This window comes from Stegastes partitus, unplaced genomic scaffold (assembly GCF_000690725.1).
Source record: "Stegastes partitus isolate 25-593 unplaced genomic scaffold, Stegastes_partitus-1.0.2 Scaffold615, whole genome shotgun sequence".
NCBI classification, from domain to species: Eukaryota; Metazoa; Chordata; class Actinopteri; family Pomacentridae; genus Stegastes; species Stegastes partitus.
Genome location: NW_007578346.1, coordinates 71,018 through 143,106, shown reverse-complemented (window position 1 = coordinate 143,106; position 72,089 = coordinate 71,018). Strand labels below are relative to the sequence as shown.

The 72,089-nt window shown below is 40.2% G+C and overlaps 4 protein-coding genes across 6 annotated transcripts in view; 2 read left to right on the top strand and 2 right to left on the bottom strand.

Annotated features, from left to right (window-relative positions):
• Positions 1-5,837, bottom strand: part of lysmd2 (LysM, putative peptidoglycan-binding, domain containing 2) — an 8,840-nt gene extending 3,003 nt beyond the window's left edge. The window contains exons 1-2 of the mRNA XM_008289449.1: positions 5,403-5,837; positions 3,841-4,193 (exon numbers count right to left, since the gene is read on the bottom strand). Coding sequence (XP_008287671.1) covers positions 3,841-4,193; positions 5,403-5,648 — 599 coding nt within the window. The 5' untranslated portion in view covers positions 5,649-5,837. The remainder of the gene's footprint in view (positions 1-3,840; positions 4,194-5,402) is intronic.
• Positions 5,838-14,605: 8,768 nt separating this feature from the next.
• Positions 14,606-37,605, bottom strand: tmod2 (tropomodulin 2). Of its 2 annotated transcripts, none has more exons than XM_008289444.1 (10): positions 37,594-37,605; positions 26,446-26,628; positions 24,985-25,141; positions 19,452-19,574; positions 19,074-19,148; positions 18,845-18,975; positions 18,109-18,216; positions 17,858-18,001; positions 17,320-17,464; positions 14,606-16,803 (listed from the first exon to the last, which is right to left on the bottom strand). In XM_008289444.1, exons 2-10 carry the CDS (start codon positions 26,569-26,571, stop codon positions 16,772-16,774), a joined length of 1,041 nt encoding a protein of 346 aa, XP_008287666.1. In that variant the 5' UTR covers positions 26,572-26,628; positions 37,594-37,605; the 3' UTR covers positions 14,606-16,771. The 2 variants fall into 2 exon arrangements, with proteins under 2 accessions (XP_008287666.1, XP_008287665.1); XM_008289443.1 differs by lacking the exon at positions 37,594-37,605 and adding an exon at positions 32,691-32,794 and having other exon boundaries at positions 26,446-26,666.
• On the top strand, positions 35,128-47,140 carry leo1 (LEO1 homolog, Paf1/RNA polymerase II complex component). Of its 2 annotated transcripts, none has more exons than XM_008289446.1 (14): positions 35,128-35,214; positions 36,818-36,966; positions 37,824-38,113; positions 39,867-40,072; positions 40,372-40,476; positions 40,620-40,714; positions 40,946-41,094; positions 42,104-42,188; positions 42,320-42,414; positions 42,512-42,646; positions 44,767-44,902; positions 46,134-46,326; positions 46,418-46,515; positions 46,830-47,140. In XM_008289446.1, exons 1-14 carry the CDS (start codon positions 35,157-35,159, stop codon positions 46,941-46,943), a joined length of 1,908 nt encoding a protein of 635 aa, XP_008287668.1. In that variant the 5' UTR covers positions 35,128-35,156; the 3' UTR covers positions 46,944-47,140. The 2 variants fall into 2 exon arrangements, with proteins under 2 accessions (XP_008287668.1, XP_008287669.1); XM_008289447.1 differs by having other exon boundaries at positions 42,104-42,192; positions 42,324-42,414.
• Positions 47,141-70,852: 23,712 nt separating this feature from the next.
• mapk6 (mitogen-activated protein kinase 6) overlaps positions 70,853-72,089 on the top strand; it is a 15,151-nt gene continuing 13,914 nt past the window's right edge. Inside the window, exon 1 of the mRNA XM_008289441.1 lies at positions 70,853-71,029. The gene's annotated coding sequence lies outside the window, so the exon portion shown is untranslated. The remainder of the gene's footprint in view (positions 71,030-72,089) is intronic.

Below are 72,089 nucleotides of genomic sequence, written 5' to 3'. Positions count from 1 at the left end.
TCAGACCATCGGTTATATAAGAAACATAATGGACAGCTGAACTGACGCAACTGCTCAAACAGCCAGGTAATGTTCCCCTGGGGCCAACGGGAAGGAAACTAACATCAGAGCTGCTTCAGGAGGGACAATGTCCACTCTGAAAATACAATAGGGTGAGCAAAACTCTTCTAGAAAGCCTGAAGTGGAAAAAGTGTGTATGCGTCTGTAGAAGAGTCAGCTGTGGTGTGACTCAGTCGTCAACAAACCGATAGTACCAACAAAGCCTGCTTCTCTATGAATGGGTGTATGCCAGGCATCCACTACGACTTCGCGACCGAGCAGACGCAAGAGCATTCTTTGTCTCAACATGCAGTGTCAGGAAGACGTGGACAGGCCATAATTCTGCAAGCCAAATCCTGCTAAATACCTGACTGTTGCATAACATGGCATCTGACAAGTACAGCAGATTGGCGGAACCCTGATTCCAATCTTCGATCGTCCTTCTGTGAGAACATTTTCACGCTCTATTCCTGCTGAGTGGCACTTCTGATAATCACCCCATGAGCTCAGCCGTGAGAGTCTGGGCCCCGTTTTCTGCAAACGTCGCGAGGCAAAGATTGTCTCAGTGGCACTCTAAGTCTGTGAGCTGAGATTGTCAGCTTTTGGGGAAAAGTTGCCGTAAAGAGTAACGCCAGCAAAGTGACTAAACACAAAACACGCAAGCCCTTCCCAAGACACATACCTGACATTATTATAACTGACTGACCTTTTTTATACCAATTTGTACTGTATTATACCTATCTGGACTTAATTATACCTAGTTAGACACCATTGTGCCTCTCTGGACTGTATTACACCTACTGTATGTGGACTTTTTTCTCTAGAACGCCTTTTTTGATTTCCATCTGGACTTTATTATACCTACCTCAACTCTATTTAACTGATCTAAACTTACCTTCCTGGGTTTTATTATACCGATCTGAACTTTTTAAAAATCTATTTGGAGGTAAATACACTACTGGTCAAAAGTTTTAGAACACCCTAATTTTTTCCATTTCTTTGTTGAAATCTATGCAGTTTAATGTCTCATTGTACTCTGAAATGAAAGCATAGAACAAATAAACAACTGAAGCTAAAAAAGAAATCATGGAATCAATTTATAAACCAAAATATATTGTAAACTTGTGACTCATCAAAGTAGCTCCCTTTGGCAGATATAACAGCTGAACGCACTCGTGGCATTCTTTCTACAATGGAAATCAAATATTCTTTAGAAAGTTCTTCCCAACTCTGTTACAGAAGTTCCCACAAACGTCTGACACTTGCTTTGCTTGCTCTTCTGTCCACTTCAACCTATATCACCTTGATGGGAAGTCTGGAGACTGTGGCCACTCCATGTTTTCAAGCTTACCATTTTGTTCTTTCTTCATAAGGTAGTTCTGGCATAGCTTGGACTTATGTTTGGGGACACTGGCTTGCTGTAGGATAAACCCCAGACCAACTAGGTGCATACCAGAGGGAACTGCATGGCGCTGCAGAATGCAGTGGTAGTCAATTTTGGTTCAGGGTGCCTCTCACTCTGTACAAGCCACCAACCCTGGATCCAGCAAAACAGCCCCCAGACCATCACACTTCCTACTCCATGTTTGACAGTTGATGTCACACACTGAGGAACCATCCTTTCACCTACTCAATAGCTTATAAAAAAAAGATCCTGCATGATGAACTAAAGATTTTAAATTTTGATTCATCAGTTCATAACTCCTTCCAGTCATCAGTAGTTTCATGGCCCAGGCAATCCTCTTTTTCCTATTCTGACGTCTTAGCAATCGCTGTCTTGCTGCAACTCGCCCTGTCAAACCTGCAGCACAAAGTCTTCTCTTCACAGTTGAAACTGAGACTTGCTTACAATGACCACAATTAAGCTGTGCTTGAACGTGTTGCCTTGTTAGCCGCCTATCACGCAAGCTGTTGACTCTGAGAAACTTGTCCTCTGATTCAGTTGTGGCTTTGGGTCTGCCAAACCTCTTCCTTTCAGAGTTTCCCCCAGTTTCTGAGTTGATGGTGAAGCAAACTGTACTCACTGACACCTTGACTTTCTTCACAATTTTCCGTAGGAAAGACTTACATTTTTCAGTGTTATGATGGTCTGTCTCTCTTCCATTGTTAATTGCCTTTTCCTCGCCATTTTTATAGCAACACACTACTTTCTGTAGTACAACACTGTTCAAACAATGCTCATAAGGGTTTGGTACCTCAGTGTGTTCCAACACTACTTTTATGCAGACAGAGGGGGTTGTAAGTAATCAAGAACATTTGAGACACCTGTAGGAACTGACAGCAACAACTTTCAAGACCTGATCAACCTCCATTGCTGCAGAACAGCTTTAAGTTGTTAACCCATTTCTTGTTCCCTGAAAAAGGCCTTTTTGTATAATTCTGAAATGTACATTATTTTTCAGTTTTGGGTAACCTTACCTTTTTTTTTAAACTTCTGGCAGTTCACCACTTACCTTCGTAACATTTAAAGCTATTCATTGGACTTAAACGGCTTGAATTTCTTTTTTTTTTTAAATTGGGGTGTTCTCAAACTTTTGACTGGTAGTGTCTATGTAGCTGGGCTTCATTATGCCTATCTGGATGATATTATGCATATCTGGACTTTATCTGACCAATGTAGACTTACCTATCTGGACTGGATTACACTTATGTGGACTTAATTGTGTCTATCAGGACTTTTTTTGATTCCTATCTGGACTTTATTATGCCTATCTCAGCTTTATTTGACCAATCTAAACATACCTATCTGGACTTTATTAGGTCTGCCTGCACTTTTTTTAGCCTTATCTAGAGTGTATTATATGTAGCTGGGCTTTATTATGCTGATCTGGACTTTATTATGCCTATCTCAGCTTTATTTGACCAATCTAAACATACCTATCTGGACTTTATTAGGTCTGTCTGCACTTCTTTTAGCCTTATCTACAGTGTATTATATGTAGCTGGGCTTTATTGTGCCTATCTGGACTTTATTACATCTATGTGGACTTTATTATAACTATTTAAACTTTATTAGGCCTATGTGGACTTTATTAGAGTTATCTGGACTTAATTATACCTATCTGGAGTTTATTATGCCTATCTAGACCTTGTTACATTTATGTGGACTTTGTTAGACATACCTGGACTTTTTTGGGCCTATCTGGACGTTATTAGCGATATCTGGACTTAATTATACCTATCTGGTATTTATTAGAGATATCTGGACTTACCTATTTGGACTTTATTGGACCTATCTGGAGTTTATTCTAAATAAACTCCTATCTGGAGTTTATTCTGTGGCCTTTATTTTGCTTATCTAAATTTGTTTTGGCCCTTTGGACTTTATTTGACCAATCTAAACATACATATCTGGGCTTTCTTATGCCTATCTCAGTTTTATTAGACCTGTCTGGTGTTTTTTATACTTATCTGAACATGCCTATCTGAACTTTATTTCAGCAAATTCGTAAATGCAGCCTGACGACTATGCGAAAGTTTTGGCAGGTAAAAAAAAAAAATACTCGTTTGAGATTATTCATTGTCTAATAATAAACTGTAAATTTCTGATGGCAGGTATCCGTGAGGCAAAAGTTAGCCTTCACACTGAGAATAAACACCATTTAACTGGATGCTATGTTCACCAAACATAAGTCTGCCTGGGACATCAGAGAAGACATGGTTCCGGTGAAGTATTTTGATGCAGTGGAAATTAAAAAGACTACTATTGGCAACAAGTGTTTACAGTCTGGTTTGAAAGATTGCAATCATCAACACAGAAAAGAAGAAGCGGCCATTGGCTGGGGGTTATTAACACCTCACCTTACTTCCTCTTCTTTGAGCCTGCGAGCAGCCTGCTTTGACTGTTTAATTTGCAAGTCTAGTCTGTGTAAGAAGTCTTTGGCTGACAGCTCCTCTGGTTGAGGCTGGGGCTGTGGAGGTTTGGAGTCCTCAGGGGGCGGAGAAGAGGGCGGCGTGGGTCCCTCAATGTCCTGCGTCACAATGCAGGGTGCATCTACGTCCTGGTATGCTGTTTCGCCGTCCCCATCAGGAGACTCCAGAGACAGTCCATTAAATATGGAGCGCTTCTCCGAAACCACAGGGATGTTGAGGCTGTTCCTCAAGAAGATGCAGTCGTTGCTGAACAGCTTATTGGCTCTCTTGATTTGCTCCATCTAGAATATAACAGCAAAAAAAAAAAACATGTTAAAATTAGTTACTATGACTGACCAACTTCCTTGTTCTGATAGCATGGGCTTGAGGACCGGATCCTCTTCTGAACTCTTATCACTGTTATATTTATTTTTACACATGGCGGCCTGCAAGGAATACAAACTTTTTACTTTATACATGCATTCCTGATGGGAAAAAAATTCTCCCATTTACACCATTTTTGGACACAAATTCTCCACTGACACTAAATGCACACTTTGAGATCAGACTGGGTTTGTTAGCAGCTGTTTAATCATAATATATTCAGTGTTTTAAAATTGAAAGTGTGCAAAGAAACTAACATTTCATTCGAGGTTGTTTTGATTGTACTTTGGTTCTTTGTTAAAGTTGTATCCACGCAATCATAAGTGTGGGACTGACTGCAGAGAACTACTGAAAATTTAACACAGGAGAAAGTAGAATAAAGTGGAAGGTAGACTATTTTTGCAGTTATTATCAATCCCTAGTGGGTACCTGTAGGATTGAAGAGGCAGGAGTTTGTTTTTGTGGTGCAAATTCGTCATTAATCAAGTTGTGTGTCAAACTGATTTGAAATTTCTGGAGATATCAGCCACTTTGCCCAATTGATAATGAAACCTTTGCTCGTGAGGTATACATGCAAACTTTACAAACTCTCCACTTTTGCTCCCCCGTCTGGGATGCTTTGGCTTTGAATGTTGTGTGCAAGGGTATGACTTGGAATTCTAAATCCTCCAAAGTAAAACCACTAACTTCTCACATTTGTTTGTTGCCATCATGATTGGCACAGTGTATTTTGGTATGTTCTCAAAACTATCAGAGCCTCTGGGGTTGGCAGTGGAGGTGAAAGCAAAATCAAGAAGTTGCGAAAATCCCCCATAGGTGAAGGGAAGTACAGAAGCAGTTGTAACGTTCTGGATCATTGCTCCTTCCTGTAGGCCTTTGGGTGCAGAGACAACTATGTTAAACAGGTGCAACACCAGTATAATACTGACTGCTCAGGTTTCCAAGTCCACTTCTTGATCTTAACATAGAGAGGTGACGCATCAATGAACACTACGAGTTCACTTGGAAGCAGCCTGCAGTGATGTTGTGTTTGCTCCTATCTGTGATGACTGATTAAATGTTTTACCGCTGATTTTTACACGACATTATTATCTCTAACTCACACTGCTGTGGTTGAACTATCTTACCGTAACTCCGTATTTGAGAGCAATCCCTTGCAGAGTATCACTGTCTGTAACCCGATGCTCTATGTATTTCTCCCCCAGAGAGGCCGTGACGCTGGCTGTGCTTCCGTACGAGCGGATCTTGGTCCGGGCCAGGCTCTGGGACAGTTCGCTCTCTGATTCGGAACCGGACCTGGACCGAGGGAAGATGGGCTGGGCAAATCGTCCTCCTCCATCCCGCATCGGCAGGACGGGCGAGAACTCCGCCATCTTCTCTTGAATAAATAAACAGCCCGACAGCTTCTGTTTGCTTTAACGCTCCTGTTGAGTCGCTGCAGTAAAGTGAATCGCTGATTTAGGTGGCGGGGAGGTTCCCATCTCGGGTCATATGGAGCCAGTGAGCCCGGGGGAGCAGAGACATGTTTAGGGTACGGCTACCGCACAGCTCGCTTTGTCATAGATCCGTTACGTTGACGTAAAGACGTAAGAACGTAAAGACGTCAGAACGTAATGCAGGAAGGACAATAATTCAATTTCCGGTTACACTTAAACAAAAATCACAATAATACAAACAAGAAATTACAAACATTAAAATAATTTACCATTAACTATAAATATTTTAGAATAGACTGATGTCAATTTATATTCTTGCTTCTCTTATAAAATAGACCAAACTTTGCGAACTTTGGATATGTAGCATCCCTGTGTTGTTCAGCATAGACGATCTATTGGTTAGCTCACTTGACAAAAAAGAGTTACTGCTAGCAATAAAAAAGAGAGAGGAAACAAAGGAAACTAAAATATGAAACAGTATTTTAATTTGTATTGATGCTAAAGCAGCTACAAATAAGTTTACATTTGTTAATCACTCTGGCAGGTAGTGGCACCAAAGTGGCAATCTAATTTTTTATTTATTTTTTTCCTGACACAGGGGCTGCCACTGAAGTGCTAGCTGATTATCATGCTCAATATTTGGCATTTTACCAATTATTGGGTCCGATACAGCCACCCCTCTCTGTCTGTAGTCCCCCTATGGTCTCAGCAGTGATTCTGTAGCAGAGACACAACCCAAAAAACTGAACAAGAAACACAAGCTGTTGCCTTAAACCAAGAAATGAGTTACTTTCACAGTGGCAAAGACTACGCTAATGGCTGGCTAATGGCGAGAGGCTAAATTAGGACACTGTCACAGATTACCCCCTAGAAAGTAAGAACAAATAATGTTTTAGGATATGGGGTTTAGTTGGCAATAAAAGCGATAGAACAGAGAAATGTGTGAGAAATGTTCCCAAACATTGGTTATCAGGTTTTCTTGATAACCAGTAATAGATAATGGCCCTGAAAAGCCTATATTTGTTGATCCCTATCACAGATTGCCAATTAGGTTCTGCTACAGCCAATAGCAGGAGGATCCCAGCCTTCCTGTGGCAAAAGACTTTAATTTAGGATATATGAAAGTCTGCATGTTTGACCCAGGGATTACATTCATGCTATCCTCCTGTATCACGGTTGCACTTTGATTGTGTCTCATGGGAATTATTAATCCCATTTTATATCGATCATACAGTGAATACTGAAACTGAAGTTTGATTAAAAACGTATAGCACAATATCAAATCACAATTGCAGTTTCAGCTGGAAAATCAAAGTCGTATATTTTCTTAAAAATGGCTTACTCCTACTCCTAATCTAGGAATCTAAAAGTTAATTTGTCATTACAAAAAAAAAACATTTAAAAAACAGGCATTCTTAAGACTGTGAAGCAACAACAAAGTGCAGTTCATGTGCAACTTGAGTATGGAAATGGAACTGTGGGTTCACATTTTGTTTGTTTCTGCTTAGACGATGAGAAAATGAAACTAGGCTCGAGACGCTCAGACTCTCAGGAAATCAGGACCACTGTGAAGAAAGGAACTTTGTATTTGAAGTAACTGCAAATGTGTTGCCTACAGCCAGTTTATATTTACAATAAGTGAAACACCTGGAGAAATCTCACACAGGCACAGGGAGAACATATGCACACACAAACTCCACACTGATAAAACAGCAGAAAAAAGGCCCCCATTTGACAGCTACAATGAAAGAACACTAGGTCATAAGTCCAAGGTTGACTTATATAATTGTCACAGCCACGCACAGAAAACAAACTTGGCTTTAGCTAGTGACAAGCAACATCTAGAGAGGATGCCATACCTGAGATCCAATATATACAAGTTTTTATTTTAAAATAATGACAAATTCTAATCAAAATTATAAGAACAAAAAATGAACAAAATGGTGGAGGGATTCTAGGCCAACCATGCTCAAGACTGTGAGTTTCAGAGCTTCCCCAGCTAAGCTAACACAAACCTAACAAACAAAACCCCCGAAAATTAGACAAGATCTTCATCCTCAAAGGGAAGCAAAACAGAAAACAGGTTGCAGAAGGACTGCTTCATCTGAGAGGGCTTTGGGCCAGAACCACCCACCAACACCAAGAGCAGGAGCATCTGAGGGCACAGGAGGAGAGGAGCATATCTCATTAACTTATGGGCTATGCATCACGAGTACACGACGACAAAAAAAAAAAAAAACACATAATGAGGAAGGATAACCAGTACACTTTGACACCAAGTGGCGAAATTCAGCAGGTCTCTGTAACCACTAACTGCCGCCTGTGACATCTGGAGCCACTGCTGCTGTTGGATGGTGTGTATAATCTGGTTTACAGTCTCATGACCAACCACCAATGTGTTTTTTCCAGTATCACCACATGGCTGAGAAGCTATAAAAATATATTAGGGGTTTTCCCAAGATGGGAAATCATAAAATCTGCCAAATGAGGAATTGACTGTTCATACACCAAACTAGAACAACCCATTATATTGACAAAAATAGGATACTAATCTTTATTTTAAAGGGTTAGGGTTATCTGTAGGGTTTCCATAATCCATTTACACTACACTGAGTAAGCTTTTTAATTAAATTCCTTAGTTTCATCGTAAAAGTGTAATCATAGCCTATAATTCTGGAATATACAGTGCTTAACAAATTTATTAGACCATTATCCAGTATAAGGTTTATGCCACAGCTGCCCTAAATTAACAGCTTTGGTAATTGCAAAAATCATGGTTATGTTTCTATAATGGGTAATACACCAGCAGGTAGAAGCTCTTTCATCAAAATGATATTTTTCATGCTAAAATATCATTTTTATTGTTATCCATGAATTTTCAAATTTACTGTTTTACAAAAAAACTGAAAAATAGTAAAACAAATTATTATTTCTTGATTAAGATGTCAGATTATAGTTATTTACTCGCATTCCTGAACTGAAAAAAATGTTTTAGTGGTTGAATGTTAGTTACTTAATTAATTTCTGACTTCTCAGAGAAGCCCAGTGACTTATGTTTGAGAACTTTGCGTGCTGTAAATTAAGCAGAAGGCCAGTTAATCATTTGAGAAACCATAAAAGAACAACAAGATAAATCCCAGTTAAATAATGCAGTTATGTGCTAGCCAGTCAGTGAACTTGTGAAGGACAGCACTCTTCTTATTGTGCATCCATTACTGCCTCCTGTCCCTGTCGTCTGTGCACTCTGTATGGCTCGTGGTTATTCAAAAACTTTAAAATTCTCTAAAGATATTTGTTCTTTCTAAATCACTGTGTCGGGATGTTAGCAACTCACTAAAACAAATAAAGTATACTCAGAAGAAAACATCGATGGTGCAAATATTATGAACATATCAAGTGATTTAAATGTGGTGGTCGTGATAGGTAGTAATGTGTTATTTAACAGAAACACAAAGGCTGCAGGTGCTACTCTGGGATGCACAGAACAAACCTCCATGAAATCTGATTCACTGAGGAACAAATACCAGGATGCAACAGGTGGATTCACGATCTCTACATGAGTAATTTATTCAATTAGTCTCTCTTGGTTATAGATGATGCAGCGGTAATCTCGCCATCTGACATTTTCTGATGGAAATCAGGTCATTAAACTTATGTAAGAGTACAAAGAGAGACCAGGATGAGGGAGCTAAGTGCATTAATTATACATGATGGTCTCAGTACGAGATGACACTTTTTTTTTTCCACATCGAGCAGCATGCAGTCCTTTATTCACGTCACGTTTGCTCTACACCTTGATTCATTCAGTGCACATGGGCACAGGTCTGATTATGTTACGGCAAGGAGAAGTTTTTTGTGAATGCAAAAATCTTAAAATAATCCTATACTTTCTTAAAATGTTCATTGTTTTTAAAATATCAAGTGAGTTAGAAGTCAAAACAGCAGATTGTACTGGCAGACTGACCCACAGCAAGAATCAGATTACTTCACTTCCATTGCTCCGCCCTCCTTCTCTGTCTTTCTCTTGCGGACACAAAAAAAAACCCCAAAGGAAACAAAGACAAGACTAAAAAAAAAAAAAAAAAAGAGGGAGGAGAAGCCACAGCGGCGAGTCGTCCGTCACAATGTAACCATGACAACAATCTCTCCAGCCGTCTCCTGCTGCACCAGCTGCACCTACAGGGGAGAGGATATTGCCATCAGTGCAATATCACTCCTGCTATCAGTTTATCATCTTTAAGGAGGCAGTAGGCCAAGTTTGATTGAACCTGGAGGACTTCAGGTTAAAGCTTAATGGTGCTGTGAGGGACTGAAGTTAATTTTAGTCTTTTATCATTGGAGGAAAATAAACTACACTGTGGATCAGATGTGATTTTTTTATGTTCCAATTACGTGTAGCTGTGTAACCATTAAGTGATGCACTGCGTCCTTTTGGTTATCATAAAACCTAATGTGTGCGTCAACACAGAGAAATGTTGGGATGATGAGGTTGGAGAGCAGAAAACATGACCAACATGAGACAGGATTTCTTTCAATCATGTTTACAGTAATGTATAAGTCAGTGTGTTCTGACTCCTACTGGGCATTTGTGGTATTGAATATGTGCCAAGTACCTCATATTTTCAACCACCAGATGGCGCAAGTTAATCGCCAGTCAAGTTTTTGAAACACATGAAAGGAAATGTTGACAACTGAATGTTTTGGCGTCCAGAACTCAAAGATATATTTTTGATTATATTTATTTAAATAAAAAAATATCTGTTTTGAAAGGTTTCCAACACTGAAAGACCGATAGACGGCCCGAATAACCGTGGTATAAAACTTTCTCCTCTGGATACTGAAGAACAATTGCCTTCAGATAATATGCCCAATTGGTTCTTTTAATTGCACTCACAACTCATTGCGTCATACCGCTGCTAATAATAATTTTTCCACTCTCAACAGCGATTGCATTGGCAGGTTCACTTGGCAGAATGTGCTTGACGTTATGAGGCTGAGTTAAGTCACTATTTTTACCACAAAAAAAAAGGAGGCAAATGAATACCGCAGTGTTACTTTGGCTGTCTTGTAGCACAGAGGCCTGCTATCCTTGTTAAAGCTGACATTTCGGACAGGATGCACTTTATATTCACTAGAGCTCTTCTTACGTTGTCCCTGAACTCAAATTTTAGTAGAGAAGTAAAAATATCTCCACCGTTGGCATCATTGCATAAACAGCGATCTGCCTGCTTTTCCTAATAATTGGATACACTTAGTTAAACAGCTGCATGCGCTCAGGCTTAGGCGGATTAGATCAAACACACACTCACAGATGTTGCTTGTTTCTTCTCACTCGGCCTGCTGGTTTTTCGGTGATTACATAACCTCGTCAGGTATGAGGCCGTGTTTGGAGGACACCATCAATGCCCTCATTGTCCTGATAATATGTCAGCTCTGACTTTGAGGGGCCTCAAAAATGGACATGAACAGATTTTGAGATTAACAGGAACACACTGAGGTTCGCAGAACATTATTGATGATGTGTGTTTTGTCCTGAGCTAAAATGGTGATGTAAGCTTAGTTTGTCACCTGCTTGCCTCTAAAATAAACCTATAGAAGCGGTGAAGCACTGTAATCAGTGTGTGCTTGATGCCTGTAGCTTGTCCATGTAAATACAGTACAGTACGAGTGTCGCTGCCATTGTCTCGCCTCCCCTTTAATCTATAAGCCTTTGTTTACCAAGCGCATGAGGTCATGAGAGAGAAAGAGTCCTGGCAGCGTTGTTCTGGGCTAGCAGGGCTATAGCATTGCAGCACTCCTTCTGATGGGTCGTCAACTACACAACTGCAGGTGAACACACTTATTTACTGAACAAAGAACAAAGGTCCAGTGTGAAAGGTTGGTGGCAAAGGATGGGGGCAAAGAAAACACTGACATGAAGCCATGCTGTTTAGTTCTCAGACTAATGTGGCAGCACAAACATTTTTGTAACGGATGAAAAGGACATGTCTGTAACTGTCTACCTGCTGTGATTTTTTAGTCATCCTATTCACACGGAGGCACGTCTGACATTAAAGTCTGTGTCTGTGCAGTTCAGTGATGTTCAGTTAGCAGCAGCACTTAATGCAACCTCCTGACCTCCTCATGAAACAGTTGATCAAAACTGTCTAATCACTATACTAAGGGAAAAATCATCCATTTCATATTCAGTTTCTGATGGCTTTGTATGTTTGTTTTTTTTGGTTTGTTTTTTTGCACTATGAGCCGCTTTACCAGGCTTTGTTGTTTAACCCTCTGAACCCCCAAAACCTGCTGGCAGATTTGAAAGACATGTTTTGTTTTGTTTTTTGTTTTGTTTTGTTTTGTTTTTAAATGCCAAAATGACACCATTTATCTGTAAAAACATAAATAATCATTTGATTTTTATCCTAATGAAGGTCCTTGAACAAATCATGGATTATGTGTGGCTCTATCAGTTATCCACATTTAACCTTAAAACTGTGGTATTTTATCAAACATTTTGTCCCTTTTTTCTGTATCTGTCATTTTAAAACATCACCAAAAATAACTATATGAATCAGATTCTGTAAAACTTTTTTTCTATAATTCTGTAATCCTCAGCACAACAATGAAGCCATTAGTGACCTAGCTGCAGCCAATACTCACATGACAAAAGTTCAGAGACGTTTCAGCTGAACTGCAGGCCATGTTTCCACCGCACAAACATGAGACAAGTGTAGAAACAAATTAAAAATGTAAGATAGTAAAATATCTATAATATGTAGAGCCATCATTTTTTTCAGTATTGGCAACATCTGTGGACACTTGGGAAAATGTTGGACTTGTTGAGTCCAGACTTTTTCAAATTCTGAAAAATAAATAATCAAAGAAATTCTGCTTTCTTTGTTTCTTTTTTATGATTTATGGCATTTTAATTTTCTTATACTGCACCTATAACATATTTGACTTCTTCTGTCCATGGTGTTATAGAGGTTCAGGACTTCATATTGCAGAAAAATGAATCTACAGGGAGTAAAAATGTAACAGGAGCAAAAAAAAACAAAAAAAAAAACAAGGGTTCAGAGGGTTCCTACAGTGTCAGTTTTGTGATGAAATGGGTTCATGTGCCCTGCAGTCAGCATGAAAGCTCAGTTTTAGTTTCACTTAAAACTAAGCTCAGCCTCCTATTTATGAGAGGGTTCTCTGAACATCAAGCTCAAATAAAGACTCTATTTTTTCCACATGCGGAGGCAGCACTTATTAATAGTCAGCATCTAAGGGTAGAGTTTTACTGTACTTACATAAGAGCACAACTGTATATTATACTCCCAGATTCTGTTTCAAAGTTTAGATTTTTCCTGATTAACAGACATGACACAAACCTGCTGTTCTCGTTCTTTTTTGTGCTCACAGAGTGGAAACACTTGAGTCATTCGCTTCCCCCCTCCGGCCACACTTTGCTGCCAGCAGTGCAGAGTTTTCTCTGACAGCAGCTCACCGCAGCACTCTGGCACAGGAAGCCCAGAGAGGGATGGAGTCATATGCATTACATCATCTCTCAGGCATGTGCAAACAATCTCAAAAACTGGATCTGATTAAAGGGTGCATACGTACACCACCCAGAGCTCCTCCCAAACCAAAAAGGTCCATCTATCAGTTCTTAACTTGCTCTTTGAACTTGAGATTTGGCATGTCTGCCTAAAAGCTAGAATTCAGAAGTTACACACAAAGTTTTGTGAATACGCTTGTGGGATGAATCTTAAGGGTGACAATGTCAGTTAGTCTGTCAACCACCATGTTCCCCAGAGGTTAGATCTTGCTGGCTTTGGTGATCTACTCTCATCACCAGTATCAGATTAAATGTTAATTCATGCAGTGGTTTATGACCAAACATCTGCCTCACAAATGACATGTATCATCAGCCTCAGCTATGCTTTGTGCTAATTAGACATTAAACTATGATTATCAAAGACAAAAAGGATTCTGTGTGTATTTTTACAGGCACAGATGTGATGCATAAAGGCCTCCCACATAGCAGATCAACTAGGCCAGAGTCACAGTTTGCATGTATGTGCCAGGTCTGCCTGTCTGCTCATTGCATATGAATTTAGCGTAGGATCGCAGATGGGATTTGAAAGAGCTCCAAGGAAGACTGTAATGGAAAAAGAAACCTGAATCAAATATAGGCTTTTATGTAACAAAAACTGATTATTAAAATCTAAAATGAAGCAATTAAAACACATCTTATTACCATTTGCAACCAATCGTGGATAGTTGTCATCAAACTTTACCTGAACTTGACCATAAAAGAACTATAAAATCACAAAGCTGCCACTCTCTTTTCTTACCTGCGTAATTTGCATTTAATCAGTCTTTATGAAATTTGTTAGAAGTTTTACTAAATCAAAAAAACATGTAAGTAGATTGCATTATCTTAACATCCACATCTTCTCCACATTCTTCTTCATCTGTCTTGAGTGCATTTTGTGTCATTATTTTGTGATATAGCTCATCTTCTCTTTGTTTTCTGTGTTTATTGCTCAATAAAAAATAAAAAAAAAACACCTCATCTCTATGCTATTTGCGATAATTAAATCTACTTTTTCTCAGGTGTTGGCCAAAGCAAATAGTCAAAACTACAACATCATTTATTTCTGTGCTTCGTGATCTCATGGAAATCCCACCTTTGAACTGGAGTGCATACGGCTGCAGGAGGAGCTCATATGTCATCGGCTGCTGCTTTAATCAGGCGCTCAATAGATGAAAACATCTGCTCCAAAATGTCGGACAGAATTATGAATATTCACGAGACATCCAATACATTTTAGGGCTCCCTTCAAATTCTGTAATATAGAATGTATGCCATGCTAAGGAGCATATATATTTAAAAAAAAAAAAAAGACTAAACAGGGGCACACAGTATGTAAAAACATTTATTGTTTAAGATGTCTTATATTCAGCAGTGCGTTTTACCAGTCCTGTGGTTTTAAAATAATACATAATCCTTGTGTTAACACCTGGGTTTTTGTTTTAAGGTACAAAAAAATCTCAGCAGTGACTCGTGTAGATTTATGTGGTACACACATGGCAATATGTGTGTGTATGTGTGTATGTGTGTGTGTGTGTGTGTGTGTGTGTGTTTGTGTGTACACTTTGAATTTGAGATGGCATTTTACAATTAATATACATATTATGAATCACAGATTATTATTAACAAGCCCAAGCAAAGAAGCAGTTTACCGCTTTAGCCGACTGTCCACCAGAAAAAATACAGTAATGTAAAAACAAAAACTTCCAAGGAGAAATTACTAGCAGATATGTTTGTGGAAAACGTACACAGATATAAAAACCCAAAGTACAACTCTTGTCCGAAGGAATGTGAGGCTGATGGAAGAACATTTTTGGTCAATAGAAACATGATGTTCACGAGTGATGACTTCATGCCAGCATATTGTTCCTATTACACATAAACAGTATATACAGGTTTCAAGTAACCCCTGAATTAGTCCTGTTCTAACCATCTCAAGCAGGTCAGTGTACTCAACAAACCGTGTTACATAATAAATGACATGCTACTGTTGAAAGAGTCGGTGTGAAGAGAAGTTAATTTTAAGACTTTCATTAGGGAGCCATAGTTCAAAGAAACATTTCACAAGCAGCCGCAACCTGAGAAGTAAGTTTCACACAAATCGTTTGCCAGCTCTTCCTCGCATCTCACTCAACTACTTGATGAACATTTGGCTATGAACAGCCCACTGAAAAGAAAATATATATATATGTTCAATGGCATAGCATGATCTAAAAATGTCTCCTTTCCTACCAATAACCATTAAGTCCAATATTGATACTTGAAGCACTGCATGTGTTAGTCTTTGGCATGGTTAAGCAACAGAGAAACTCAGTGTGTTGAGCAGACATCATTCGTAAGAGCAGATCAAAGCCTTTTTCAGCCTAGACTCCGGCTGATGTCATGTTCCTTTTACAGTACAATCTGACTTTTACTTGGTCCAAACTATCAAAACTTAATCAGAATTTCATGTGAGCAGATTAAAGTGACCATCAGAGTCTGAACAGTATCAAAACAAGACTTTAGTTGGAATAAAACAGTAAAGCAATAACAAAATAAGATGCACTGAGGGTTACAGTATATATTTTCGAGGGAGTGAGCAAACAGTATAGAACTGTCATTAGCAGACTGAACATGGTCAAGCATCTTGTTTTAGGATGACTACAGTATCAGGCTCTAACTAACCAGAACTTCTTGCACACACCAAACAGTCATGCTGGCTTTACAAGGCAACTCCAATAAACAACGCCTGAAAACCACACTGCTCATGCAATGAAAAACAGCAATTTGCTCAGAGACGTCAGAGCCAAGAGTCATTACTGCTGGTTTTTACATGGAAACAGACATCTGTACAGTCATACAAGGTTTATAGGCTAATCGTCATGGCTACGCTATAACCGTTCTGCTCCCAGCAGACTGGCCTGGCCTTGAATCACATCACTTTCAAGTCCAGGCATCAACTTGAGAGCTACCCCCATCGTACGAATGACAAACTCCAGTTCTGGTTCGATACAGAAATCCCACATTAAGTTTCAACCTCGATAGAAAACCATCAGAATACAGGACACAGGGGTTTCTCAATCGCTAGTTACTGTTTTTTTTACAAAGCTGTTACTGTTGTTCCTGTTACTTAGTTTATGATTAGTTTGCATGATTATAACATTGTATAAAAGGAGAAAAGGGGAAAAAAAGCAAGTAAAAAGTCTGGACAGGCAATATAAAGGCTCAAAAAAAAAGGAGCAGCTGAAATGAAATGACTAAAAACTAATGAGATTTACACCTTCAAAAACAACATCATAATAAACATAAGTATGAACATGTGTATAGGAGAGGGCAATTCCAGTTATTTCCCTTCTTCTCAGATGTATGTTCTGGTTTTTGCGCGCCTTGCCCCGTAGTTTGGCACAAGACTAAAGTTTCCACACAGTGAGATGAGACCAGGGCATTGGCTGAAATTATTCCACGCGATGAGATGAAAAACACAATTGGCTGGGAGACAGGCTGGGCTACGTCCCTACAGGTCGCCTTCCACTCGCCTCCTGCGGACTGGAGAGAAGAAAAATGCGAATCAAAACCACCTTTAACCTTCACAGGCCTGTTAGTTTATCAAGAAGACATGAGTCATGTTGAGCTATGCGGTCAAAGTTTACGCCTATCTCAACGGCGTGTGTCAGCGTGTACAGAAAACCAGAAGTGAGACGTCGTCACTCTCAAAGCTCACACGACGTCAACATTCATACTGTTAATGCGGTGAGTACTCCAGTCAAACGCTGTGAAAGAAATCTCTGTTATTATTGATGCATTGACACACTTGGGAGCCACACCCATGCATCAGACCTGTGCAGCTCTGACAGCAGGAGGAGCTATAAGAGAGAGCAGATTTCTTGATATATCACGGAGTAAGAAACTGAACAGATGTTTCAGCTTGGTACGTCACTACAGTATGTCATAACTTTCCCATAAAAAACAGACAGCAGGTGGAAGGCAATATGATTAGGCAATAACTCACTCAGATTTTTTGCAAGTTTAAACACAGCTCAAATTGTTGTGTGTGCGGCATACCCAGGTCGTTGTTCTTGGTGATAGCTGCGGCGGCTCTGGATCGAGGTCCTTGCTGGGTGAAGTGGTAGCCGAACTTCACTATGCTGTTGTTCTCCTCCAACATTTTAGCTATCTCCATCTCTATGGTCGTACCCAGCTGCTGCCTCTGATGCACACACACAATTACACAGAGGTCAACATCTGTACATCAGTGTCACAGCTTCACTGTGGTTCATGTCAGAAAAGACTAACACTCAGGGTCGGACCACATGGACTCGGTTTATCTTTTTTTCCACTACTGGAAACTCTCAACTAGTCTTTTATGGGTGTTTTTTCAGGCAGTGGTTTGTGTTGATTGGCATTTTCTTCAACTGCATACCACGAAATACAAACATTTCCAACTACTTTAGGCTGCATGAAACCCCTGTATTTAAAAAAAGTGCACAGGCTTACACGGTCATAAAGTCCCTGCAGTGATGACAGAAACAAAAATAAACAAATGAACAAGAATAAATATTAAAAAATTTAAAAATGGAATTCTATATAATTATAATTGTACCTGGTTGTCTATCTTGATCTCTGTGAGTGTGTCATTATCTCGCAATGCATCTACCAAAGCCTGCACGCCCGCCCCGGTGATGAAGTTAGACTCCAGATTCAAACTGCGCAGCGTCTTGTTCTCTCGCAGCATTTCACTGAACGCCTAAGAAAGAAGGAGAAGGGGGGAAAAACAAAGCAAATGTAGCATCAATTTGTGTGTTGTCAGGTGTCGACAAAGCAATTTATAAACACAAATCCTTCCCATCTTACCACAGCTATCGGGTCGTTACTCCGCGTTGCTGCCAGGCTGAACTTCTTGACTTGCGTGTTCTTCTCCATGGCTTTGGCGAAGTCCTTCAGCGTGGGAATTGGAATGTTCTGAGGGGAAAAACAAAGTTTAAATGACTTTGGTGCTGGGATTTACACACACGGACACTCTTAGGGCCCTGGGCTGTTGTGCTTCTTCTCCCTTTTATGGTGGTAACTATTTTTAGCTTGTATGTAAATTTCTAGACCCTCTGCTCGCCAGATTGGACCAGAACTGCAAACCACTTCCACTAGCCACATCCACCTGCACACCTGTCCTTAAAAGCACCGCCAGTTCGTCAGCTTGTGCATAGCGTGCAGCTCGTCTCCATGTTTTTTGTGTTGAGAAAACTGTGAATTTGAGACACTAGTTCAAAGAGGGTTTGGACTAGCTCAGGGACTTCCTTTTAGGTGAAAGCAATTTGTAGTTTGCAAAAGAAGTGTTAGACACTGAACAAGGGTGCTACTACTTTGGTACTTTTGTTTTAGAGAGCACAGGGAAGTCAGGATTTGATTTTTGAGCATTTATTTTGTTAATGCAGCCTAGGCCAGTGTATTTAACTCCATGTGCACCTTATGTTATGTCATTCTCCTTAATCTGAGCAGCATCTTCTGCATCCACCAGGCTGGTATCTTTGCTACTTCCTTTACCAGAAGCAAGCATAGTTGTACAACCATGAAAGCTTGTGTTTACGTTTACCTTGATGTTGTTGAGGTTGACCTCTGTTAGGGAGCTGTCGTTGCTTTTTATCCTCTGCAGAGTTTCTTCTACATTGGTGGGATTGGGTGGCTCGTCAAACACTGGGTTCATCTTTTCCCCTTTGATCACATCTAGAAAACACACAGGCAGAGGTGAAGATCTTGATCCTTTTGGGACTTTTTTTTTTTAATTACCAAATTTAACTGATCAAATTGCCAATCATACTCACTGTTGTAAGACTCTTTAGATCCAGTTCTCTCATATGTCTGACTACTGGTGACCAGTGTGTGAACACCCAGGATTGCTGAAAACCAAAGCAAATCACAGAATGAGCAGCTGTGGCAGGGAACCAGCACGTGTTTTCCAGTGCTCAGTGTGAATAACAGTAACTAAATCTACACAGCACAGCAGACAAGTGGTGTTGTTTTGTTAGGTGAGCCTTTTCATTCCCCCTATCAACGCACACAGTAAAAGTCGAAGCCATGGGAATGACATGAAAGGAGCTTGTGTTTTACTGTCACAGCAAAGACTGAGCTCAGCCTCCTACAGAGTTATGCTTGTTAATGAAGACATCTTAACTTTCTCAAAGGTATGTATTCATTCTTACCTGCTAGATCACCGAGTTCTGTCTCTGTGGCACTGGACAGAGCTTCTTCTAATTCTGGATCAAGGGTTGTGACTTCCTCCTGGCGTGTTTCTATTGGTTTCTGCTTCGGAACAAATACTTTACCTATGGACAAACAAAGACAGAAGGATTGTGGTCAGGTTCTAAACTTAAAGGAGATAATTCAGCCCTAAAAAAAAAAAAAAAAAAAAAAAAAATTGGGCAGACGACATTACCACAAAGACAGAAGAAACAGGTACAGGCAGGCGGGTGACTGTTTTATGAGATGTTACACAACCTCCCATTTCTATAAAAAAACAAAAAAGTTCAACTGTTGGTTAATGTGACTTGTTATTCTCCAAAAAACATTTGTGTTCTCCTGCCGTTAAGGCTGCATGAATGCCAAGTGTTGTGAGTGTGCGTGTCTACAAGAAAATACCAGCTATACAAATAATAAACACACTTATGTTCAGAAATATATCTTAAAGGCAGAATACAGTTTCACACTCTAACAAGGGCTTAATACACAGTCACGTGTACCCAATTAACTACAAAAATATACTTAGAAGCACTCAAACTGACATTAAACACAGAATAGGACGATAGTATATTTAAACAATGTCTAAACAGGTTATCAAAGCCATATTTACACTATAGCACGCATTTAGCACTTACTTTCACTTCGGTCTCGCTACAGATGAGCAGGTATCAAAATAAAATAACTACAAAACATAAAGACTTTCCGACAGCACTTGACCCACACTAATCAGGGCTTGTTTATTGAGTCTCTGCACATTTAACTTTTTTCTCTGATATCAGACAGCTAAACTTTGGTTCTATCACTACTGTCTCTTGGGCTTTACTTTCATAAGTTTTTTTTCAACATTGTGCCACACTAAAATAAATAATGCAGATTTCTTTTTTTACATGCAGTAGATCAAAAATCTGCACTGATAAAGTGATCAAATCTTATTTTCTCTTACTGGTTTAATTGTAATTGAACATGGTATTTTTTTTTTTAAATGCAATTGAAATTCTTGTTTCTTATAATATTGGTAATGTTTTTGTAAAGACAATCTGAGGTCTGAGCAACAGAAGTGTGTTGTTTAAAGTCTGGGCCTCCTGCTGTTTTACACAGCATTACCAGCCATCAGTGCTTCACATTAGCTGAACTCGGTCCAGCCACGACTGTTTGACAGCTATGGTATTGCCATAGTAACCCATCAGAGGGAAGAAATGGAAAGCGCAAAGGAAGTCACGGAACAATGACTTGAGTCTAATCTAAACTGCACTGCTGGGGCAACAAACACTTGCACTGGACAGAGAGACCATCCAGTGGGTGCCATTTGCTGCCTCTCGATATGCCTGTCTCCCTGAACAAAAACACCCAAAGAACAGGCCTCCCCCTCTTAAGTCAGTCAGACCACTCAAACTGTTCAAACTGCTCCCTCGTGGGGGCTCTGGCACTTCCTGAGAGCGAGCAAACAGTAAATACAGTCATCAGGCAGCATCCTGTGCCAGTCCCTCTGGAGCGACATTTAACCCGTCAGAAATGAGGGAAGCTTGGGCCAAAAGCCCGGCACCCTGAAGTCTTGTCATCTGTGTGATCTCGTAGGAACATAACAGCATAACTGAATGAGGAAATCACATTCGGATGTGACATGCTAAAGCAACAACAGAATCAAAGCAGACAGGCACTGATAATACTGTATATAATAGACTGTAACTTGCAAAGGGCTGAACAGCCTGAACCCTTGGAAAATATACATTGTACAACAATAATGTAAAACAAACTGCACTTTATTTAGGTAGTGCAGCAGATTTTGTCATTGCACAGAAAAATGCATTTTGTCAATGTCACCTCCCTTGAATATTTGAGCTCCACTCTAAAAAAAACAAAAACAAAAACAAAAACTAACTGATCATCTACAAAGACACAGCGAAACCATGACTTCCTAACTACAGCATTTAGAAGTGAAAACTACATTGAGGACACCCAAAATGTCAGTGTAATTAATCCCTCATTGCAAAAGGGAAAACTGTGCACATTACACACAACAAGAGCAATAGAATGGGTCAACTGAACCAGTAAATTGTTTTGCAAACTCACTGGTGTTTGAAATCAACTCTTGGCCTTTGCTTACGCTTCCAAATAATTTCGGCTGATCTGCAGGTTTGGTCATCTCAATACCAGATCACAGCGGTGGCCTTGGTGAGGTAATGACAGATATGTAGCAATAAAAGTGGGAATATGGAGCAATAAATCGACTGTGATAAAGCAGAATAATCCTCTAAACTGAATCGAGTCTGTGTTAAAGTCAAAGTTATTGATGAAGCACATTTAAAACTATTGGAGTTGGACTAAAGTGCTGTGTGGTTAAAATAGAAAGCCAAAAAAAGATAATAAAACAACATGACAAAAAGACAAATTTGAATAAGAATAGATACAACACAATAAGAAGTGAGGGTGTCAAGCACTACTTCCAATCAAACGCCAAAAAAGAGGTGGGGCTTAACCAGCAACTCGAGAAGTTTCAAGAGGCTGTAAACTGTTCCAAAAATGAGGGGCAGCCATGGCTATTTCAGTCTGAGACACCTTATTTGAGAAAAACCGTTGCATATCCTGCTATTTCTGACCATCTTTTTGAACAAAAAATGTCTATTATGCTTAAGTAAATAAACCCCCAATTAACAAAACGGCTTACAAATATGTTTTTCATTTTTAATTCTTATCATTTATGAAGAAAATGTCTATGGGACACACTTCAAACATTCACCTTACAGGAAAAAGCTTGAGCACCATGATTACATCTTGTGCAGTAAGTCCACAGTAACCGATTTACTGGCCTCCCAGCATTACATCAGTATATTTTCTTGCTGTACATGGATGCCTAATGCGACAACCGTGAAAGCAATTCTTAAGAAAACTAGACACACGTGGTGCAGAGCAGCTGAGTGTTTTCACTTCTGAAACAGCCACACCTTCAGCTGTAACCTCAACAAACACAGTGTTTATCAGGCTGGAACCAAAATGCTTTAAGTAAAATTGTTTTGCTCTGAGACTAAATACCAATAGTGTTCATCTTCCAAAATACAATAATACTATGTTTCTTTCTTTTCTACAGATTATGAGCTTTCATCATCATCACCAAAGTTAATAATGCTGCCAAACCCTACAGCAAATCAAGGACGAACAGAAAGAACAAGCATTAAAAAAAGAAGATTATTGAAATATATTAAGAAGGACTGACCCGATACAATGAATTTAAGTCAGAGCAGGGTTGCAGTGGTTGCCATGGCATTTAAGCAGGCTGTTTTTCCCCTGAAATTGTGTGTGTTAGTGAAACAAGAGACAAACACACTCGTGGCCACATTATTAAACAGCAGGGGGTGAGTATAACAAGGGAAAGAGAATCAGCCACATTCCACAGAACCGCCACGGTAATGTGAGTTTTCCATGTCGTCATAGACACACACACACACACACACACACACACACACACTCACACACAGATGGAGCATGATTTCTAACAGGCCACGGTTAGGTCAGGGGCAGATGTCAGTTCCATATTTCCTCTCCAATGAGGGAGCAGCTTTCAGCTCTCTAGAGATTCCAACAAAAGGAATTCCTTCCTTTGGAAAAGAATTTCTCCCCAGTAATGTTGTTTTCCTGTCATGTTGTCACATAAAAAAGTCATCTTTGTCTCTTCTAAAAAGTACCACAAGTATGTCTCAAATACCCTGTTTGAACACAATAGGTTTCCCTGAGAAACATTAATCCCGTCTGGTTCAGCAGTGGGCGTTTATTGCACCTCTTCTGGGGAAATTCCTGCTCAACATCTAATGTGTTGTGACAAAAGCTCAAGAACGCTCTGACAAGTACATTCCCCCCTCGGTCACTTCCTGATATTACACACTGTTGTGATGATGCATCCCACATGCGATGCCTTATTGCTTCTTCAATGCCCGTACTACAGGAACAGCTGCCTGTTAAAAAGCCCACTTATATAACTGGAAATATTAGAATAACCAGCTTTAATGGCTGCGAAATAATTGTATAGCTAAGACATGAGCACAAGGTCCACAGCTGGTGAGCCACAATGCTACGTGTTCATTGATTTAAATTACTGAGGAAAGCCAAACACATTATCTGTGTCATACGAAATCACCTCCCATTCAAAGGCTTTAATCTCAGATTTGCATTGCTTCTTGTAAAATAAAACGCCTGAGCTTTAAGCAAATCGAGTCAAGGTTAACCCATCTCTAGAGACTGAGCCAACATCAAAATAAACAAACCTACTGACTAACATCAATAAAAACATAGTGTCCAGACATTAAATCCTAAAGTTGCCTCCTCCTTTGACACTCCCTGCCTCCGATCCCCTGGTGCAAACACACCTCCCCCACACTGCTGTATGTTGCATAAGACCAGACATGCATTAATAATACCTGCAAAGACAGCAGAACGGTAATTACTGCCGTGTTTGTCCTGCTGATACACACACGCTGGCACAACTTGGCTCTCTAACCCCTGATAAACACAATACTACCATTTTATAACCACATCATTGATGTTACTAATGCTCCACAAAAAATACCATCAAAAACAGAATTTCTCTGTGATCATTTCAACTACAAAGCTTTTCTCAATTGGAAATCAGCATCTTCTTCTCCCTGTAAGCATTGAGGTTTTTTGTTTTTTTTTTATTAAAGAAAAAGGCCCAATAAAAATAAAATATAAATCATGTGTAATCAAAGTCAAGATTTATGTAGCCCAAAATCACAAGTCATAAATGTCTTAAATGGTTTTTTAAATATTTACTGAATACATTTGGGATTCTGAAAATACCTACAGCTTGGCACCTTCTTCTCATATGCATCTTGTATTTACATACTGAACCTAAACATGTTTACATACAGCAGGACCTTGCATGCACTTTCTGCACAACTTTAGGTCATTACATTTTCATATATGTTCAGCAATGTGCAATCTCCAGAAGTGCAACATCAGTTCTACTACAGTTTTTGTAGTTCTTAATTCACCAAATAAGCTATCCTTACAACAACAACACACTATATCATTGTTTTCATAGACTACTCTTGTATGTAGGATTTTTCTACTAGATTTTTATATTTGCACATTTCTTACTGTACTTTCTTTTTTTATGTCACATTTTATGAATGCACTGATAGGACTGCCGTTTTATTTTGTTGTACCATGTGCTATCCCAATAAAGGAAATGTGTTCTATTCTGTTAAACCTCCTCCATCCTAAGAACCTTAGTTAAGTTTTTTTTATTTTAAACCTCTTAAAATTGGGTGGAAACAAAGAAAGCAATTACAGCAACAGAGAAGGAATCTTTCTTCTAGCATCTGCCTCATCACCAAACTGTAAGACTTAAGTGAACAGATCTTTCCCAACCATCTAAATTTTGATTTTGAATCCTTTGGAATTTGTTAACCCCCTTGAAATGACTCTCTTTGAGCACTGTATGGCGCTCCACTGGGGACAGCTGCAGGACAAAAAGTAACACACCTTTTTTCTCCCCAGTGAAGGGCACTATATCCTCTCTGTCCTTGTACTCCATGGCTTCCTTCTCCAGGTATTTGAGCAGACTGTCCCTGTCGAATGGTCCTGTATCTGTCTTAGCCGTCTGGTCCTTCTGACGTAAACCCGCTGGGAGGAGAGCATTCTGTGGAGAGGACACGAGCAGCCACGTTAGACCTGTCGACTGAGGAAGACTTGAATACACTCACTACTGATTAAAAGTCTTCAATCTGTAGACAGCTAATGCTAAAGCATGTTTTTGAGCTTTGAATGTATCTCTATACTTAATATCTATTCATTCAAATGATGTGAGCATTTCTAAAAACAGTAGCATGCATTAAAAAAAAAACAAAACACACACACACACACACACACACATACTGCTTTCCAGTATGGCTCCACAGCAGTTTGTGACATCGGAGTGTCTCTCTGACAGTACTTCCATCGCTATGGCATCAAATTTCTTAAAGCATGCTGCTCTACTCTGAAAGCATTTTTTTACAATTAAGAAGCTGGCAGACGCAGGTTGAAAATGCAGCCTACTCCAAACTAAACAATATCTGGAATGTTCACAAACTTCTGCCAGATAGTGCTGCAAGCAAATGCCAACATATCTTTTGCATCCTCAGGTTTGTGTGGTAGTTAGCACCAGGAGTATGGGAGTCACACAGGAAACAAATATGAATTACAAGCTCCTGAAAATGGGGAGTAAACATTCAGCGAACCAGTTTAACTTGATGCATGGCTTTAAAGCGTAACATAAAAATGCAATCAGTTGTAGACCATTTGTTGTAGGTGAGTAAAAGCTTGGCAGAGGTGAACACGGATGTGTGGAAATCTAGAGAAGTATGAGTCAGCCTGTGCTCACTACAGCTATTCAAACCAAATGCAATCGCACACCAAAATTCACTTTGTCTCTTTAATGGCATGAGATCCAGGAATTAACATTTTCCCACTGATGCCGAGTGTTTCCTGTGGGCCATGTGTGGTCACTATATAGGGTGGTTTGCCTCACTCAGCCTAGATGGAATATAAATAAAATGCTCAGAGTCTTGGGAGGGATTTCGTTATATTCTACAGTCAGTTCTACACAGAAATAAACATGAAAACACTTGGCAGCCTGCAGACAGAGCTGCTGCAGCTTTTAAATTATTTTTCCAACCACAGCAGCTGTGAAGTGGGAGGTTTTTACAATTCACTAGACTTATTACAAACCTGACAAGAGGCATTTATTTGTTCATACCAGGTAAAATTAGGTGCAATTCCTGTGAAAACCAGGGTCTAACACTATAGCGTGTCCCTTACTTCTGGTTGCAAACAGTTTAACAGATTTTATGAGTTCAAAGAGTGCATGAACTTTTTTATTCCTCAAACAAGCCATTTTCTGATAAATCCCTTTCCTCCCACTAAAGAGCCCTGGAGCTCTTCCAACTCTCACTGATTCCTGACCTCAGGGTCCATCTCCTCAAGGGCCGTTTCCAGCTGTTTGAGCTCCTCCGCCGACAGTTTGTTGAGGATTTCATCTTCATCGAGATCCTTGTACTTGTCCAGATCTTTCTTGTACGGCAACGCCATGGTGCTGGCTAAAGCTTCCTAAGCAACACTGAACAGCAGACGAAAGCCACACTGCTTCTTCTTGGGATTACTGCTCCAGATCAGGGAGAGGCTACCTGAAGAGAAACATGTGGAAAACACACATGCAAGTTCATTAGAAGATTGTGTAAAAAAAATATATATTTTTAATTTATCTGTCTCAAACAAGGAAATGTACTTGTATTTTACAGGCTGAGGTAAACACTGTTTATCTCATCCTTGTGAAACAATAGTTGATCACAGCTGGGTTGGATAACAAGGCCTTGTGATGATGCAACACACACACACACAGCTGGGACAAAGAAAGAACTTTCTCAGGCTCCAGCAAATCATCTGACTGCTCTCATTAGGATCACCAACAAGTCTCTGCTTACGCCAACTTTGTGCAAGTTTCTAAAACATTATCACCCTAAAAGACAAAACAAAATAAGCTTATTCTAAGGAACAGAGGAATGACTGTGTATATTTTTCTTTTGGGACTGAAGGCCTAGAACATAACATGATAGTTAAGATTAAATAAAGCTCAGATAAGTAAATGAGTGGGGACTGAGTGTGTGTCCTGTCAAACAAAATGAAGAGGCGTCAGCCTTCAGTTCCCTCTCCCACGCCACAGTCCGAACACAAGATGACCTCATCATTTCCAGCTTCCCCGCTGGACTCCACAGATGGTCTTTCTCCTAATCACTCACACGCACAATTAACTGTGAATGCATTTAAACTTGTTTTGTCCAAAAAATAGTCTAACATTATAGTCAAAGTTTTTGCAAGAGTAATACATCTATGTGTTTGTGTATGTACAGAATTTTGCATTAATGGTTAATTGCACAAGTAATTTTCCAGCAACTGAGCTGAAGAACCTGTCTGCAGTTGCTACCTGTAGATGGCCCGGGCATACAAAGGAATATTCCACCAGCTCAACTCATTCATGTCAACTGTAAAATACAGCACCATCCCTAACCTCGCTAAAAGAATCAACCCTGTGGTTTAGCCAAGGATTCTTTAAACACATAGTGCCATTTCCCTGGAGCTGCCTGGCTGATTTCTCCACTCCAGAGAATTTCCTCAGGAGTCCGACAGTGCCTGTGTCTCTCATCCTGTCTTCACAATCCAGGCTCTGTCCCGGAATAATTCCTCCCCTCACCTCCAGCATTAGTCCACTACAGCTCCACTCATTTATTTTTCAAATGATTATGAGTCAGATCAGGAGCATTTGCAAGCCTGAGTGCCAGCAGATGAAGCTGAGCTCAAATGTCAGCACTGAGGACTTTAATCAAAGCGTATAAATGTAATGACCAACAATAATAATCTCACCCTACTGTTCTGCTGTACAACAGCCTGATCAGACCCTGGAAAACAGCGTCCGCGCAGTACTATCTCGTGCACTCCCACTGCAGGATATCATTACTGGTAACAGTAAGGAAGGAAATCAGTCATTCAAGTTGAAGCGAAGCTAAGCTCATGGTGCATGACGAGTAAAGTGGTAGTGAAACAGTACAAATGGATATCAAAGCAGCAACAGGCATGTTTTCTTGCTTTAACTTATCAATATGGGGTAAATGTAATGATTATAGAATAAAGATATCATCAGCATTTGGACTGGTTCTCCAGAACTATATCATTCTGCCTGCCACTGTGTACGAAATCTCCTGAGAAAATGAAGGCTCCATTTATGGCACAAAGTAAATGCGATGGCACAATCAAAACAGGAAGACGCAAGCGATTTTGCTCTCCCCAGTAGCTATCAGGAACTTTTCCCCAAGTAGATAAAATATCAGAAAGTGGAAAAACAAGAGTAACTGTGACCCTGTTGTCAGCAGGATTCAAATAAGGAGAAGAGGGAGGGTGATAGAAACCAAGGTGAAAAAGAGTGACCAATGGACAAGTATTCAGCCACCGGAGAGAGCTTTGAGTTCAAAACCAACATCCAGTTGGCAATCTTTCTGCTACATGAGGAAGCAAACTTTCTACAAGCTTTCTTGCACATGTAAAAGGTCTGCAAACTTAAAAAGCCTAAAGTCCACCTCAAGGGAGTCACTCTCTTACAAAGTAAACACTGCTCCTTAGGTGTCTAAAGCACCTCATTTAAAGTCCAGGCTTTTCTTCTGTATCTACGTCACCATGTAATACACTTCCATAACATCTAACTAGTGGCTAGTTTGACCACACCTTCAAAAAGAAAATGAGAAGCTGCATCACAGTCAACCATTATTTCGTCATTAGAGTCGTTTCTGGTAGAGAGACATCCTCTACTGGTATGCTGTACGTAGCCATCGTTGCCTCACTTTCGTTCAGCCCGCTGACAAATCAGAGCAGACTGGGCTTTATTATTATGCATTTTTGGAACATTTGAGAATGTTAACATATTGTAGTAGACCTTAAAAATAAAATATTAAATCTATAAATGTGCATAATGAGTTTTTCCAGACAACCTACTGTTTTACTCTGCCTTTATTCTGGCATTGAGATTGAGGTTTGTATTTCAAATGGTAATGGTTGTTTTTTGCTTTGGTGAGTAGCCAGGCTGCAGTTGTCACGTTTTGTGTCCTTCTAGACTGTAAAGAAACTGGAAAGTGATCCGATCTTTGCAACAGCAGCGATAGCAGTAGAAGTAATATTCTAACTTCTGTGCTTGACATAAAAACAGCATTGGTGACAAGCTATCAACACACAGCACTAAGCTAGAGAGCCCACACACATCCTAATAAGTTTCAACTTTAGAATTATGTCTAGCAAAATAAAACCCATGCAATTTTTTTTTTGCAAACGCAACAGTAGTCGCTTGTGCTGTGTCCATGGAAAAGCAACCAGGATTTGTTTGTGGATTGTTGAAATGCCTAAGGACACTAAAATTATACAGAGGTTGGACTTTAATTATGAGTATATTCTGCCCTTACAGCTGGTCAGGTTTCCAGAACCTAAAAACATGTTTGAGATGGAAAAAGGCCAAAAAGCCTTATGTACAGACCTAGCTTTTTTTTCATTTACTTTAACACAGGTCAGATCTTTGCTTGCTGATGAGCATATAGAAAGATTTCCCTGGACGTATAATGTATGATTTATCTGTGAGTGACCTGAAGGTAGGATAAGTTAACCAGACAAATTCTCAGATGAGCAAAAGGGCAATAATATGACATTTCTGCCCAGGAGCTGGAAAAACCAGAGACTACAGCCTGGGTTAAACACAAGTCACACACATGCTCTTAAGACAAGATCAGCTCAAAATAACACCATTTGCCACATTATCCAACTGTCCCTCACTTTCCACTTCACTGACAGATTATTCACCACATTTAAAACGCCAGCCACCGTCCACAGTGAGGCCCAAAACTTTTGAATGTGCACACAGAGGGGTAATGGAGCATGCAGACAGGGATAATGATTGTAATGGGTGGGCCCAGGCTGAGGTGGAGACACTGAGAGGATCCATTAGTCCAATCTGATTGATTCCTTTCTCCTTCTTCTCTCCACTAATCCTCCAAGACAACAACAGATGGCGCAGAGCCAATAATACTGCAAACCTGTCTGTAGTCTACACTCACCTTGAGCTTTCCTTCACTGACCTGCGCACTCAGGTCACTGGCCAAAGCCACAAATATCACAACTTACAGGCTAGATGTTTTGTGCTTGTTTTTCTCCCCCAGGACTGCAATAAACAGTCTGAAATGAAGAGCAGAGCTATGCATAACCAAAGTGAGAACAACTTGTATCCTTGAGAATGTGCATTACCACAAAAATTCTGTTTTTAATGCTGACAACTCAGACAAAATAAAAGATTGGTAGGCCACAAAAACAAAATTACATAAAGTTACACTGGGGATAGAGTTTTCTTTCTGCTTCTTTCGTAGGCAAACTACTCACCACATTCTTTGAGAAATTAACTTATAGGGAAGGCATGGGTGAAATGTGAAATATCTGTCACCACTACCTCCAATATAAAATGTATGAACTTGTCGGTCAAATGGTGAGGCTCTATCTTGGTTCAAGAGGGCGAAAATGTCTGATATCACATTATATACTTATAAGGATATCAGACGCCATTCCAGATATCCCTGGCATATATTATATAACCTTTATCAGCTAAAAAAAAAAAGTCATTAAGTTTATCTCTGCCAGCCATAATTCTTGCATGAAATATCCAGGTTGCTAGAGCTATTTAGATCTCAGAGGCACAAGCTGGAAGAATAGTAATTTGCAACTCTAAGATTAACAGGAAGCACTGACTGGTACATTATTATAGAACACCACCCTAACATCGCACAAAAGGACTATAGTTAGAATGACCCAGCTATGCTACTCCTGGGACAGGACTCTGTACTTCCTCCTCCCACCTACTCTCCTCCAGTTTTATTCTCTCCCCTTCATCTCTCCACCCTGTTGTTACTCACTTCTCCTTGATCGTTTCTGTGTTCAGCCTCCTAAGGTGCCTAGTCAGAAATGATAGAAACCAGATGGAGGGAGACAAAGATAGCAACACAGGGCCTAACACTGAGATATGCGCACTCCAATACATAAAAAAAAGTAAAAACAACAACATGATAGAGGTGTCAGGGGAATAAAATGTGTCTAAATAGTTATGCTACAGATGTTTAACTTTGTATCACGCACGCCAAACAGGCATTTGTGACCCACAGTAACAGTTTTCTTTCCTAATTTAACAGTCAAAAAGCTGTCAGAAAAAGAAAACAACTTTTATGTCGGTCATTTACTCAGACATTTCTGTCACTTCAACTCTTGTACAAACCTGGCAAGGATCAGACAGGAAGAGGGGTGTTTCTTCAACAAACACACAGAATTTGTATATTTCTCTCTCCTACACACACTCTCCAGACACAGACTACATTATTATATAATGAGAACAGATTTCAGGGAGTGCCCTGCCCTTCAAGCTCAGCAGGGTCTTGAAAGGGCTACGAGTATGAATAATACAGGCTCAAGAAAGCATGTCGCTTTGATGCTTTTGTAAGAAAGTAATGCCACTGTTCACTACCGTGGCTCACAGCCAGGTTTCACTCTCCACTGAAAGATATCCGGGTTAAACAAAACTGATCCAAGGAGCCAGTTTATCTGCAATACAGCAATTCAGAAGGTGATACAGGAGGCAGTTTCATCAAAAATGCCATGTCAGCAGTCACCACCCCATTCCACTTTGACACAATACCTGTTTCAGGAAGGCCACCTGCCCTCAGGCTTAAAGGGAAAAGTACCACCGCCTCCTTAAAGACTTCGACCACACCCTTCATTCACCACTGAGGCCTGCTGGTTAAACTGCATTTGTAAACACGAGTATAAACCCCTCACATGAGCAAGAGTGTGTCAGTAGACTCAGTGACACATGGACAATGACCTTGCACCTCACTAACAGGTAGTACAGCTGCTAAAGCCTCAGCCTTTCTCTAACAATCCACACCGGTGTGAGTCATGCCACATAAAGTATGTCCTTAAAAACACTGAAACTCTTGTCTTAGCCAAACACACTGAGGGTATTCATGCCCTGTCTTTAAAATGTTTTGTCTGGCTGACAGGGATGGGCAGCTCAGATTTAATCAGTCCTACATTCTACATACGATTCACAATACCCGTGCATAATAAAGCAAGACTCGTGAAAATAGCAGACAGCAAAATCAGCAGATGGATACTTAGTACTGTCATAAAATTAGGCTGCTAATCATGTATACAAAAAGTGTGTTACTTTGGGAGTAACTTAGCTACACCTCATCCCCTGTAGACACAGCGGGCTACGGAATGGCGTTAGCTAACCCGTTCTTGACATGTTTATGATTACCACACTGACAGTAAACATGTTGATCGTAATTACCAGCACTTAGCTAAAGCAGCAACACAGAAGCTAAGAAAGCCAAACCCAACAGTTAAAGGGACACTTACTCTGGCAACTGAGCTACATTTATGAGATGCAGCACTGCATGCGAAATAGCTCGATGAGATGTGGAAGCTAACACGCTAACCTTTGCAGTTGACTCAAGTCGCTAGCCGTTTAGCTAAATGAGACAGCTACAGAGAACATAATGTAAGTGACAGTGTGTAAAACTACACGGCTGGCGTGTACTGAAGTGCTGGTTTTAAACACCACAATACTTCCTTACCTGAGGCTGACGGGAACTAGCTACGGAATCTCCAAATAACACCAGTCTTCCCAATGAATGCGATGTCTTCTGTGCTTGGGTTTCTCACTCAGCCCAAGGGCGGTAACACAGGAAAAGGGAAACGAAGCGTTCTCTGAGTGACGTCCGATCGAGCCAATAGACAGCCAGTATTCCAGGCATGACCCAATGGCATGAATCGGCCCGCCCCTTTGTCTATATACCCCAATCAAATGAGAGAGTGGGAAGTCTAACTAAAATAAAATGAAATATTCACAATCAAATTTATGAAAAGCCCTGTATCTTCAGCCATTGAATTGTGACTAAAAACTTAATAGCAATAAAAAATGTTTTATGACCTCTGTCTCTTTAGACCAAATATCAAACCCTGGATAATAATATTATTGACTATAATGAGTATTTATCACTGAAATAACAACTCTGCCTTCTGTTGGTGACTTTAAGAGGCAGCTGAAGGCCACAAGACAAACGAATAAGATGATATTAAGCATGGATTTTTTTTTTTCAGTCAACCTACTTTTTATGCCACTATACTATGACCTCTTCTGCATCTCTTGCAGAACCTTGACCACAGGCTTTGTTAGATCTTCTTTCTACATAGAAAACTGGCTTTCTCTCCTTCTTACATATAAATACATAGATGTACACAAAGCTCACATTGTGTACATTAAGCCTCACCTTACTGAGTAATTGGGAAGCTCAAGTAGAGCTCATCCTCTTTTTTTTCTTTCTTTTTTACTACACTGTGTCACACAATAGTGGAGATAGAATTTCATGTACCCCCTCGGTTCACACAATATGTGCACTGTAACAAGATACCTTGTCTGTAATGCAGAAACTTTGGGAAGAGATACACATGCTCACACATACATCCGTAGCCTATTGCTGAAATCAGATAAATTACAGTAATCCTTTTTGCTGGAGACCACTTTGTTGCAATTTGAAACCTGCTTTATACCTAAGATAACACGTTCATGTAACATATTGCGTCGGTACTTGCAGACAAAGTGGTTTACCTTCTGTGGTGTCACAAACTGTCATCTGTCTTTAACTCTTTAACATATCATGCAGCCCCTCCTGCCTCTATAAAACATTTTTAAAAATCTAGGGTGAAAGGAATTTTAAATATATTTTAAACTGTAGCACAGACTTTGTGAGAGAATATGAGACTGACTGTTTCACCATACAGGAAGTGAAATGACGAAAAGTCTTATAGTTGCACCAACTCCTAATGCTGACGCTGATCCAGTTCAGACAATGAAGAATATGTCAAGTAAAGATATGAAGATAAGCCAGATGAACCTGTTTAAGCTGAGAACAGTAATAGTGACGTCCTTGTTATGTTGGAACTCTTGCAAGTTTGTCTTTGGCTAAATCTTTTACAATTTTTAAAAAATATTCTCCATTTCACCACTGTAATAAGGCTGCTGTTATATTCCTAATGTGAACCATATTCTAGCATCACAATGCTGTTACTCATAGTCACAAAAACACTTCATGTATGTTCCATTACATAATCAGTCTCAAGCAATATAAAAATCATACAAATGTTGCTAGAACAAATTACCAATCAAATAAAGCAAAGTTAATAGTCAGGTGTTAATTCTTGCTTCAAGATAAGATAACTTAAGTATTCGTAAATGCATTGATTAATAGACATGCAGTAGAATATGAGTGTGATACATTACTAAAAATAAAAAATAAGCAAGAGAAAATAAGACCAAAATACAAAAGCAAGTATTGACAAGGATTTTGAGGTAGTAAAGTAATGTAACACCTGATAATTGAATATGAGACATGAAATTGGAATGTTGCAAATGATAATGCATATTGCAAATTAAATCACAGTGTTGAATGTTTCAGTGTAGCATTTTAATTTCATTTGCAATGTTTCTTTATCATGAGTAATATGATTTCACAGACTGTGCTAAATTACTCTAAAATGTATTGTATGACACTTATTCTTATTGTGTTGTTACAACCTAAGTAGCTATGTGGATTTTTTTTAAAAATTTTTGGCTGCTTAGCTATTTTGTATTTTTAAGAAAAGAAATGTGGCAAACTGCTATATTATACTGTAAATATCTGACAAATTATTCATGATAACGACACAACTGCACTGAATTCTATTTCTTTTCTCTACGCATGTATTTGTATTCGTACTATATATATTTAGACTTTCACACGCAATCAAAAAAATATATATGTTTTATATTTCTGGAAAAGATAAATTGGTTACATAAAGAGAAATATATATATTGAGAAAATATTTGTCAAACTTTTGTCTGTATCTTGTGCACCGTACAAGTTTACAGCGGCCTGCACCGCCCCCTGGTGTCTGATGGGAAACACTGCAGCAGCAGCCTCGGTGTGACCCGGATACAAAACGCTTTCTCATCGGCTTTCAATAGCTTCCTGCGGTTCACATTTTACCACAGTTTGGAAGAAATGGCGGACATGGATGAATTGTTCGGGAGTGATGGGGACAGCGACAATGATCAGCGAGGTAACGTTTTGTCTCAGCCGTCGACTGTGTTGCTGTTTGAGAAAGTTTCCCTGCAGAAAGTCCGGAGTTTAGCTGTGATGCTAATCAGAAGTTAGCTTCTCCTGAGCGACCGTCGTTAAAAGTACAACTCAAACTGATGTGCGTGGAGTCGATAAAATAAGAAACGATCATTTCACTGTTTTCGACACGTTAGGTTTGAGTGAAACAGTTGTACGTTCCGTCTATCTTTAATTCCGTTGGCTTTTTATTTAATTTTATTTTTACATGCTAGTTTTAACTGTGTGCTAATGATTTCTGTTTCAGTTCCCGCTGGTTTCTACGCTAGAAGGCGTTCATACAAACCACCGCAATAACATTAACTAAGAGTATTTCTATTGTCCATGCTCAAACCAGACAGATGTGCAGTGTTAATGTGCAGCACAACTTTTTAATTCAATGTACAAGTAGCCATTATAAAAAGATAACAGCATTTAGAGTGCTTAAATCATGTTTTAAGATTTGATTTACCATCATGGAAGAACGAGAGCTGCATTATCAACAACATGACATTTGTGTTTACACAGAGAAACAGCTGAAAGACGTTTTATCAGGATGAGAAAGTACTCTAAATTTGTGTGTTTTGGTCTTTTTTGAGACTCAACTGGACACAAAAAGCGTAATAAATCAACTAGAGATGCTATGCAAACATAACTTCCAGCTGCTAAATAGTTATTTAAAAGTTTCATCACATGCTGTATAGACATTATTCACTGATTCACCAGATATGAGCAGTATGGGTAAAATCTTCTATCAGGGTATATCATTTTCTAAAGATGTACTGTTTAATTGAGACAGGGGCCTATTTATGGCAAATCCCGAGCATGAAATGCCTGAAAAATCAGAGTACTTTATTACTTTGTTGCAAACTTATATAAAAGGTTCATATTATCGTAAAGCAGAGCAACTCATTAAATTTCAACATTACTTATGATGTTATATTACACACATAAATGTTATCAGAATGCCACAGTAAACACTGTATGTGACAAATTTCTGATTAGTACATTAATAAACAGAGAGTAATATAATTAGAAATGACATAATATAGATTTTTACCACCAGGCCCCTACATATAAATGGGTCCAGTGAAGATCATGTTAATCATACTTTTCATTTTTATGTGAAAGCAATTAATAGGACCTGAATCACAGTGTGTCACACAGAGTTTTAAGAACAATGCCACAACATTCACCTGTTAAGTGAGGCTTTTTCCTGCAGAGATGAATTTTTGGCAGCCCATAAAGAGGTTTTAACAGTGACCAAAGGATAATCACCAGCCCCAAAATGATGCAAATACTAAAATTAGTTTTTTAACCATTTTTGTTAATTGCAGTTTCATTTACTCAAGCCTAATACACACTTGTGCTTATTAAATGATATGAAGTAACAGGAACATGCCAAGATTTCTGTCAAAAAGGGAAACAAAGACTCACTGCGTTTCTGATCATGCTTACTGTTGTGTGCAGCCAAACCCTAAAGGCCCATTCTGAACCAGGAAAACCCCTGTAGGTGATGAACTGTGCTATGTGCAAGAAGACAAACATTCTGCTTTACCACTTTGCAGAGTCTGGCTCTGGCTCCGGTTCAGACTCGGAGCAGGAGAGACCTCGGTCTGCCAGCAACGCTTCAGGCAGCGGCAGCGACAGTGAGAGAGAACGGGATGATGATGATGATGACGAAGGCCAGGAGGCAGGGAAACCCAGTATAAATAAGGTATGTGCTATTATTTTTAGATCTTGTAGACATAATTCAGAAATGCTCTTCCTACAAGCATGACCTCAAACCAGGAATCACTTGATCAGCCATGCAGGTAAATAATGTAAATTTAGTCAATATGTAAGTCCGATGATAGCACTGAAAATTGTACTTTAGCTGCCACAACAACCTGAGACGCAACAAGGGTGTGTAGACAAGAAAGTAATGAGCATTTCTGTTACATTAGACTCTATTAATAATGTAATGCTGTTCTAGGGGAAAAAATAACTCAAAGCATATTTGCTTTGCTTGAGATCCACATCTTGTTATTGTTATGAAGTACAAATGGTAATTCTGAGCTTCAGTTTGACACTGGAAAGTGTAAGTAAATTGTAGCATGGTTTGCAAAATAATCAGATAAAATGAGACTTAAAAATGATGTAGGCTTATTTAAAATGTGTTAACAACTGGTACTTTGAGATGTCATTACATAATTAACAATATCTGCTGTGGTATTAAGCTTACCTTGGAAATTTCCGTTACCCAAATTATATTGTAGTGTGTACATAACTGTTTTTTCCTTCCACTTGATGCTACTGTAACAGAAGATTAATTTAGATGTATACTGGACTGTTGCATGTGAACTCATTGGAAAGATTAATTCCCTCACTGAAAGTTAGCTTTTGAATGTTTTGCAGTTGTCCATTAATTGTATGTCAACCCACCAGACTCTGACAAATCTTTTAAACATGATATAAAATCTGTGTTTGTGGTGTGTGTATACAATTTGGAGGGAGTTCAATGTGGGCTGTGTGCCGTAATGATGTTGATCTGTACAAGATCCAACCGTATTCATCTTTCGTTCTGCCCAACAGGAGCTATTTGGAGACGACAGTGAGGATGAGCAGCACAGTCAACACAGCGGCAGCGACAACCAGTCTGAACGGTCAGGAAACCAGTCGGATGCCAGCATGCACTCCGACCAGGGGGAGAATGATCACTCTGACATAGAGCAGCACAGCGGCTCAGAGCGCGACCACCGAGATGAGGATGAAGACGAGGATGATGGTGGCCACCGGTCGGATGGAGGAAGCCCAGCTGGCAGCGGGATGTCTGGTGCTGGAAGCCCTCATTCTGAGAGGGGCAGTGTTCGTTCAGACAGAAGGTATGACAACACACACGGGGCATACGTCAGTGGAGATAACCAGAGATGATGCCAGAGGGATGCGATGTCAGTGCTTATATAGAGATTTACACTGACTTATGTTTGAAAGATGTTCTATTATTTTTACCAGTAATCTTTGTAAAAATGAAATGTTTTGGTTCACAAACTGACGTGTTCCTTCAGTACAATGAACACAGACACTGGTTTATTTGTCATTCAACCCAGCATATATCTGCCATGAATTACTAACTAGAACATAGCACTTCTACTAACCCATGATGAGAACAGTGAAGCTATATATTTATGTATAGGTTTGGGCCTGAGAGCCACAAACAGACTGTGAAAGTCAGGATGTACCGAAGGACTGATTAGAATGTCTTTTTAAGGTATGACTACAAAAGCAAAATACTGCCAGCCTTAATCATTAACTGAAGTTGCATCAAATTATTTTTGTCAGTGATTTCTTTTTGTAATTAAGGGTTTTGTTCGTAAGATAGTAAAGAATGCCCAGTTTTGCAGTTTACTTATTTGAGTATCTGTAGCCAGTTTATGATAAACCACATCGAGAACCTGAAAACAGTGAATTGTAGGTGTTTTTTTAACTTCAATAACCATTAAATGCATACCTTAGATTGTTATCAACTCAGGGCTACAAAAGCATCATTTACTAATTCTTTTCAGGCAGTACCCAATCTTCTAGTATCCCTCAAACTATTCGACTTAAACAGTAAACTGGTTTTACAATGTCAAACATTATAAAAACCAATGTTATCCTGATGTTTTCATCGAAACACAGTGTATATTATTCTACACGCATGTATAATACAATACTTTAAATATCTGCATGCTAAATGAACATTTCTCCAATTTGTGTCCCAAGACAAGTTAGAACTGATTGTCTAACCTCTTATAGTTACCTCAGCTTCTTATCAACAGTGCTTCTGTAAACAAAAAGTTTTCAAGGCAAAATTTCGAACTTGGATGCTAGAGGATCTCACAACGATGTGCTCTCTTGGCAAATATTGGTTCTCAGCCACCAGTAGAGAAAGTCAGAGTGGTGGCACAACTTCCCAAAGCTGATGGATCCTCTGAGAGTCTTTATTTTGCTCAAAGTCAAAACCTCCTTCGTGGAAAAACTCCCACAAAAGTGCTGGAGATGCCACAACTGTCCATCCACGCTCAACCACAAAACAGGGGAGCATTGAATGCTTTGTGTAGTGACAATGTTGCTTTAGACACAAGCTTGTGACTTTGATCAGATATTACCATGTTGACTCATTCTGGGTTGGAGATCTGTCACTGTATGATACAGTAGAAACATGAACTATATCTGTCTACACTGTTAAATATAAATAAGATGCATTTTCTGATGTCTTTGAAGGATATTAGTAATGTCATAAACAACAAAAACATATTTTGTCTGCTTGATATTGTTAATAATACACTTTGAAAAGGTGACAAGCAGTATTACTTTAATGTATTGCATAATTTGCTTTATTAGTGTCAAGTTGCCAGCAACGTCAGGTTTATTACAGTGTTTGGAAAACAACCAGTAAATTGTAGGGTTAACTAACTAATCATTTGTCAAAATATGTAGGAATTGTTTAAATGAATGGTTGTTTCAGCACTTCTACAAATTTTACTTTTTTTTTTTTTTTCATCTTGGAAGTTGGAAAACAAAGTAATAATCTAACCTATGTAGTTATGAGACACTTTGCTTTTTTAAAAATTCCATTTCCTTGTTTTGAACCAGTGTGCACAGTGATCCTGGGACTCCGCAGTCGGGTCCGGGAACCCCTCACTCTGATGGGGAAGCTTCCGGCAGGGAGAACCAATCAGACGATGAGAAGTGGGAAGGAGCCAAAAGCGACCAGTCAGAGGATGAAGAGGAGAAACGGCATTACTCTGATGAAGAAAGAGAGAACTCTGATGACGAGGGGCCAAGAAACAGGAAATCTGGTGGGTCTGGTGTTAAAGATAGACGAAAGTGGATCATGAGCCAGAGTCTCGCCTTAATCTTTACACATTAGAGTTTGTGGATTAAGGCCATATGTGAGCATTTTATCCTGAACTCTGAGGTTTAGCTCAGAAGTCTGGGGTTAATATGAGATTAATTTTTCGTTCAGACTTTCTGCATGTGGTAATAAACCCTTTTAGTTTAACTGTATGGTATGCTTTATGTCCTGTACCTTTGATTTAAACCAAGCCATTATATGGATGATGTACTGTTTTATCACCTGTTGTAATTTATTTTTCAGAGTCTGCAAAGGGCAGCGACAGTGAAGATGACTTCCTCAGGCAGAAGAGTAAAGCAAAAGCTGCCTCTGATTCAGATTCAGACAGTGATATTGGAACAAAGAAAGGTAAGAAAGAAAGATTATCACCCTAACCTGACCTTGTGGGTTCATAGTAGAAGCTTTAATTTAAGTCTGAGCTTTAATTCTACTCGGTGCCAAATTTTGTATTGATATTTTCAAAGCAGTCCTTCTTCCATACTGTTCCACAGTAAAGAAGACTGCAGCAGACGACCTGTTTGGAGAGGCTGACGACATCTCATCAGACAGCGATGCAGAGAAGCCTCCGACCCCGGGACAGCCCCTGGTATCTATCCTGTCCTCTGGCACTCTGTCTCTTTCCTGCACCGATCATCAAACCTCTTTAATTGTGCAGAGTCCTTTTTTTAAGAGTTCCCAAATCTCTTTTTCTCAGAGCCTTTCGCTAAGCCTCTCTAAGCTGATCCCTATTATCATGGGTCAATGAATCATACAGTGTGTTTTTTTTGTGTGTGTGTGTGTGTGTGTTTTTTTTTTTACTCTTTTTGTGTGTGTCCAGGATACAGAGGATGGGATGGAGGGGGAGCAGGCAGAAGAGGAGCCTGCACCTGAAACCCGCATCGAAGTAGAGATCCCAAAAGTCAGCACTGATCTGGGATCTGACCTTTATTTTGTCAAGCTACCCAACTTTCTGTCTGTGGAGCCCAGGTTAGAACCACTGATGCACTGTACATAAATACTGTGACAACACATTCTGTACTTTATGATCCCTGAGGTCCTTTTTGTCAAAAAAAAATATGGAAAGGGACATAATAATAATTTTATTTGTATAACACGGTTCATACAGCAAGAGCAACTCAGATTGCTTTAACTCAATAATTAAGAGGGTAAAAATAATCTAGTAATGATAAAACAATTAAATATTAACAAAGAAATCAAACTAATAGTCCGTTAAATTAATAAATAGTGCTGATACTAGCAAATTACGCAAAACACTACATAAACACAAGCCTAAAAAGATGTGTTTGAAGGTTTTGTTTCAAGCTATATACTGAATCAGTTGCTGTTAATTTCTCTTGAAGGCTATTTCAGTGGAAAAGGCCAATGGCATAGTGTGCAGCATCTCTGTACGTCATAGTTCTAGTCTAGTAAATGTTTAAGAGGCCAGCGTTAGAGGATAAGAGGCATATAAAAGAGGCATACCTGGCCAACGTATCAGATAAACAGTCAGGAGGTAGTCCATTAAGAGATTTAAAAAGTAAAAGCAAAATCTTTAAAAGTGAAGTAATGCGCTTTCTATGTTCAGTTTTGGTAAAAAGACGTGCTGCTGCATCTAAGGTTTAAAGATTTGTTTGGGAGGGCAACGAAAGGGCATCACGATAGTCAAGTCTGCTAGAAATAAAAACATGAATGAGTCTTTCAGTGTCTTCTGAGGCAGGAAAGGTTGTATGTGGGAAGTATTTTTTTAGATGATAAAATGCAAGATGTTTCTCACTTATTCAAAGCATAGGTTTCCAATCAAAGCTGATACAAAAGGTTCTTTGTCTAAGGCTTTCTATTCATAGCCAGCTTTTCTAAATGAGCCCTAAAGTACGTCTGTCTTTTCTTTAGCACCAGTGACAAACACCTCAGTTTTGAGGGACCTTAATGGCCATGAAGTCTTCTGTGTAACTTAAAGCTTTATTTATTTAGAATTTCATTGAATCTGCCTTTATAGACCCTTCGATCCTCAGTACTATGAGGATGAATTTGAAGATGAAGAAATGCTGGATGAAGAGGGACGGACCAGGCTCAAACTGAAGGTGGGTAGTTTTCTGTGTGGGCTCAAAATGAAATAAACTGGAGGCACTCTCAGTTTCTGAAAGATCTTCTCTGATGTTTTGTCCGAACATGTGAAAGTGAGTCACCAGATTTTTTTACTTTCCTCTCACAGGTAGAGAATACAATCCGGTGGAGAGTCAAGAGAGACGAGGAAGGAAATGAAGCACGAGAGAGCAATGCGCGTATTGTCAAATGGTCCGATGGCAGGTGTGTATTATGTCAGGCTTGACGTTGGGCTTGTGACACTTTGAACAGGATGTGAACCGTACTTGGCATGCTTTAAAGTTTCCTATTTTTGCCACAGCATGTCTCTCCACCTGGGGAACGAAGTGTTTGATGTTTACAAAGCTCCTCTCCAGGGAGACCACAACCACCTGTTCATCCGACAGGGTACTGGACTGCAGGGACAGGCCGTGTTCAAAACCAAACTCACATTCAGGTAATGCACCAACATTGTTGTATTGGTGACAGGCTGCTATTAGGACCAAAGTCTCACACAGAGACACACATTTTCACTTGAGGCATATAAACTATGAGTTGCTAGGGATACTCTTCGTCTGTCTGGCTCCCTGACAGCTGAACGCGCACTAAACAAGCCCCGGGTTACCTTTAATTCCAAACGACAACAATGGCACCCTTCATTCAGGCTCCATTCAGAAATGTACTTTATGCTGTAAGTCCCTGGATCACCTTGTGCAAGCTGCCCAGGTTTCTCCCAGTAAGAAGTGCATAAGCCTCTTAGAGCCCCCAAGTCCACCTGAATGTTCTGTCGTCTCAAGCCACATGCGTCTAGTAGGACGCCAGCCAAGGCTGCCTTAATGCACAACAGCCCTCCATGATGCCAGACAGAACATTTCCATTTGTTGTGATTGAGTCTCATCATCTGAGTTTTGATTAGGATTAGAGCCGAAGCTGCTCAGCGTACAAATAGTTAGAACACAGCTTTTCTCTTCTAAAAGAGGCTTTAGGCAACCTCAAAAAATAATGGAGCAGAAGCATTTGCGCAAGATGGAGAAAGATCTGAGGTTTAGTTGCTGAATTAATGAGGCTGTGTTTGCCAAACAGACAAGAAATTTAAAAAATGAGAGACACATTGAAAGCAAGATGTAGACCTTCAATCTCTGCAAGCTTTTCATGCATCCATAGGCCTTTAGTGGTCTCAGGGAAGGATTAGAAATTAACTGTGTGAAATTATTAACAAATATGTTGCAAAAATGTCTCTGTCACACAGGAGTTGATGACTTTTTGACATTTTTATTAGTGTTTGACTAAGCTGAGGCACCAATAAGTGCCGGTACCTACGCAGGCAGAAACAGTAAAATGCTGATTCACCAGAAACCACTGTAGTACCAAAACATTAAACAAGCAGTTTCACGAAAAATGTTGAGAAGTCATGGACCTAATGTTCTGGGACAGTATGTAAAACAGAACAACAGATGTCTTCTGTGAGGTCAAACAGATGCAGGTATATTTGCATTCAGTGGTTCTCAGCAAGGCACGCAGTGTTTGTTCTTCAGCTTAGAAACACAATTTCCTTCTACGTAAATCAATTCATGATCTCTTGGCATCACAAGTAAATTAAAGAGTGTAAACACAGGGAGAATATGAAGCACGACATGTTCTAATTACAGACAAAATGTGCAGCGTTACTGAGGTGATATCAACGGGTGAAATCTGACGCTTAACTATAAATAAAAAACCTGTAGTGTGGGTATCTACTACAGTGCTTCCATCAGCCATAAAATCAGCTTTACTTGCCTTTTTTTGGCTCACTGCTACATTTCTACAACTGTCAGTCAGTGAAAAGCATGAAACTGTTGGCAGGAATATGCTTCAAATGGCCCGTGTGCAATGTGCATGCACAAAATAGAAATAGAGCGTGGGCCATGGTGGTACTGAAAACTCCACAAGGTAGCTTTAATGAATGTGGGCAAAAACAGGCTTGGCAGTATATATTGATGTTTTTTTCTTGCAAGTCTTCAATGCAAGTGTGCAGATAAATCAACAAAAGGTGTTTTACTAAGGTGTTAGGTCACCATGTGCTGCCAAAGTAGCTTCAATGTGTCTAAGCATTGATTCTAAGAGTCCGTTTGGAGTTTGATGCTGGTGGCAGAGTGCTTTATCTAATGCATTTTTGCAAAACCTTGGTCTGGTCTGCATTTGTATAGCGCTTTTATCCAAAGTGTGTTTCTCATTCACCCATTCACACACATCAATACACCAATGGCAACAGAGGTGTCAGGGTGCTGCCTGCCATTGGGTTCAGTCTTGCCCAAAGACACTTCGACTGTGGAGGGCTGGGGATTGAACCACCAACCTTGCGATTGGAGGACAACCCGCTCTAACACCTGAGCCACAGCTGCCCTATCTTCTATAGGTGTTCAGTTGAGTTGAACTCTGGTGATTCTTAAGGCCTAAACATGTGATTTGCAGAATATTCATAGACATCAGACTTGTACTTAAAACTGTCTTTGTGCTTTAGGGGGAAAAAAACCCCTGAGTAAATCACAAGTCCACATTAAATCTGACATTAATAGTGTGTTTTTTCTGTATTTTCAGGCCCCACTCCACAGACAGCGCAACCCACAGGAAGATGACCCTGTCCCTGGCTGACCGCTGCTCCAAGACACAGAAGATCAGAATCCTTCCCATGGCTGGACGAGATCCAGAGTCGCATCGCAACGAAATGATTAAGGTAACACACAATCTGTCCATCTGTGCTGTTCTGTTTGTCTTTCCCTATCTTTGTCTCAGAATGCTTTTGCTACCGCAGAGACCAGAAAGGTTACATGAGGCCAGTTGTTGACAAGCATCATGCCCCGTTACATAAAGACATAACCTGAAGGGCTTACATAATGAGATCATGGAGGGGTCACTGAAATGGAAACAGTGTCAGCAAGTCTGGGGTTCTGGTTGTGGATTTATTGTCAACCCAAACAAGCACAGCTGATAGCATCATTTAGGGTTTTACTGTCCTCGCTGCCCTCCTGAGACAGCGTGTCCCTGGCGAAGATGGCAGCGTTGGGCAGCTATGGTTGTTGAACCTACAAACACAACTATGATGCTAAGTTTAATCATATGACTGCACATTGTTCACAATAACTGAACGCACATTGTGCATTCAGTTATTTCCAATAAGAATTATATATCCAATATGATAAAAATTTGATGTTAGTGTCCACATGCAAGTTCTTACCACAACACGTGGCTTTCCCCATCATATGCAGACACTCATGCCAGTTGTTTGTTTTTCAGTGAACACACTAATTGCCAACAAAGCAGCTTTTTCTTAAAAAGTACAGCTTATTCAGGCGAGGGATACCTAGAAAAACATTTTTGCCAACTAGCACCAACCGATTGTCTGCCAAAGTTGACAGGTGCTCAATGGCAAATATTGAAGAAAATAATAAAGCAATTCCCCTTTTCCCACACAGACACATCAATTTAATATAGCTTGATATACTGTAGGGCTTTGTTCATCCCACTGTGTTCCATCAGTCCCAAAACAAAGCAGAATAAGAGCATCTGAGTAGGTCGATTAAAGCACAAATAACAGACTAAAATGGGACACAAAAAGTTCAATTGAAATCAGGTGAATTTTTAATGATTCTGAATGGCAACTTATATAGTATGTGGTTAATATCTAGTATTTTAGGTCAGAAATTCATGACATATTTATATTATAGCTGACAGTCTCAACCAGCATAATCTCATGTGTGACTGTAACAGTATTAATCTCTTATTTGACAAAGCATTTTTAGTTAAAAGTGTGTAGAAATAAAAATTTCTGCCCAAAAATGAAGCAGTGAGCTTTTCTTATAGTTGTACTTATGTAAACTGTCACCAGAACACCCTACGGCTTATACTAAGAGAAATCTCTGAAAGTTGTTGCTTAAAATAATTCCAACTGGTGTCTCTCATGGCAGAAAGAGGAGGAGAGGCTGCGAGCTTCAATCCGCAGAGAGTCCCAGCAGAGGAGGATGAGGGAGAAGCAACACCAGAGGGGCCTGAGCAGCAGCTACCTGGAGCCCGACCGCTATGACGACGAGGAGGAGGGCGAGGAGGCGATCAGCCTGGCAGCCATCAAGAGCAAATACAAAGGAGGAGGAGGCCTCCGAGGTGAGGATGAGGGGATATTAAATTTGTCATGTTTGAGTCAATTTTTTTTCTGGCATTAATGAGCATTCTGCTTTCTCTTCCCCCAATCCAGAGGAGCGAGCGAGGATCTACTCGTCAGATAGCGATGAAGGCTCTGATGATGATAAAGCCCAGAGGCTGATGAAGGCCAAGAAGCTGGACAGTGATGAGGTGAGTGGTGTTCTGTGGTGGACAGACAGGGGGCAGTGTGAGGCAGGACACTGTGGAGGTTAAAAAGCCACCTTACCCTCACATTATCCTCATGTGAACCAAACAGCACAGGAAAAACTAGTCCTTCCAAACACTATGCAGTAACTTCTGCACTGACTGTCCAATAAAAAAAAAAAAAAAAAAAAACTTAACGCTGTCAAAACTGTACTTGATAAACTGCAGGTACTGAAACGCTGTACAGAAAGTCTGCTGCTGTCAGCACAGCTGGCACCTTGTTTCGTCGCGTCATCTTTCTCATGCTTTGTTTTGCACAGGAGGGTGAGGGATCAGGCAAGAGGAAGGCAGAAGACGACGAGGAAATGGCCACGAAAAAGGCTAAGAAATATGTCATCAGCGACGAAGAGGAGGAGGACGAGGATGACGAATAATTCACTTTTTTTTTTTTTTATCATTCCACTGTATTATCAGTGCTCAGCCCACATGGCATATAAACAGCCATATTTCGTTTTGTATATTTTCTTATGACCCGTGTGTAGGTGGGTGAGTGTGTGATTGTGTCTTTGCTTGTTTATGTTGTGTACAGCAGAGGTGAGAAATAAAGAAATGGTTGTCTTATGTAACAAAAGCTTCGAAAAAGCCCCCTTCATCTTTTTTTAATGTTATGAATCACATGTATGAATCATGCTGTTGTGAGATTATGAAACAGACTGTTTAGTTCACTTTAGGAACAAAAAAACAGAACGCTAATGGGATAAGTGCCGTGGGTTGACGAAGGATTAAATTAGGGTAGCAGCGTAGAAGCAGCACCTGCCATTTCACTCCTCGCTCACCTCACTCATAACAAAACAAAAACACGTCATGGCCCAATGTTTAACCAGAGTGGTGGTTTAGATTTGATGTTTTTGCAGTTCATGTTGATATGAAAAATGCCCTCGGGGGTGGGGGGGACGGATCTCAACTGGTGCTGAAAGAACCAACAAAAACCCACCTGACAGGAGAAGCGAGAGATTAGAGGATTTGGGAATTCAGACAAAAGAGCTGTAGTACTCTGAGAGAGAAGATCCTTCTCAACCCGCCTGCCAGCCAAGGGGAAGAGGAAGGAGTCAGGGCATCACTGAGAATTAAAAATGCCTTTGGTGTTGACTTTTCAAAGTGAAGCTGGCATTGGATTCCCTTCCTTTTCCCAACGTACATTTGGTCTATAACCCCACCTCTGCCAGGCATCCACCTTGCTTCTGGTTGATATGCTTATAAACTACAAAGTATTGTTTTTTTTAAATCCTCAACAGTCCTCTTTGATTGATGTATTTAGTGTATTCACCTCTTTTTTTTTATCAATTAACTCTTTACAGCATGAACTTTCAAACTTTCAGTATCTTAAAAAAGGGTTTAAAAGCTGTGAAAATCACCCGTACAACACAATTAGAAGGTTTTCAGTGTCCCAATTTTTAAAAAAACAACAAAAAACCTACATGTTTTCATGTATAAAATTAAATCCAAATGTGAAATGCAAAATGTACAGTCTGCTACTATGATGGCAGCTCTAAGAGGCCCCACCACAGCAGTGCTTTCATTTACATGCTAACATGCTGATGTTAAGCAAAAAACCCATTATATTCACTATATTGGCTCCCCAGTGTGTCGCGCTATTAACACCTTCTCTATTAGCACATAACAGTAGGATATCCAGCGAGATAATTCAGTGTGAAACAAAATCAGTTATTTGAGCATGAACACTAATTTACATTTTGTTTCTTGGCTTGGAAAAGGCCACAATATTCTGTTATGTGGGATTTACAAAGTCCTTAAGTCTCACCCTTGAGCCACCATCTTGGTGACGCCTTAGGGCTGATATTTAACAAGACCAACCTTCTATTCAGCTGAACTGGGAGAAAGCCGTGATTGCAATTCCAATGGTTACTGGAGCATAGAAACTGCATGTGTAACATCATGTGTTAAAGAGGGAAAAAACAAAAACAACACCTTGGCTATCCTGAACATGTAACATATGGACCATTCACAGAGCAGATGTGCTGAAAATGAATCTTTTTAGTGGCTACATCTGCAGCTTATGTACAAAATGGGTTTGTGGCAAAACAAGATGATGAGCCTTTGTTTTGGAATCTTTGTGTCTCCAGTCTGTGAAACTTTAGTAGACTACGTCAGGGATAAAGTTACTGAGCAACCATCAGCTGAAACTGGTAAACAAATGCAAAACAAGACTCCAAAGTGAAAGCCCAGTTTGACACAAAGTAGTCATTTTATGTATACTGTTAGTTTAATTTAAAAATATATAGACACTTTATGACCCATGTCTGTGAAGGCTTATCGAATTTTACATTTGCAGTGGACCTCTGCAATGCATTTGCTCACTGATGGTGTCGTCACTTTCATTGATTATAACAGAAGCTTGTATTGCAGCATCCACTGCATGAATGGTCCACACGCATAAAAAACTTTATTTTCCCGCAGAGAGTATTTCTACTATGCATACACCACTGTGCATCAGTGCAACAAAACAATTGGCTGGACATTTTCTGGTTCAGCTGTTGCAAAGCAGTCGATTGGTTTTCTGAGGGGGAGGATTGGGACATGTGTCATACCGTGGCCATCTTTGGAATTCTTTCATAGATTTCTATTCAGGAGTGTGTCCCTTGCAACATTGCTGGTGTTTATTTAGTCTACTTATTTGCTCAGCAGTTTCAGCATTATGTCCTAAAATGAGGATAATTAAAATCCTCAAGCTGTACCTGGACCTTCAAACAGTCCTCAGAGCAGCTAGTTAAGCAGAGCTCCAGCTGTTAGAGAGCAAATGAGCTTGGGTGAGGTATTGTGACTTGATCCCTTTTGAGCCACACAGTTAGAGACAAGAATGTGGAGAACAACAGTCCTGGTAACTGATTCAAGTTCATCAGCCGGAGTGACGCACAGTGTCGCACACAGAAGCATTAAACCGGGTTCCCAGAGATAGATAACAACCCTTGACTGCGACCTCTCCCCCTGCCCCGTCCAGACAGAACTGGCTGCAGCCACCCAGAATACAAACCTGGTAAAACACTAAGTGATTAAGTAAGAGTTACATAAAATGGCTGCATTCTCTCTCTTGACGACGACCTCTCGGTGCCACACACACACACACACACACACACACACACACACACTGTTTAGACATGAAGAGACCACTGTCAGTACACAAAAAAAAGTATCAAAGACCACTTGAGTGCTGTTCAAATGGGCAAGAGGTTCTGTCAGGACAGCAGTGTTTTAAAAGAGCTCTTGAGTGTTCTCTTAAAAACTCTAAATGAAGCGGTTGGGTTGGAATGAGCTGTGGGTGTGTTGTAGCAACAGCATTAGCTTTTCCATCATTTCTCAGGGTAGGCCTGTGTGTGTGTTTGTGTGTGCAGATGCTTGTGCATGCGTGTTTATGCAGCGCCACAGCCAACGGAGTAGAAACTGCATCGCTCAGTATGGCACATGCCAATCTATATATAGCGCATAGTATGAATGTTTGATGCTGCTCGATGGGAATGTCGTGTGTCTTTGTTGCCTTTATTGAGAAGGTGTCGTCAGTATTGGTGTGCTGCGTTATCTCAGACTGCAGTAGGTTATGTAAACCCAATTCCACACAGTAAGGAGTGGGGAAGGGAGGGGAGGAGAGGGGAGGCGAGGGGGAGGCACTGCTACAGTCAGCACTGGCTGAAGGGGGATGAGACAGAGGGGAGGGCTGCAGCATTTTACCATCCTTTTTTTGTGTGTGTTTGTTTTCTCCTTCCTCCTCCTCTCTTCTTTCTCTCTGTAGTTGTTTCTTCCAGGTACCACAATCTTCCCACCGTCCAGCCTGAGCCTGGACATCACATTTTGTGTGAAAAAAAGCACATTCGTTGACAGAGCAGAGCACAGGAGAGCAGAAAGGGTATATTTTTTTGATTTCCAGAGCCTCGCAAGCACACACTACACGTGGCTGAGTCACTTGGAGATTATAACTCAGGGCTACATTGACCACCGTTCTGCCGATAAGGGCTGAGAGGAGACAGCTGCTCGGTCTGCATTAGCCTAGGTGCTACTTGAAGCAAACAGTGATGAGTTTTGTCCACTCTATTCTTTGTTTGACTGCACTGTTGCCCCAGTTAACCCGGTGTGTTTGTATCCAGGTACAACAGAGGTATACCTACTTTTATTGAATGCTCAGGTGATATTCTGTTTTTTCTGCATGCTTATGTTCCTTGAATCGTGCCTTTGTTTCACTCCAGCATTCATCATATCAGTAAAATTGGTTTAAAAGTTGAAAGTGTATTAAAATTACCTAATGTTTCACACCGTGTCCTATAGTCTAGAAACAAAAATATGCTGACCATTTACAGTGACTATAAAAAGTATTCCCTCCACCAGGAAGTTTTCCCCCTTTAATTGCTTTTCAACACTGAATCATGGTCAATTTAATTTGGTTAACATCTGCATCTGAAATCCATGTTTTGGTTCAACACAGATGCAGACAAATGCTGCTAGAAGTCACACAATTGGTGAAATGGAGATCATCTGAGTGCAGTAAATGTGTCACAGGTGATTATAGTATGAAGACACCTCTATCTTAAAGGTCCAGTTACAAGTGAATCAATACTCCTGGCTTAAATTACACCATGAAGACAAAAGAACGTGCCAAGCTGCTCCATGAAAAGGTTATTGAAAAGCATACATCAGGGGATAGATACAAGAACATTTCCAAATCACGGAATATCCCTTGGAGTACAGTTCTTATTATTATACAGTCATTATGAAATGGAAGGAATATTGCACATGCGTAAATCTGCCTAGAACAGGCCGTCCTCAAAAACTGAGTGACTGCAAGAAAGAAACTCGTGAGAGAGGCCACCAAGACACATGACTTATGAGCCTCAGTGACTGAGATGGGAGAGACTGTGCATACAACAACTGTTGGCTGTTCTTAACCAGTCAAAGCTTTATTTGGAGACTGGCAAAGAGAAAGCCACCGTTAAAAAAAGCTTGTATTAAATGTCAACTAGAGTTCACCAGAAAGCATGTGGGAGACTCTGAAGTCAGCTGAATGAAAGTTCATTGGTCTGATGAGACCAAATTTAGCTTTTTTTTTTTTGCCATTAGAAGAGACGCTATTCTTGGCGGACACCAAAAACTGCACATTATCACAAATACAAAATGCTCACCATGAAGCATGGTGGTGGCAGTATCATAATGTGGGGACATTGCTCTGTAGCAGACCCTGGAAGACTTGAAAAGATAGAGGGTAAAATAAATGCAGCAAAATACAAGAAAACGATGGGGATAACCTGATGCAGTCTGCAAGAGAAATGTGACTTGGGAGGTTTGTTTCTTTAGTAGGACAGTGACCCAAAACATGCAGCCAAAGCTACTCAGAAATGATTTAAAGACAACAAGATGAATGTTCTGGAATGGTGAAGTCAGAGCTCAGACCTCAATCCAACTGAGAATTTGTGGCTGGACTTGAAAAGCACTGTTCACTCACAATCCTCAAGCAACCTGATATTTTTGCAAAGAAGAATGTTGACAGTCATAACAAAAGCAGGGATTTTACTTGTTTGGACAAAATGGACCCAGAAATGTTGACATTATTCTTTGTTTTATCATATACTGGAGTAAATAGAAATGACCCAAAACTTACATTTAAAAAGTGTCATCTTCAGCAGCCAAAGTTCTGCATGCAGAGTCTGCCATATTCTCAAAAATCCAAATGGAAACAAGTCTTGGGATAGAGTGGCCCACGAACCATCCACCAGTTGAGTCTGTTGCAAAGACGGACCCACATCTATGCTGCACTTGAGGGAGATTTCAAAATGGTAAAGCTTTTGTCTAACAGATGTAAAGCATCTGGTCTTGAATGCAGCCTCAGGAGGATGCAGTTGGGACAAAACTAATGTTCAAAGTTACATCCACATGAATGCCAGGAATCGAGGTTTACCAGCAGAACCTTGCATTATAACAAGATAACCAATGCCATTTACTTTACTTGTCTGCGGTGTTATTCCTGTGACTGTACACGTGTGTGTGTGTGTGTGTGTGTGTGTGTGTGTGTGTGTGCTACAAAACCTTCCATTACTATATACTTGTTCATATACTTTAAAAGGCCAAAGCTTCAGTCTCTGCAACTGTTCAGAAATCAAGTGGTGTAAATGATGTTCAGATCAATACAGCTGTAACCATGAAACTGATATAAAGAGCTGAAAAAACTGCAGCAATCAGGATGTGTTTTTTCTGAAGAAATTAGGGAATAATCACAACCTTTGTAAACTACACTGCATTACTAGTTTTTAAGTTTCCTGTGTATAGTTCCTGTTCAATTTCACATGTCCAGAGAATAACATTTTTAGTAGGAAACACTGTCCTGAATGTGTTTGTCTGCAAAATCTGTTTTTCTTCTGTCTGTTTTGTGTCTTTTGTTCACCTAATTGCATAAATTTTAGAAACTGCCTCAATAACAGTCTCACTTTGTGTGTCCTGATTGTATTTCATAGCTCGGTGCCCTTTACCCCTGTCTCAGTATGCCCCATCCCCCTGCTGGTGCTTATATAAGAGGCTAATAAATAAAATAGAAACACAATACTCTACTCTCACAACAGGATCCTCCAGCACTCACACATGACACTGGCCCAGAGACTGCCGCCCCAGAGGGTCTTAGCGGGAACATTTTCCTTTACGCACAAGCAGGTGCGCGTTGTTCTCACACACACTCACACGTTCACACAAACACAACTGTAACAATTCGGTATCATCTGTTTTTCCTTCTGACCTTAACGATTTGGGTCAGCCTGTTCTGCCGAAGGAACAGGGCTTAATCTGTACACAACGGGTTACCTTCAACTGTGAGCTGCTCCACACACAGATTACACTTGAGCTTTAAAAAAAAAAAAACAGACCAAAAAAACTAGTAGAAAAAAAAAAAAGGAAGGTGACCCTTTGTGCTACAGATTCTCCAGAGCTGCTAGGGCCATTCTTCTCCCTCATTAAACACAAATAGTAGTTTGTCCCCCAAATGAACCATTAATAACTGCACCATTATCTACTGTATCTACAGCATCTCTATCTGGTTTGCCAGGCTCTGAGCTCACATAGAGGTAAAGGATTACAATTACAGGTTTGGCAGCTAAGTGCACTTTAAAAACAGATGACCTGTGTTCATATGCACACCAAGTACAGATTCAGGCATACAAATGCACAACACACGGGTCACTCAAAGTGATGGAAAGAGAGTATTTACTGAAACATTGCACTGAAACAAAACTATAAGATATTTGCTCTTTGCGTGAATATTTCCATTTTGTATTAGTTTACTACTTGCACATGTTGCGCTGCTGTTTACAAGACTTGAATTTCCTCATTCACTGTATATTTTTATATTTAACTTTTGCATTTTTCACTTTAGTCCATTTTTCATTGTGTATATTCTACACTTTGTTGTGCATTTAGTATTTTTTTCTTGTTTCTTATTTATTTGTATTGTGGTGATGATCACTTTACCCTTTCTATAACAACAGAATTTCCCCTTGGGGATCATTAACAGAGCATATTCTATTCGTTTAGACTTATATTACACTCCACAACATGTATTTGAAAACGTTTTTACCTTAAAAAAATGCAATACATTTCTAAAAACTACACATCACATTCTTAGCCTGATTTATAATCCCTTACAACATGATCTATTGTCTTCTAGTAACCACATGTCATTCTTCTCTCTCGCATGGTTTCATTTAAATAACAATTTGAGGTTTATGTTTATTTTCTCCAGCATCGTACAACATCAGAAAGGATTTGGAATGAGAAATGTCCAGAAAAATTGTATTCAAATTACTTGCAGCAGACGTTTTTTACTCCAACAAAATCAAGATCTATCACACGACTATCTATAGGGGTCAGAGCCCTCAGCTGGAAACCCCTGAACCAAACTAGACTTCATACCATGACTACCTAAAACAGTAATGTGCTGCTTGCGCATTCAAACGGCCTACAATCTAGTAATATCGCATAGAAAATGCATTTTTCTGCCAATAGTGTACTTTTACTTCAGATTTACTTCCGATACGGGGGCTTGTGATTACATACAGAGCAGACTATAATGTGACACAGTTCCTGACCCAGGTCTCGTGGCTGCAGCTTGACATTGCAGATATCATGGGACGGTAGGTTCAGCATAACAGGGAATAAAATGGGTCAGCTTCATGTTATTGGCTGTAAATGGTTTATGATTATAAAATGTATGCGTCCACTTTGTAATAAGCCATGCTGTAATGTTAGTAAATTATATTTGGCCTGGAAGACCTCGAGCCTTTCTGCAAATGCGGGTGGAGGGTCTGACAGTGTCATAAATATATTCTGCATCAGTTTTTTAAAAAAAATTTATACTTTGTGAAATATTCAAACCCACAAGTCCATGTGTTTTATGGTTGCGTCATTCAATAAGACAGAAGCAATAAATGTCTTAAACATACATAATTGTATCACATTTCCAACAATTTTATACCTAATAACTTTGTAAAATCTGTCTGGGATAGTTCTGTGAGCCTGATCGGTGTTTGGTTGAAGGCAAAAATGCTGATTTAAGTACAGTCCTTGGTTTTATTGTGGCACCATCTACAATCAGTTTGCTGTTTGTTCATATGTAAACAGAAATCAGGTATTAAGTTTATGCAATCAAAAGACTCTGCGGACTGTTACTACTTTTTTAAGCTGTTTGATTGTTTGTTTTAATATTTTTAAAGGTACAGAGTTCACAAATCATGATTAAAACAAACAAACAAAAACAAACTTGTGTATGCCTTGGCTGTTTGTCGCACATTTTGTTCATGGGAATATTAAGGGATCAGAGATGTTTAAGAGGTTTTAATTAGAAAGTGCACACTAACTAAACTATGCATGTCTTGGACACAGTGAGGTGAAGAAATGCCATCCAGAGAGAGAAGAAGCATGTAGAAGACAGAGGAGGCTGAGTGGAAGGTGCTAAGGTCAGGTGTGGGCCGAAAGCTCACCCAGTCTCCCCGGCCTGCGGTATTTCAGATCCCGCTGCGACTCACCACACAGTACACTCTGCTTCTGACCTTCAGTTATCTAACCACACTGCCAACACCAAGCTAAGCAAACTCTCTGTCTTTCTCTCTTTTCCCTCTTGACTCATCTGTTGTCTGCCTTCTGTCTCACCACCCTGGGTTAGATAAGCCAAAACCTGTAGTGCAGGATAACACACAGAGTAATGCATAATTTGGTTTGGTGATCAGCTTAGTTTATATTTATTTTCGATTGCCTGGAAACCAGCTTCACTTTACTTCCTAGTTTGGTAAATAGAAAGTTTAGAACCTTTTTTTTTCCGTGTTGAACTAGTCTCCCACGACATTACATAGCTGTCGCAGATATTTACAGTACTTGGCGTCATTGCGACAGGGAAACAAGTCTGAAAATAGCTACTCTGGTGCGTAATGCAAACACAGCAAGAAGACATTTGATGTCTTCGACTTGATGTCATAATAGCAAACTGTCCTCAATCCTGTTGAACAAGATTACAATACAGGCATCAGCAAACAATGAGGGGTTGCTTCCTCCTCGGCTCACAGCACCGCAGGAAACATCTCTGCTCCCTTTGGGACACTTTTATTTAGATGTTTTGATTGCTTGATGATTGATGGTCTGATCTCTGTTGTCTTTATCCTTTCTGGACTGCGGTTATGAAATCACCCAGCAGTGGTCTGATCCAGCTGCAGCTGCAATGAGTGCCGAGTTGGTTTCTGCTGAAGCTAACACCTTTTCCCTGCTCAAAACAGGCCCCCAACAGAGAGGGTATTATTAAATCTGATTATGAATCTTAATGCCTGTTTGTGTGTGCACCTTCCACCTATTACCATCTCTAGAACATTTGCTTCCAGCTAATTACCCACTTCCCTTTTTCTCTCTCCTTCTACATCTACTGCAGCAGATCACAATCAGTGGTACAGCCAGACATCTTTTCCTGTAAAAAAAAACACCTAAAAGGGTTTCCTTGTCGATGTGTACAGCATGTTATTGGTGCAAAGGTACCATTCTCTGTACTGTAAATGTTTCATAAACATAATCATCCCGGCCTTAGGCTGCTGGTTATGTAACCATCTATACAGTAGAAAAGCAGAACACAGCAGCTTTGGTCATGTCTGGAATGTACAGCAACATGTCTCCTTGCAAATCCGTATTACCCTTAGGGGCCCGACCGGAGCTCTGTGTCAGCCATCTCATCAAAACTCCCTAACGTCTCCCTTTTCTGTGCCTTTCATTCTCCGTGTTTTTCTGGAACTTTTTAACCACTCTTACCCTCGTAACCCTTATCAAGGTCAACCCACTCCCCCCCTACGGTTGTTTGAATAGGTAAATCAACTGGCAGGGACAGCAGAGATCTCACCCATGTGTGCCAAATAGATGTATCCACTTGTCCATCCGGCCTTTTTCCATGACTGCAAATCATTATCACCATGGATACTTCCACAAATAGAGCATCAGTTAAATAAGAACACCCTGTGCATTAGAGAGAAGCTAAACATACACACACACACACAGACACACACACACACACACACACACACTTCATACCTGGAGTGAGGGGACAATAGTCTCGCCTGCTGAGTAGCCTCTTTTCAGGGCCCCTCGCATGTTTGGTCTGACCCACTTTCAGCCTCCTTAGCTGTGACATAGCAGGTAAGCGCAGACACAAAGGGAAACAGCCAGATGACTGAAGTGTCCAAACTGGGTCAAGACCGAAGTGGAATTCGGAGGAAGAAATTACACTTATTCAAAATTCACATTTTCCATGAACTGAAGTGAATGGGCCTCAAAAATGAATGAACCACCAACATCAGATTGGTGTTTCTTAGAGTGATGAAGTCAGCCTGACAGGGCCGAAGAATCAGTTTCACTTCTTTGAATTTTGCACTAAAAGTGTATACAAAAGACCCTAATGCTCATACATAATACTACATTTTCACTTGTTACTGTTTGTTGGCTTAACACGGTTTCTGTAAAGACAATTCCAGCTGTAATCATCCAAATTAGTGTTGATCCTTGTTTGTTCCGTAACGGCAGGCGGCTGACCTGTAGATGGCTGCAGGGAGTGAAACCTCTGGTACAGCTTTAATCAGTTAAGAGGATTGATGCATGGGGTTACATACTTTTGTGGAGGGATTTTTTTTTTCTTTCAACATCATATTAACAGTCATGGCTCAGCACACTAACATGCACACGCAAACACACTGCAGATAATTCACCGGGAACAAAATGTATGTACGTATTAAAAGTACAGAGGAAAAACAAATGATGTGAGCACATCATGAGGAAAGACTTTCAGACTTTTTGAATGCTGGTTTGCAGCCACAAAAGAGTTCTCCACTGTGAGTCTTGAAAGGAAAATCAGAAAAATGACAGAGAACACAGATTTGGTGATATGCTTTTTACAATAGTTGAAGAAAAATACAATTAAATACAATCTTTATAAAGGATGATTGAGATATTAGTTTTTTTTTAAAAAAAACAAAGAGTACCTTCAGCACATACCACACATTTATTTAAGTACAAAAGTCAATCCCAGTTGGCTCACTGTTAAAATGTCAAAGATCAAAATGTCACTCATAATGTGGTTTATCAAATACCACACAATTGCATACCACTTACCTAATCTACTGATATTTCACATGGGTAAAATATCTGAAAACTCCTTGTATTAGCTTCATTAAACTGCATTTTAGCATTATCTGAAAGGTTTTGGAAAGTTTTAAAGGTCCCATAATGTTCCTCTTTCAATCTCACATGTACCTTTTTCTTTTCTTTTCTTTTCTTTTCTTTTCTTTTTTTAACTGCAAAGATGGTTCATTTTACCATAAAAACAATAATAACAATATATCCTTTTTTTTTTTTTTTTTTAGCACTTTTCAAGACATTTGAAGATGCTTACCATGACAGTATAACCACCTGCTTTTAACCTTGCTGTGAATGGGCTGTTTCAGTGTCTGTAGCTTTAAAAGGGCTGCTGTTGTCCACGCCCACTTCAGGAAGAGCACAGTTGAACACATGGGAGCTGATTGGCGTGAATGAATGTGAGTCCAGGGCTTTCTATTGCTTGTAAAGTTTCTTTTTATAATTCATGTGAACAGTGAGTTTGTCAGATATTGTTAAGGTTGTGAAATCTGTAGTTTTTTTGAGCAGGAGCTTGAAGTGACAACAGATTAACATGTACCCTTAATGAGTTGCACCTCAGTCACTATCTCATACTTATTCCTTTTCTGACAACAAAAACAGAATAATATACAACAAGAACAGCCTTATTGGGAAATAGGTCGTAATAAAATGCAGTGCATTTGAGCACAGACAGCAGGAGGGAAGCTAACAGAAACAAATATCAGCTGAGTTTAGGTTGCACTGAAGCACATAAACACATAAAACCACCTAGTCCTTGTTTATAGGTTTCAAATTGTTCTTGCAGTTTCCACCATTTCCAAAACGCTAGTCACTTTGGCTGCACAACGTGATAACACTGAGGATTTTCCTGTTCTATCTTCTGGTGACGTTGCCAAATAAAAATAAAAGTAATCCAGTGGATCTTCACTTCCTCAGATGCTGGGAGTGAATGAAGTGTTAGAGTTTGCAGCTCTAGCAAGTAAATAAACTTGGTGGACTGTGAGGCAGCTGCTCATTCTGAATGACTCACCTCAGAGGCAGCAGTCAGTGAGGGGGCAGGGGTAGGAACATTTCGAGCTGGACAACTGTTGGTTCCTCAGTTCCAACTGAAGCTGGATTTATTTTACATCTCCAATTTTTAAAGACATACAAAATGCAATAAAAATATGTTTTCACCATATGGGACCTTTAAAGAATATTCTGTCGCTGTAGAGGTGTATGTAATCCAGTTAATCTGAACCCATGACAACGCCCAAATAAGATGGATACGGTTACTTTTTACCTTTTTTACAATACATTGCTGCAGACTGAAGTCCCCAGTTACAGGAATGTCTTCAAACCTCAGACTCTGCACCAGCAAAAGGCTTTGAGTAATTCTAACATGTTCATTTTTTAAATTTCGAAAGGAGGTATTCACCACAGTGTATCCTTTTTATGCAATGGAGTATTTTTCAGTGCAACACTATTCTTTGTGTTTATATCCCACCCAGTGAAAGAGGAAAGGCTGAGTAACTGAGTGAATTAACAAATGCCAATCGGCTCTGCTGCATGCTGGGAGGTCTCGTCTCTGTCTTAGTGAGGAATCCCCATGGCAAGCCCGAAGGGGAAGAGCAGCACATTCTGTTGAGGACTCAGATTCCTCCCCAGAGCCAAAAGCCCTCCTCACTTACTGAACTAAACCCACTGAACTAAGCATACTACCACCATTTCATTTGTTGTGCAATCATGTCTGTGAGAAGCACTTAAGAAAATAATTCACTTGTGCTGTTATTTGTTTGATTTGCGGCCGCTGTTAGGGGCATTAACAATGTGAACAGATGACACACTGAACAGCTCTTCGCTACGCTTTGATTTGATGCTCTGTAATTATCCGACAACACGACGTACTGCAGGTCATCACCCGTGCAACCTCACTCCTCTTATCTACACTGCCCACGTGGTGCAAATGGAAAGTTGTTAAAAATAGGCAGCACCATATAGATGGTTTTAGAATTTAGGAAGGAATCATATTCATATATAGGAGCCGCAGTGTCTCTTTGTGTCTTTTTTTCTTCAATCATTTCTTTAAAGTGTTGATTTCTCTTTGTCACTTTTGCTTCCTATATACTGTTTCTCACTGACAGTCCCAACACCTCCTTTATCCTGGCTGGTTACCAGATTAATCAGATAGACCACATTCTTGTTGGCCATGACATGTCTCCTTGGCTAAACTCCCCCTCCTCCCTCATATAAGGCCCCTCATTAGTTTCTCCAAGCCTTTTCTTTCTTTTCTGTCTGGGTTTCTTTTGTGCCAATCCGTCTGACAGCCGGTTGGTAATTATGCTTCACTTTATTCCTCAGAAAAACTCTGCTCTCCTAGTTCTCATGGTATGTGGGTTAAAGGTTCTCGGGTACAGAGTCTTCCAGGAGGGCAAAGTCATGCAGTAGTGGATGAAGCTATAGGAGCTGGGGGGGGGGGGGCCACATATCTATGGGAGAGAGCGAGGACGAAGGTGTCAACTGTATCAGCACCCATGGGAACATATGCGCTCAGTGGAAATTAGTTTCACAGATTTGCATGTTGCTGCTGCTGTTGCAGTTACTGCATGATTTTTGTTGTTGTTGTTGTTTTATTGTTGGCTTGATAAAACAGAATTAAAGCCGAGCTCCTCTGAAAATATACTGGGAACACAATGACTGCTGGCCAAACAGTTATGTGTTTGGTGTGTAGGTGTGTGAATCAAAATCGAGAGAGGATGAGGTGGAATCAGGCAACAAGAAAAACACACACTGGTGCAAAAACAGTACATGTTGCTTATTTGTCCAAAGAAGTGTTCCCCTTGTTCCCTTGTTTTCTGATTTGGTTTTTTTTGGTTTGTTTTTTGTAGCACCGCCAGAACACGTTTATAGCTGCAAGCTTCAAAATACCAGCTTTACACTTCTGGGAATTAGGTGCCTTGCTCAAAAGCACTTTATTAGCAGCTGTTGGCATGTTTTCCTCAATTTGATGAGCTTGCACGAGACATTAAATATACAGTTGCATCAATAAAACAATAATTGAGAATGAGACGAAGAACATCTACTAGGGGAAGTGCATCACGCTGAGCATTTGAAGAAATTACTTTTACTGCTGGAAATAAACTAAGACACTCCTGCAGAGACGAACATGCCGATAGTTTTATCAGTTTGTCTGCATATCATGCAGCTTCAGCAAATTTTTGACGGGTTTCCAAGAAGATGCGTCATCAAACAGGTTTGATTATTTCTGCTGGGAATACTTATGTCACAAAGGTCCTTTACCAGCACTGTAAAAACTTTTTTCTTTTTTTCTTTTTTTGATTTGTAGACAACACAAGGTAGAATCACTTGATTTCAATGGTAGCAGATCACTTGATGAATGTGAAAAGAAAAATGAAATATGTAGAGTTATTACATTTAAAGATTTGGGCCTTTGCTTCTATTTTTTCCGTTATCAAGGCAACTACAAATCTGAAAATGCCTCCTATTTACAATGGCAGACACCTGATACAATATGTCCTGAGAACTGGCCACAACAGTTCCCATGAGTGGTGTCACTGTGACTAGCATGAGGACTGACCTTTGGATGAAGGCTATCATTAAAGGACATAGCATGTTCACCACAGATAGTACGTCATGTTCCAGGAAGCTGCCGGAGTACACTTGATTGACTTCTACATTTAAACCATGAGTAGTATAGTTTGAGAATCTGTGAGTTTAAAATATTGCTCAGCAAACAGTTCTTTTTTCTGTTTTACCAATATGTAAAGGAAATCAGCAGGAATACTTGGACATTTTGCTTTAGGAAACAAAACGCTGTCCTGTCTGTTCTCAAAGAGCTTATATAATACAGTATAACTGACCGCTGAAGCCTTCAGTGCAGCTTCAGGACATCACTATTAGTTTGGCTAAATTGCATTAAGGACAGTGTGTGTACTTGATTCGCTGTGTATGCTGTTTTGCGAGACGTGTAGGGTCTGCAAAGGTCGATGTATAGCCATGTGCAGATAGTACATACTGTTCAGGGCTTAATGTGTGCAACACGTTTCCCTATGTGAGTAACATGTGGATGATGTGGGAATTCTGCTTGGCTGCACACACTAGCCTGATGGGCAGAAAGGATGCCGAGGGCTTAGAAGCTGTCAGACCACGGCTCAGACTTTTTGGCTCGCTTTTCTTATCAGCTGGCACATTCGCCGTTGCACTCCTTGTGTGTCAACCTGTAAAGTCTCACAGTGGCAAGTAAATCAGCGTACGGCTTATTCTGGAGCAGTGACGGAGGTCAGATGGTTTTTATAGGGATGACCAGGCTGAGACCATTACTCACACTGCAGTGGCTCAGAAACTGATATCTCAATAATTTTTTATCCTCATGGCAAATTAGTAAAGGCCAAATAGTCAAATTTATTAGTCGGTTCCTTTTTTCATTTGCAGGCATGACTGCTGTGTAAAAGTACACCATGAGGACACATACGTTTTTATGTAACCCTCAACAGTTGTTCCAAGTTATAATTGTTGATATTTGCAATTTAAATTACATTAGCATACAGTTGTACCTCCATTTCTATGTATGTCGCCCTAAAGGGTTTCATTCTCGGTTGTGTGGCCAGACTTTAGTCCGAGGGTGCTATGGGGCCACCTCTGGCTCCACCCCTGTCATGGAGAAAATATTTTTTATCTGCGTCAGCACAGCAGAGGAAGAAGCAGCTCACCGAGCCGCTGTGCTTGTCTCAGTCTCTGTTGTCTCATGTTTGCTGTGTTTGGCGAATCCTCAGGGGCTCATTAGCATCCCTGAGGGTTTGCATAACACACAAGACCCTAGTGATTCAACTCATTAACAGATGTTGATACAATGTATAATTTGTATTGGTTTTATAGTAGACAACAATATGTTGTAACACTGCAGTCAAACTTGTCAAAGTGTTGGGACTGTGATGTAATTAAAGAATCTGATGTAAGGGTCTTAACTTGTGTTTTCTTTCATTTAAAATCTAATTGTTGTCCCCGCTTTTGTGTTCTGTGATTTTAGAAAACTTATTTTGAGACGAGAGGATAAACATTTGCAGAAAATTTGGGTTAAGCAGAGAGGAAAGTGTGGCAGAATGCTACACACAGCTTTGCTTACAGATAGAATACAGAAAACTACACTTCTAACTTGCATACAGTAAATGGAGAGTTAGGATTAATAGTATCGACATAATGATCAATGAGTGTAACTCACCTGACCATTGAGGGTTAGAACAACAATGACATATCCAAGCAACATTAGCAATCAATTGAAGATGTGTTAAGTTCAATATTAAACTCTTTCAGCTCTGTTTTTGGTCACCACCAACTCCTGACCAAATGGCCATTGAGCTAAATGCTCACCGGCTAGTAAACGTTGTCTCTGACTACTGTTAAGTTTTGGGGTTTTTTTAAGTTTATTTTTTTTGGGCCTTTTTGCCTTTATTAGATAGGAAAGTCAAAGGAGAGACATGAAAGTTGGGGAGGAGAATAGGGCAATGGGTTACAGCAAAGAGCCATAAGCAGGATTTGAACCCATGGCCGCTGCATAGGAGACTATAGCCCCTGTACATGGGTTGCCAGCTCAACCAGGTGAGCTAAAGCAATGGACTGCTGTTACGTTAATCACAAAAAATACTGACAAGAGTGGTAACAAAAAAATGAAACAGTTGTACACCAAAAGACAATGAGCTGAAAGACGCCAAAATAATCTGTATAGCTGAAGGAAACTGCAGTTAGTTGATAATTACCTGTAAGTTTGTCATTTTGAGAAGATACAGTGACTATAAAACGTATTCACTCCCCTTGGAAGCTTTTCTCTTTAATTGCTTTTCAACATGAATCATTGCCAATTTACTTTTGCTTTTTTGACAAGAATGTACCAATAATGATTCATCCATGTCCATAACAGATATCTGTAATGTTAAGTAAAAATATAAAATGTAAAATAGATGTTTGCTTCCTCTTTATAGGCACTGTATCAGATATACTCACCTGCTGTGTCTAACATGTCTAAAGACATTGATGAAGTTTCACATTTTATACACATATTGACAAAATAAATGTTCTGCTACAGCTTCCCCACTTTCTCCTTCAGTTTATTTTGCTTGGTTTTTTGCGAGACATAGATTCCTATCTTCCTTCTGTGCACCTTCCAATTTCTTTTCTGCATAGAATGTATTCATTAAATGTGTCTCTAGGCCACAGACACTCTCACTCTGCTGTCTTGTAGAGATTATAGCAAGGTAATATTTGTTGATGAACAGTCTGAGAGAAGCAGAATGCATGCTAACAAAGCCCCAGGCCTTCACAACAAGCAAAACAGAATGTGTTTGCGCTTGTTTTCCCTTTCAAATTTGATACCATTATACGGGAGCATACCACATAAATTCCAAGAGTTTTGATAATGCTGTGAGCAGCTGCAAATTTAGGTGAGGCATGTGCATATTATCCTGAGATGTCAACAGAGGAACAAGGGGAGAACTGGAGCAGGACAAAGACAGACAGAGTTTATTAGTAGTCTTATAATGAAACGCCGAATCTCAAAGTATCCCCCAGAGCCATTTGCATGTGTGCTTGAAAGAAAAAGCACAGAAAGTGATGATCATTCCCACCTTGGAGTTCTCCCGTGTCTATTTGTGCTTTCTGTACTAAACTGAGCACCACATCAGACAATCCTCGTGCTTTCCTCTCCTCTGCAGTTTGCAAAGGAACACAGCCTACAGAGTTCAGCTGCTCATGCATGATTAAGACGAGTTATGCAATTAAACAAAAGCAGCCATGGATTTTGTCTCTTATCTGTCCCGATGTACAAAAGGTAATACTTTGGATTGAGCTAATTTTTTTTTTCTGTCATATAAATCAATATTGCACCATTGATCCTGTTCCAGAAATTAAGTTAATTAAAGAACATTTTTGCAACAGTTTCCATGGTTACCCTTTTCAACAACAAAATAATTATTTTCTTTTTTTGGCAAAGATTATACAAACAAATGTCACATGCTAATTAGTAGGCTTTAGATTTTGCTCCCACTGTATTTGTTTCCTCCTCTTTCCAGTCTTTAGGCTAAGCTAACCACCTGATGGCTGTAGCCTTAGATCAAACAGGCAGATATGTGAGGGATATTGATTTTCTAATCTAACTCTTGGAAAAAGCCTATTCTTCAAAATGTCAAACCATACCCTTACAGAGGCAGGATTGTCTTACTTGTTTTGTTTCTCCAATGAGACCAGCTGAGCTCTATTGCAGGTGCAAAACAGACTTTACAGTGATTAGGAATATGCTCTGTGATGTCTCAAACTTAGATGAACTCTTTAATTACATTCCTGAGTGTCTGTGGGGCAACGGAATCGGTCGTGACTTGTTGCCTCGACGCTTTGTTTGTCGGAAAGCACGCAGTCTCCCAATCATTAGCGGCTATAAATAGAACACATCCATCCACACACACTACACATACTCATAGCAAACGCTGTGTATTGATCTGTCTCCTCATTACTGGAGCATTTACAGCCTGACATCACAGGAGGCGTGTTCATTTGGACAGAGAGAGAAATGGTTCAGCGGGACACGGTGGGGGGGGAGAGAGCAGCGGTATGGCCTCCCCTGTCATCCGCCGTTATGTAACCGCCGGAGTCTGATAGTCCCTCTATCCCAAATTCTGATGTGCTCTTAAAGGGATTTTCGGGTGAACTCTGCACTGCCCAATCGCCTAGTCTAATCCTTCCTGATAGGAGTTATGCAGGCTGCGGAGAAGTGTTCAACAGATGCAAAGAAAAACCCTAATCCTGTTTCATTTGCATTTTTTTTTATTATTATGCAATATATTCCTCAGCACTGCAGAGGAGTAGAGATGAAGTGAACTGCAATGACCCATCCACTGAAAAAACTTTGCACCAACCCATCAGCCCACATCGGGGTGTGCTGTGGAGTGTGTGGTGCAGCTGGGAAAATACGTACGCACATAAACACATGCTCGCACAAGTGTCCAGATTGCCCAATGAACACACACCTCAGTTGGTCCGAGGGCTGTAGCGTTCCATGGTACAGGATTACATGTTATTGCAAAACAAACCTGAGTTCAGTGTCCTCTCGCAGAGGAAGGATGCAGTGCAGCCAACCTGCAACAACAGCAAGGTGTTTTTCCACCTTCCTATCACATCAAGCCGTAGTAGTGCGAGTTAATGATTGATACTTTATACAGACCAGGCGATGGACCGCCACAGACCTGTTTGCCGTGTGACTGGAAAATCCCATTTTCTAAGCTGTGTTTACGGTCACGGGAGAATAGGTTGCATTGACTTTCAAACCTTGGCATATCTTTAGAGGATTTGTCTCAAATAAGGACCCAGTTGGCCCGTGATGTCATCCCGGAGATGCAGACAACCAATCCAAGTGGAGTGTTGTGAAGCCCTTTTACCCAATGATTTGTATGCAGGGGTGGGCTGATGCTAGTGACAGCTTGGCGAGGTCAAGTCAAGATTGGCCAGACAGGCTCCCCATTAGACCTGCCAGTCTGACGGTAGAGCTGAACACTGTGTGCTTTTCCCCTGCTTTAGTGGCGCATCGATCCACAGTGACAGACACACAGAGCCAAAGCAGGGAGGTTAAAGAAGCGGGGCAGTGAGAGCAGCTGCAGCGCTATTCACCGACTGCTGCCACATTTACAAGACAGATCCGAAACCCATGCTGGTAATCTTAACGCTGCTGGCATTCTACATAAGCCCATTATTGCTCCTCATCAGTGCACCATCCACTCTATAGTCCTCCTGAGTTTCACTGATGGGAAACCGAAGAGGGATGGAGGCCAACACGCTGAGCAATCTGTGTGAGTTTCAGGTTCGGCTGTGATCAGTCTTTGATTAATGGAGAGTGCTGCTGTGACATATACTCTCGGAGAAGAGGCCAATCAATCCTATACACACTGCTGGTGTGACCCGATGGGCGATAAGAGGCCTGATACTGCAGCTGCTAAAGTTGTCGAATGGAAACGCGTTTTACAGGAGAGATAAGAAATGTCTTATGCAATACCCGAAATGAATTCACATGTCTTCTTAATTGGAAGTATTAAAGTGCAGACAGATAAACACGTTGTCTTTCACACCTGTGTTTGCACACAAACATGCAAGTCATTCACTGTTATGACACACATGAAGATATTTGAGGAAAATATCCGATACAGGACCAACAACATGCAAAAAAATCAGACTGAAGGAGACAAAGGCAGGAGTTATGAAATATGCTCAGACAGAAGAGTGCTGATAACGATGATACAGGATGTCCTTGATCGTATTTGAAACCCAAATATTATGAGTAATAAGACCTTGCAGACAGTGAACAGAGAGTGAGAGGACAGTGGTGCGATTGTAATATTGCCACACATCTAGAAAGCACACAATCTTGTAGATCCGAGGTGTTTTGGACCGCATCTATCCATCCTGGTTTATTTATCTCTCGTGCTTTCTCTAATTCTCTCATTGTAATGCTGTGTACAATGTGTTCTCGGTGTGATTATTAGAGTTGTATGGCCTCTTTCAGACATTGAACGCTGAGTTTTTCCAGGATTTGTTCCGTCACTCCAGGAAGCAATCACAGACGGCTTCTAACTTTGACCCTGTTCTGTAATCTTTATGGTTTGAGTGCTGTAAAAAAAAAAAAAGTTTCCACTCAAGTATGTCATCAAACGTTTTGGAAGCGACTTATCTAGATTGAAAGATTGTTCTCTTGCCTAAGACAGTGGTTGCCCTTTTTTCCTACATGTGATGGTTATGCCATTGAAAAACATCCTGCCAACAACTCTTGGAAACTGGGCCAAGGAAGTAACTTTGACAACATGTTTGTTATCTGAACCTGTTGAGCAGATTTAAACACACAGGCACCTTGCAGTGAAAGGTTTTTGAATTAGTCCTGTTAAGAAACCTCCACATTCCAAAGCTTCTGATCCTCTTACATCACCACCAAACGCCCAGTTTTATCTCTGACCCCAAACAAACAAATCCAATCACATCAAACACAGAACACACACAATGTTCCCCGCCAGATCACTTCATCATTTCTTTGCAGAATATCCCAAGAATTTACTATTTTATCATTTGTCTGCGGGCAAAGAGCTGACAAAACAGGTTACATCATCGAAAAGGATGGCTCGTACCCCCCCAACGCACACACATGCACACAGATACAGAAACGAAGCCCCGGAGGTCTTAGGATGCTCCACTCACAGATGGTGAGAGGATGGCAAAGCAAAGGCAGATGGCCCTCTTCTCTCCTCTCCTTCCCTCTCTCACTTTCTTTGCATCCAAAAAGTGCTGTAATGCAAAGATGATGGTAAACCAGGTCAGAAAATTTAGGATCTGCTGCTCAGAAGGTGGATTCTTTAGATTCTTTAAAACCTACCTTTAATGCCAAGCAAATATTTAATTCTGGCCTCCTTTTTGTTTACTTGATGTACAGAATCCTTCCTTTTCATTAGCACCTCGTGTTGGAATACAAGATCACAACAGAGCACCGTTCAACAGTCTCCGACAATGATTTAAAATGTGACTGATGCATGCAGGAAGGCTTGTTGCTGCTCTAACATCTGTTGGCATTAATATGTGTGATTAATGAGCCTGTTAGTGTTGCACAGTGGCTACGGATGCTTTTCTCATCTCAGATCTGATAGAAACTGTGCATCTCCCTGTAAATAAATTTGAATAAAGAAAAGAACAGGCTGATTCCAGGCCAGCGGTGGTGGCGGCGGCACCATTGTGCATTGCGTAACCACACTGTCACATCCCACTAACACTCTGCCCTTGGAGTAAATCATTCGAGCAGCTGAATGAGATCCAATCTGTCCTGCGCACAAATGTCATGCAGGGGTGTGTGTAGATTTGCTGCTTTCCGCTGATTTTGTGTTACATTTGATCAGAGAGAAACATCCCAGAAGAGAAACAAATAGGATGAAACACCCAATTCACTCTGAGTTAATGGATATGAGAGAGACTCCACAAATTTTCAACCAGAAAGATTTCGAAATGAAGCAACGATCCATAAGTAGGACAAGACGGAACTAACTGTCTAATCCTTTCAGGACAGTCCTGTTAAGTTCCCACCTATACATGTAGATCAGACTGGGGAAAGACTTCATTACATAAACATGTTTCCCACCCTGCACTTGAGAAATACCTGTAGCGCAGAAAGTGTACCAACACTGTGGCTGTTTGGACCCCTTTCACAACATTGTGAAATACTTGAGTTGTGTGATGTGACGTGAGCAGCCTACATGGATAACACAGCTCCTGCATGGGCCAAAAGGTCAAGAATTAATGCCCGGTTTTGATCCGTTCTGCACCTTGTCTATAGGTGAAGTGATACAGACGTGTTATGCAACAAGCAGACACTATAGGGTAAAACAGCAGAAGCATCAGAGATCAGTAACTACTGATCTCGCCGAGAGCAGGCCTAATTGCTGGTGTAAGTTGTGTTATGTAATGGTGTTTTACTGTACTCATTCAGGGTAATCAGTGATTAATTAATTAATGCTGTTGAACAAATCAGCCAGCTTTCCTCATACAGGCGATTATTAGTGTTAGTTACAGTAGATTCTCATGGCGACAACCACATAGATTTACAATTCAAGCCCCCACAGATCATCAATTAACCTCCCAGGAAGATACAAAGCAGTCAGTGGAAAAAAAAAAAAAAAGCAAAACATAGGCGAACAACTCCAAACCCACAGCTCACGTCCTCATTCAAATATTGTGATAACATACAGCTGGTCCAGACCCTGCAGCAGTCTGGGTTTGAATATCAAACAAACACACATTTCCTTACAGTCCAAACACGCCAGTCTGTCGAGGTGCCAGGACCTGCCATATGACAGTTAGATACAGACCGAGGAGGGAGAGCTGCCAGACGGACCAGACTTTCAGCCAGAAAGTAGCAAACCCCCATGTGATATTGTGACTATAAGAGAGCAGACATGGCTTTCAGGGGAGGAAAAAGAAATCAGATTTGTGGGGCAGGAGGAGAACAAGCAAGGGATCGGCGCTCACTCCTGTAAGATCTCAGCTTCATGAACCCCCCGCCAGTTATACTGACCATTAAAGCGAGCAATAAAGCACTAGAACTACCTTTCAGAGGATGAACTGCACACAAATAAAAGTATCTTGACATGCTTTGCTTTTTTTTTTTTTGCAAAACACTGATCTGATGGCTCTCAAGAGCTTGTGAAAATATATAAGCAAGAACAGTGTGCATGTAGGTGCTACAATGAGCAAAAGTATTTTCTTTCTTTCTTTTTTTTTTTTTTTAATGCTTTCCTGTTACTAAAATGTGTTTTGGAGGCAGAACATTCACAAACCGTTCTTGAAAAAAAATATCCCCAAATCTGGATTCACGAGGGCCTTGCCCAGGAGCAACAATCTATTTTAACACATGTAGACAGAAGGTTATCTATTTTTCTTCTTAAAAAACACAGAATGGGGGAAAAAAGGTTTGAAAATATGAGAGATTTAAAAAAACAACAGAAAGACAGAGTGCAGGAGAGAGGCTGGGAGAGGTGGTGGCAGTGGACTCTAGTGGGTCTGACACACTGACAGGCCAAGCCATACACAGAGCAGTCTCCTCCTCCTCCCCTGCCTGGCCTATATTAACTTTCCATGGAGCTCCACCTCACAACCAGAGGCACATGGAGTAGGATAACACACCGCCAAGGCTCTGAGAATACATTCACATATCCACACATACCACTGAATCCCTTCACCTGTCCGTGTTCTTGGATATATATTCTCCTGGATGGACTGTTAAACTTCTGCACCATGTTGTTGCGGATGCCTGAGGAGAATGTCAACCTCGGTGAGTGGCCAAATTAAAAAAAAAAGAAAAAGCAGACGTGAATGTGAATGATGTCGGGGATGCTTTTGTGTGGAATTCGGGCAAAAAACCTGGGAGAACAGGTGCTTAATTACCATTTGCGACCAGCATACAGGACTCCTGGATTGCAACAGTGCAGTGTTTGTTTTGGGACCATATATTACAATACAGCTCTATCTGTCAAGTCAAGGCTTGATGTTCAACGTCTGTGACAACAGAGGCCTGCTGTACAGCAAGTAAAAACTCCGGCAGAGACACGCTATTAATGATTTTTTTTAAACATCTTCTTCTAGTCAATCAGAATGTAAGGAGATTATCTCAGGTGAGACACAGTACGTGACTTTACCTTATGACCTCCATTCTGGGACAGCGCAGGGCAAAGAGCACCCGTGGTGCAAGCGTGCACTCGTACTTCGTCTAACCAACGTGATTCGTAGTTATTAAAGCTTTCATCACAAACAAACAGTGAGTTCTGTAAAACGGTGCCACGTGCCAAAGGAAAAAACAACATTAGGGCTCAGATGAAGGGAAATTTTTAACTGTCTCTAGTAATTTCTGATTTGTGGAGGATGGAAGTGTTTGGCTGGATGGAAGTTGGCGAATTTCATCCTGAACATTGGGACACAGGCTGAAAATGTCTATAATATATAGATCCCCGATCTGATATTTGGGTGCATTGTTGCACTGCGGGAAATATATGAAGTTCCTTAGAAGAAAGAATTTCAAGCTGCTGCCTTGACCTCTGACCTTTGACAAGAGAAGGGGAATCACATTTTGGAACAAAGCACCATTGTTGCAACTTTTACTAAACAGCTGCACTATTACAATTTATGAATGAGAAACCTTCTTCAAGTAGTTTCTTATATCCTTCTTATATATAAAGGCCTTGCTGCATCTATGGCACCCCCCTTTTCTATCTCTCCTCCAAATAAAACACTAATTCGTCTACATACTAAGAGATATGGTTCCCTATGATAACTATATTATGAGATTGCAAAACCTGAGGATTTATTATTTAATTATTACATAACTTTTGGGGGAT

Excerpts from the sequence above, each read along its gene's own strand:
- tmod2 (XM_008289444.1), bottom strand. The coding sequence starts at position 26,571 with ATGGCGTTGCCGTACAAGAAAGATCTGGACAAGTACAAGGATCTCGAT. Across the intron at positions 19,575-24,984 it reads CTTCACTGGGGAGAAAAAAG|GTAAAGTATTTGTTCCGAAG; the intron begins GTGTGTTACTTT and ends GTTTGTCCATAG. Across the intron at positions 19,149-19,451 it reads AGAACTCGGTGATCTAGCAG|CAATCCTGGGTGTTCACACA; the intron begins GTAAGAATGAAT and ends TTTGGTTTTCAG.
- leo1 (XM_008289446.1), top strand. The coding sequence starts at position 35,157 with ATGGCGGACATGGATGAATTGTTCGGGAGTGATGGGGACAGCGACAAT. Across the intron at positions 42,189-42,319 it reads GGACCAGGCTCAAACTGAAG|GTAGAGAATACAATCCGGTG; the intron begins GTGGGTAGTTTT and ends TTCCTCTCACAG. Across the intron at positions 42,647-44,766 it reads AAAACCAAACTCACATTCAG|GCCCCACTCCACAGACAGCG; the intron begins GTAATGCACCAA and ends CTGTATTTTCAG.